Genomic DNA, 60,865 nt, shown 5'->3' with positions numbered 1-60,865 from the left:
GCCCTTTAGGTACACCATCATCACTGCCACCACCACTTTCTAAACCCTGCCCAACTTTTAAATTCCTTAAGAATACAGTGCTTTGTGTAGACCTATAACTATCAAAAATTCTTTCACTCCTCTCTCCCTCCCCATGACCACTGATATTGCATTCAAAGGGGCATAACCATATTAAAAAAAAAAATACACCATGCGTATTTTTTTTTAAATTGTATTTAATTGTATTTATTTTTTGACTGTGCCGAGTCTTTGTTGCTGTGCAGGCTTTTTCTAGTTGCGGCAAGCGGGGGCTACTCTCTAGTTTCGACTCTCGGGCTTTAGAACTTAGGTTCTGTAGTTGTAGCGCACAGATTCCTTACGGCATGTGGAATCTTCTGGGACCAGGGGTCAAACCCATGTCCCCTGCACTGCAAGGCAGATTCTTAATCACTGGACCACCAGGGAAGTCCCTGGGGCATCAACAGTTTTAAGACATTCTGCATGAAACATATGTAGTGCATACACTCTTAAAAATCTTCACAGTAAATGTGTATATATGCAAATGCCTTAAAATGTAATATATAGGTACACCTGTTCACATACATACACAATACATGTATGTATGTGAATATACACGTGTATAATCTCCAAATTTCTAAGAAAACTATTTGTTTCGTTGTGGTTACCTGTTGCTACCTCAGACACTAAAACTTTATTAAATTTCCCCAAAAGCAGAAATAAAAGGGAGGCTACAGCTTTTTTGCCATCATAGAGAAAGCCAGCAGACCCAGCAAATGTTGAATGTGTCTGGCTGAAAAAAGTTATCCCACCTTTTCCTCTGAGAAAGCTTTCTTGTTTGGTAGAGTGTTAATGACATCTTCCCTTCTTCTGGTGTCTAGAATGATGTGTCCCGTGACGCATGCCAAGGTTTGAATGACTAGAAGCTGACAGTAGTTGAATGTTTACTGAAGGGTGGGATCGGAGATGTGGTTTATCTTTATCATATCCTTATCTCTGCCATACTCTCTGTCTATGCTATCTCCCTGTTAACAACTCCTAAATTGTTAGAACTTGGGAATTCTCTGGTAGTCCAGTTGTTGAGGATCTGTGCTTTCACTGCAGGGAGCAGGAGTTTGATCCCTGGTTGGGGAACTAGGATTCCTCATGTTGAGTGGCAGAGCAACACCTCCCCAAAATCGTTAGGATTATTGATGACCATGAGAATGACCCTGAGGACTGAGAGAGAGAGGGTGGAAGCTTTCTTTTAGACTTTATTAATAATAATGGTGAAAAGAGTGGTGATAGCATTTATGAGCAATAATCAACATATATTGTTGTTGTTATTTCCTAAGTCTTGTCTGACTCTTTGCAATCCCATGGACTGCAGCACACCAGACTCCCCTGTCCTATCTCCCAGAGTTTGCTAAACTCATGTCCATTGAGTAGGTGATGCTATCCAACCATCTCATCCTCTTCTGCCTCCTTTTCCTCTTGCCTTCAATCCTTCTCAGCATCAGAGCCTTTTCCAAACAGTTGACTCTTCCAGGCTCCTTTGTCCATGGAATTCTCCAGGCAAGAATACTGGAGTACGTAGCCGTTCCCTTCTCCAAGGAATCTTCCTGACCCAGGGATGGAACCCTAGTCTCCTACATTGCAGGCATACTCTTTACTGTTTGAACCACCAGGGAAGCCCCCATATATTGTGTAATTAACTATTACAATACTAATTTTCAGATGACACCACCCTTATGGCAGAAAGTGAAGTGGAACTAAAGAACCTCTCAATGAAGGTGAAAGAGGAGAGTGAAAAAGTTGGCTTAAAACTCAACACTCAAAAAAATAAAATCTTGGCATCTGGTTCCACCATTTCATGGCAAATAGATAGGGAAACAATGGAAACAGTGACAGACTTTATTTTCTCGGGCTCCAAAATCACTGGAGATGGTGGCTGAAGCCAGAAATTAAGACTCTTGCTCTTTGGAAGAAAAGCTATGACAAACCTGGACGAAATATTACAAAGCAGAGACATTACTTTGCCAACAAAGGTCCATCTAGTGAAAGCTATGGTTTTTCCAGTAGTCATGCATAAATGTGACAGTTGGACCAAAAAGAAGGCTGAGCGCCAAAGAACTGATACTTTTGAACTGTGGTGTTGGAGAAGGGTTTTGAGAGTCCCTTGGACTGCAAGGAGATCAAACCAGTCCATCCTAAAGGAAATCAATCCTGGATATTCATTGGAAGGAGTGATGCTGAAGCTGAAGCTCCAATACTTTGGCCACCTGATGCGAAGTGCGCACTCATTAGAAAAGACACTTAGTGCTGGGAAAGATTGAGGGCAGAAGGAGAAGGGGACGTCAGAGGATGAGATGATTGGATGGCATCACTGACTCATTCAACATGAGTTTGAGAAAGTTCTGGGAGATGGTAAAGGACAAGGAAGCCTGGCATGCTGCAGTCCATGGGGTTGCAAGAGTCAGACAGGACCGAACGACTGAACAACAAAAAACTCATTTACATATTTTACTTCATTTATTATCTCATGTTTAAGATATTACTTCATTTATATCTTGTAACTGCTCTGTGAGGTAAGCTCTAGTATTATCACCCTGATTTTACAGATGAGGAAGGTAAGGCACACAGAGGTTTAATAATCTACCCAAAGTCACACAGCAACAGCAGACCAGGGTTTGAACCTAGACTGTCTAAACTCTAGAATCCACACTCTTTACCACTAAGCCATGTTGCTTTCCATTACTCTCATGCAATTGAATCTCGGTAAAACAAGAAAAAGAGTCATCTATCTGAGGGGATCAGAGGTGCTCCAAGAGCCCCCAGGAGACCTCAGGCTCTGAACTCAAGTTCCAGAGTTCTAGCTTTCCCTTTCCAGCAGGGGGCGCCCATAGTCCACATATTCTGGGTTCCCTCTTAAAGCCTGATGCCTCCCCTATTGAGAACCACAACGCATGACCCTTCAGTAGAAGCCCTGATCTTCAATGTTGTGTATCATTCTTGAAGTGTTCTTAGTGCATTGATCAAGGCAATGACCCAATACGTGGAAGTAATCAAGGGAATGATCCAGTGTATTTCTTGGAGGACCTGCAATGGGCATTACTGTTGTTATTTAGTCCTTGAGTCGAGTCTGACTCTTAGTGACCCCAGGGACTGTGGCCGCCAGGCTCCGCTATCCATGGGGATTTCCCAGGGAAGAATACTGGAGGCTCCTCAGTCTAGGGACAGCGACAGGACTGATGGCCCTGGGGATGCAAGTTTCTCCAACATCCTGCTTATTCTCCAGTGCCCAGAGAAGCCCTTGCAGGTTTCAGGGGGACCCTCCTCAGCTCTGCCAAGTCATCCTTTTTCTGTGTATACTTGGATATTAGAAATCTGATTCCAAATTGAATGAGAGAGAAAACACAGAGAAATCCCCCAGGCCAGCCTCCAGGAAGGTGACTGTCTGACACCACTACCTGAGTGACCCTGGACCTTCCCCACCCAGGGATCAAACCCATGTCTTCTGCATTGGCAGGCAGATTCTTTTTTAAAGTTAATTTAAGTGGAGGGTGATTTCTTTACAATATTGTGTGTGGGTTTTGCCACATATTGACATGAATCACCCATAGTGTACATGTGTCCCCCCATCCCGAACCCCCCTCTCACCTCTCTCCCCACCCCATCCGTGTGGGTTGTCCCAGAGCACTGGCTTTGAGTGCCCCGCTTCATACATCGAATTTGCACTGATCACCTATTTTACATATGGTAATATACATGTTTCAATGCTGTTCTCTCAAATCATCCCACCTTCCCCTTCTCCCACATAGTCCAAAAGTCTGTTCTTTTACATCTGTGTCTCTATTGCTGTCTTGCATATAGGGCTGTCGTTACTAAATCCCATATATATGCTTTAATATACTATATTGGTGTTTCTCTCTCTGACTTACTTCAATCTGCAAAATAGGCTCCAGTTTCATCCACTTCATTAGAACTGACTCGAATGCATTCTTTTCTATAGCTGAGTAATATTCCGTTGTGTATATGTATCACAACTTCCTTATCCTTTCATCTGGGAGGCAGAGTCTTTACCACTGAGCCACCAACAGCCCTGTGTGTGTGTTTAGTCACTCAGTTGTGTCTGACTCTTTGCGACCCTATGGACTGTAGCCCACCAGGCTCCTCTGTCCATGGGACTCTCCAGGTAAGAATACTAGAGTGGGTTGCCATTTTCTCCTCCAGGGGCATGGATAACCACAAACCCAGTAAACCTGCAGAAACCCCAAGCAGATAAGCCACAAAGACACTTGAGGCAGGGTTTTTTCTTACCACACTCAGCCCCAGCTCTCAGGGTGGCCTTGATCACGTGAGTCCTACCCCACTACTTTAGACTGTTAAGGTGAGGGACCATGCTGTGCAGGCTGCCTCGCCCTTGTGAAACTTGTGCCCAGGTGTTTTCTCTCTAGTGACCTTTGTCACATCCTTTGCAAGAAATTAGCTCCAAGGAACAACTACAGAAAACCAAACTTCAACCTGCACCACGAACAGAAATACCAGGAGATCAGATTTGGCAGAAGTTGTATGTTGGGGAAATAACTCTGAGAGGTCTATCCCCAAGCCAGATGACCCCTCCACCCTCAAAATAATCTGCAGCAAAGATCAGATGAGGGGCCTCACCTTAACTGGTGGCTTCTCATCTAGGGACAGCAACAGAGTTGGTGGCCCTGGGATGCATGTTTCTCCAACATCCAACACATTCCCCAGCTGCCCCTGAGGAGCCCTCGCAGGTTTCAGGGGGACCTTCAACAGCCCCTCCAAGTCATCCTTTTCTGTGTATATCTTTGTATTAGAATTCCGATTCAAATTGAATGAGGAGGGGAAACACAGAGAGAAATCCCCGAGGCCAGCCTCCAGGGAGGTGACTGTCTAACCCGGGAGATTGCCTGGGTTCAGATTCTAGCATCTGCCTCATAGAGGCTGAGAAACCCTGGGGCAGTTTATTTACCCTTTATCTGCACCATGGTTTTCTCATTTGTGAAATGAAGATAATAAATCCACCTCCTAGGGTCATTGAGCACCTCCAGTGAGTTAAGGCAGGTAAAGATTAAACACAGTGCTTGGCGCCCAGGAAGCCCTCCATCAATCAGTCTGAGCTGCTGTAATGAAACCTAGTCATGCAGACAGCTCTGGGCAAGAAAGTGTCTTGCACTCTTCCACAACTGCAAATTTCACTGGGACCAGGGCAGTTTTTTCTGCTCTGAGTGACACTGGGAGACTGCTTGCCTTTCCCCCAGAACTTAACGCCCCCTCACCTCCTCCAGGCTGCAAACCCCTTCCTTCAAGGTAGTTAACTAGAGGCCATGCGGAAGTTTTCTCTCCTGAAATCAGTTCCTGAGCATTTGCTCTCATGACTAACTGGCTGGAAGCGGAGGTCAGTTGAAGTTCAAGAGGGCCTCTGTTCTGACTTTTACTGCTTATTGATTTGTGGCATTTATAAGCCTGAGCCCTGGGCCTCCAGGGCCAAGACCGCAGGCACAACAATGCCACCCTTCTCCGGTGGCCCTGTTTACCTTCCGGGAGCAGACAGGGTGTGGCCAGAACTTCTGGGGTGGTGAGAGCACAGCACAGGGTGTGGTGAGGATGCAGGGTGTGGCTGCCCAGGACAGGCCCTGGGGAAGGCAACCGGGCAAACCAGCCAGGGCAGCCCAGGTCTGAGTGTGGAGGCCCTGGGGTTACTGCTCTGCTGTGGAGCAATTGTGGGGACTCGCGTTCTCTGCTCCTCAAACATGACGACTGCAATAATAATACCTGTGCGGGTTGTTCAGTCGTGTCCTACTCTTTGTGACCCCATGGACTGTAGCCTGCCAGGCTCCTCGGTCTGCGGAATTCTCCAGGCAAGAATACTGGAGTGGGTAGCCATTCCCTTCACCAGGGGATCTTCCTGACCTACTGATCGAACCCGGGTCTCCTGCATTAAAGGTAGATTCTTTACCTTGTGAGCCATCGGGAAAGCAATAATAATGGCATCCCTTTTCTGAGTACTTCTAGCCACATGTGGCACCTGTAGCTCCCTTAATTAAGATTATGGGCTGTGTATGCCTCACAGAATCACTACCACTAGCTGAATGACCCTGGAGACTTGACTTACCTTTTTCTTCCACAGCGTCCTCACCTGTATGGTGGGGGGGGGGGGGGGGAGGGGGGTGGTGGGCGTGGTTAAAGGCACTTTCCTTGAGGGTAGAGCAGGAGGTGCCCAGTTGGCATCACAGCCAAGGTGGTGGAGCCTAGTGGTCCCGGGAAGGGGCAGGTGGAATTAGATCACATGATATCGGAGGAAAGGGATTTATCTTGGTGATTTAGGATGCTGGTTCCATGTAGGAATGCAAAGTTTAGAATCCAGGAAAGAACTGACAGAGAAGGATTTAAAATAAGATTTGATATGAAAGTGCTAACCTTGATCTTGAAATAAAGCAACTGGCAATGGCAGACCCTGAGTAGAGTCCTGAGCATAGAAAACCAGTATCTGACTCACGGAGATCAGTGTGAACAAAGTTGAGATCAACTACAGAAAACATTTTATGGACCATAGAAGGCTTTCAACCAAGTAAATAAAGTATGTGGGGGAAAAAAAGGCACCTTCCTTTTCAGATTGTATGAGGATCAAGTGGAAAGCCCTAGAACAGCCTCTGGCCCCAGGTAATGTTGAGCAAGCATCAGTAATCGCTAATGTAGATTTCGCATGTGTGATTTCATGCCATCTCATGGCAATCCTGTGAGGTAGTGCCTTTACTGAGGAGTGGCTCAGGGCATGCAAAAAGAAGCAAGCAAAACTGGGATTTGATTCTGGGATTATCTGACTCTGAATCCCAAACTCTGGGTCCAAATTGTTGTGCCTCAGTGCTTTTCGTTTACCAACTCCACGTGAAGAGATACTGGTTGAATGCCTTACTATGAGCCAAGGTGTTGTGACCTTTTTTAATCCACTGAAAGTTCCAAGAACTCAATTTATAACCACACACAGAGCTCATCCAGCTGGGGACTGCTGGGTCCTGGATCTATCTCTGTGAGCAGAACCTTGGTCTTGCCCACAAAGAGCTCACAGGCCAATCTGCAAACAAAAAGAGCCCCTACGTTGGCACATTTACACGTCTAATGACTCTTTCTGCTTGCAACTCCATCTGGACAATTTCTTTTTTATTTTTAAATCTTGTTTTGACTGTGTTGAGTCTTCCTTTCTCTGCTTGGGCTTTTCTCTAGTTGTGGCTGTTAGGGGCTACTGGACTTCCCTGGTGGCTCAGATGGTAAAGCGTCTGCCTACAATGCAGGAGACCTGGGTTCAATCCCTGGGTTGGGATGAACTCTGGAGAAGGTAATGGCAACCCACGCCAGTTTTCTTGCCTGGAAAATCCCATGGATGGAAGAACCTGGTAGGCTGCAGTCCATGGGGTTGCAAAGAGTTGGACACTGAGCGGCTTCACTTCTCCAGTTGCGGTTCAAGGGCTTCTCATTGTGGTGGCTCCTCTTGTTGTGAAGCATAAGCCCTGCAGCTTGCAGGCTTCAGTAGTTGCAGCACATGGGCTCAGAAGTTGCAGCTCTCAGATTCTAGAGCACAGGCTCGAAAATTGTGGCGCAGGGCCACAGGTGTGGAGGCAGCATGTGGATCTCCACATGTGAGATCTTCCCAGACCAGGGATGGAGCCCGTGTCTCCTGCACTGGCACGCGAATTCTTTACATTGAGCCACCAAGGAAGCCCCGGACAATTTCTTGAGCTCCCTTAATCTCTTTTGAGGGCCTTAACTAAACCATTAACCCGTACTTTGCATTAAATTCCCATTTCTAGGTTGAGGTTTTAAATGGACTGTTAAATAGGAAAAGGAAAGAAATTAGAAGAGATATTGGTCACCTATTCCTCAGTCTTCAGTTTATCCTTGAAAGACTAGGAAGATTTGATAAGGTCTTGAGGAAAGGAAGACCACTGTAGGGTACACATACCTCTGGACATGAGTCTTCTCTAAGTTGTGGGCTTGCTTCCAGATCCTGGAAACGAGGTCAGGAAATGTCACTCACTGAGAAATTAGGTAGAAAGTCATTGATGAGATGGAGTATCAGCAAGTGTTCCCCACTCTACAAGATGTGCTGCAGGGGGAGACTTGAAACACCAAGATCAAACCCTTGCCTTTATGAAACAGATATATACGGAATACTCTACAGGCACTATGTGAAACAGTGGGGATTTAAGGATGAAGCAAACCCCCAACCCTGCACCCTACATGCCTCAGAGTGCTACCTGGAACTGGATGTAAACAAGAAAGGTATAACCTAATCAACTGAATTAATCTGAGTGGTTAAAGCCTTGATGTGACAGTAAAAATACACAGCCAGCATGGCATCCTAGAAAGGAAGCATTCAAGCCCATTCTTAGTCTTTAGCCAGCCCCCAGGAGGGCCCAAGATCCCATCAGGAGAGGTGTGAGCTGTTTGGGTCAGAGAAAGCTTTTTAGGACTCTCCGTACTTGGGTAAATCTGCCACATTAGTACTTACAGAGGCTTTCTCTGTGCCCTGGGCTGTTCTTAGCACTTAACATCTAATGGTCCATTTAATCCTTGCAATAAACCGATGGAATAGGTATACCATCCCTCCAACAATTTCAAAATTTGATGCCATGAGAGGTTTAAGTATCTTATTGAAGGCGACCATACAGCTGATCAGGTAGCAGAGAAGGGCCACGTGGCATCGGGGCCCCTGCTCTTACCCACAGCACTAGTAATCCTTCTGTAGGGATAAAAATAGTCCTTTCATGAGTGGTTTGGATTCCTCGGTCACTGGATCTTGGGTGGGTAGCACACAGTGCCTGCAGGCCTCTCACTGTGATTTAATTATGTGGCATTGGGTTTATAGCCTGCTGCTGCTGCTGCTGCTAAGTCGCGGCAGCCCACCAGGCTCCACCATCCCTGGGAGTCTCCAGGCAAGAACACTGGAGTGGGTTGCCATTGCCTTCTCCAGTGCATGAAGTGAAAAGTGAAAGTGAAGTCGCTCAGTCATGTCCGATTCCTCTCATGTAAATGACGGCCCCATGTTTCCTGGAGTCTGAAAGCCTCAAGGTGCTCCAAGAAAATAAAAGTCTCTCCAAAGGAGCAAACCCCAAAGCGAATGGGTCAGGGTCCCCTCAAAGAACTGATGATACTGAAGCAGATCAGGACCCTGTGGTCCGTCCCCCCATGTCTCTGCCTGCCTTTTGTCTGTGCAAGACTTTAGTCAATGAATAAGTTTAATCAGAGAAACGAGAACACATGGAAGCAAAGGAAAACAGTCAAAGGAGACCAAATAATAATAATGTAGTCATTAAGCTAAGTCAAGGACCTTTGGTTCTTTCTCAAGGGCAATAGATAATATTCTGAGCCATAGCCTGTGAGCTGTCCCATACAGACTAATACCAGGTGGAAGAAGTTAACTACATGATGACCACACTGTACCCACAACATGAACAGCTACAGTTCTGAGAACTGGACTCAGAGAAATGGGAACAAACGGACCCTGGAACTGAAGATTAACTGCACCTAAAACAATTGAGATGATGCTGGTCAGACCACTGATGACCAATCTGAAGATGACTGTCAGAGCTGACTGCTGTTCCTGCATATGGCCCCCTCCTTCTGTCTATAAAACCTTTTGCCCCACTGGTTGCCAGTTGGGGGGAGTTGGGATTTGAAAAGATGTCTGCCCTTCTCCCTGAGTTGTTGGCATCTGAAATAAAGCAAACTTTCCTTTCCACCAACCTGGCTGTTTATTGGCTTTTGAGCAGTGAGCAGCCAGATCCCACACACTCTTTCGATAACAATGCAAGGACACGCAGCAGCAGAACCCGGGGTAGAACTCAGTTGCCTTGGCTTCAGTCACAGTTCTTTATACTTGGAAAGAAAAAAAAAAAAAAAAAAAGGACATAAAATGCATAGGAATCAAGTTCTGAGGAAGTCTAAGCTGACTTAGAATCATACTTTTAAAGTATCCCACAATTGGGGCCTTAAGTATGTGTCACAGAGTGTGTTTCCTATCAGCATCCTTGCTCCCTCAGGGTGGGGACTTTGAGGTCCCTGCAGAGTGAGGGGAAGCCCAGAGCCCAATAAGAATGGAGCCTGGTTTAGAATCTCCAGGTAAGTGCTGAGCCCAGAAGGCGGACTTGAGGAACCTACAACCTTTTGTAGAGATTTGGAATGGGTTGAGTTAAAGAGAAAATGCCTGCTAGGCCACCAGAGAAGTTCTTAGACTTCTCCTGTTGAGAGTCTTAGGACTGTGTGTGGTCAGGGAGAGAAGGCCTGGGGCCCTAGCAGTGTTGTCGTGGACCTGGCCTGGGATTTTACTAATAGAAAGTTGATGGCTAGGCTCCCAACCCCGCCCATTTCCAAGCCCTCGAGATATTACAGCAGGACCCAGAGGATGCAGTTCTAGTCAGAAAGGATTTAGATTTGACCTTATTGATTAAGTCATATAAGAATAGAGCCTCCAGGTTTTGGGAAAAAGTCCCTCTGGAATCAAGAAGATCTGAAAGAGCCAGAAAATATTCACTGTTTTGATTCAACTCAGTTCAACTCAACTGAATTCAACATATTCAACTCAACATTCACTGTGTACCAGGCACTGTGTTGGGGCTTCTCTCATAGCTCAGTTGGTAAAGAATCTGCCTGCAATGCAGGAGACTGGGGTTCGTTTCCTGGTCAGGAAGATCCTCTGGAGAAGGAAATGGCAGTCCACTCCAGGAGTCTCACGTGGAGAATCCCATGGACAGAGGAGCCTGGTGGGCTACAGTCCATGGGGTCACAAGAGTCAGACATGACTTAGCAACTAAACCACCACCAACCAGGCGCTGTGGTGGCAGCTAGGAATACCACAGGGAACAAGATAGGCAAAACTGCCTGCAAGAAATTCATAGTCTAAAGTGGAAAAGAGCTGCTTTTAAGACAGAGTTCTCCTCCTCTGAGGAAGTGACTCTTTCTCTGCAGCTCATGGGATGAGGGGCCCCCAGGGAGAGTGGCTGCCAGTTAGCCTGCAGATCTTCTGTCTTCAGAATCAGCACTGCCCAAGACTTATTACTTCATTCAGCCCTCTGACATTGTCGAATGATTTTTTTTTTTTTAATCATATCTAGATTTTCCAGTTTTTCCTGGCAGAAGCTTTGGTCTTCTGTAGGCTACTCTGTCCTAAATGGAAGTGGAAGTCACATGACTTTAACTTTTCTCAATTGGTTTTTGATGATTTAAATGGAAATCCAAGGTCATAGTTATGAATATCAAGTATCTTATCCTCCAGCAGTGTAGAAATAAAGGCTTTTTTTTTTTTAAAGAAGGAAAACCATCCTTAGGTTTTGAGGAGCTTCCTTCCTATATATTGTAGGTGGCTGGCATTGATGTGCTCTCTCACCTCAACTGTTTGGGAGATGTGTGGAGGTTTTGTAACAGGAAGGAGACCAAAGGTTTCCAATTTCCAAGTGGCCAGTCCAAGATTCCAAGCGATAGCTTCAGTTCCTGATTTAATGTTTGCCTGGATAGTAGGAACTTGGAGGAAAATGCAAAGTGTGTGTGTGTGTGTGTGAGTGTGTGTGTGTGTGTGTGTGTTGTGGCTTATTTAAAAAGGGTCTAAATATGTGGAGAACAGGCTTGTGGTTGCCAGCGTGAGAGAGGGATGGATTGGGAGTTTGGGGTTAGCAGATGCAAGCTGTTACGTATAGGATGGATAAACAGCAAGGTTCTACTATACAGCACAGGGACCTGTATCCAATACCCTGTGAGAAATCATAGTGGAAAAGAATATGAAAAAGCGTATATATGTATAACTCACTTTGCTGTACACAGAAATTAACACATTGTAAATGAACTATACGTCAACAAAATAAGTTTTTGAAAATGAATAAATGAAAAGGGTCAAAAGGAGAGTAAAGGAGAAGTAGGTTTGTGGCAGAAAGTCAGTGATAGCAGTTTGAAGAAGCTGGTCCTGGTCACCATTTCTTGAAAAACCAGGAGACTTTAAAAGATAATAAGTGGCTCATCGGTTGCTGGGACCAGCCCCAGAGTGATTTTTTTTTTTCATTTAAGATGAGATAATGAGGGTTCAGGGGGTGCTTTCTGTCCTCTCCCCATGCCCTTCTCCTCGCTGACTTCACCCCACCCCACTTGGCTTACAAAGACACCACTTCCCTTTCCACTCTTGAGAGGCCTTCGAGTCTGTATTCTCTAACTAGGTCTGCAGCTGAGCAGGACTGTCAGCCAGGTTTGCAGCCCTATAGAGTCCCAGGTGGATTTGCTGAGAAGCCAAGGAAATTTCCAGGGCTTCACTAGGATGGGCTCTTCCGTCCTGAGGTGTTGTGATGGGTGGAAAGTGGGCACCAGTGTCCTGCTCCCTCAGCATTTGCTCTTGGGATATTTGCAGAAGTATAATGCTTCAACTAAGGTTGGTCAAGACAGCTGTCTTCTTCCTTTGTGACTTTGACTTGGGTTATGGGATAAGAGCAGCTTTGGATACATTGGGGATTTGCTGAAAGGACTACTAACTGAAGAATTTCATTTTGGGGGGCTTAGAAGGATGTATTTCTCGTTTCTTTCTCTCTCTCTTTTTTTTGTTACTTCTGTGCTGCGTTGTTATCAATGTGGGAATAACATCCAGGAATATTTTTATCACCCAGAGGGCTGGCTCAACCTGGTGGCTACATGTAGCTGCAGGGCCAGAGGTTGTAGGGTAATAAGAGAAGATCCTGCAGTGTCTGGCCCAGATGTGCCAGTGGAAGAGAAGTGAGGTTTGAAATGCACAGGGTCAGAAGCTAACCCAGGGGAAATGCTCCCAGGCATCAGGCATGCAGAATCCCAGGCACAGGACTCAGTTCTCCTCAATACGTGATCCCAACAAAAGTTCTTTCCTGTCAAGAATCTACTCAATAATGCAACGAGTATCATTCTAAGTGAAGCATCACATGAAATAGATATTTTTCAGAATTTCTGTATTTATAGGGCATAAACCTGTAACATTCTTACAAAAGCGTGTATATTTGTGTGTGAAGTCATACATGCATCCAATAATTAATAATAAACATCTAATTTTAATCAACCATACCAGAGGAAAGACTGACTTGTCTTTCTGTTCTCACTCTATATAAAGTTATGAAATTATTATCATAGAAAAAAGCTATGCAGCCAAAAAATGTGTAGAAAAGCAAGCATTGCTGAAATGGTCAAGATGGTTTTTGAAGAGACAGTATGATATTGTTAGAGATTTTGTAATGTTTAACATATCTATCAGCCTTTGAAGTTTACTGAGATTTCTTTTCTCATTTGAAATAAATGTTCACAATCATAACTGATTTCATATTTTTAAATTTTGTATTTGTGTTCATAGTTTCATGATTTTTTAAGCCTCTCCCCTCTCAGCTATATATATATATCTACAAAACGCTATCTACTCTTGAGTCAATTACACTGCATTTCTGAGACTCATTTTCCATATGGCTGCCAGCCCATCCCTCTCTCCCCACCCCTTCCAATAAGGTTGTCTTTCTCCCTGACTTTTTTGTCATTCTCACTTGCCAAGATAATCTCTTATTTAATCCCAGCCAACGTGTCTTCCCATGTCTTAAATTCTTGTAAAATCAGCAGCAAAGATCTTTGCAATGCCTGGCAGGCAAAATACTTGTAGGCATATTAAATTTGGTCTAATTAAAAGCTCAAATGCAACCAATTGTTTCACTCCCTGTTTTATTAGGGAAGGGAAGCCTTTAAAAGAAATGAGCCAGAGGATTCTTCTCATTTCGAACACTCAGTTCAACTATTTCCTTACTGTTATTTGTAATAAAAAGAAAGTTCTGATTAGGAAGGGTCAATGATTCTGCTGATTGAAAAAAATATGTACAGTAAACTTAGTCTCGGTGGCACAATCTTACGTGAGTCTTTGAGGTGGTGCTGGGGAGGGAGCTAACGACTGGTCCATGAGTTGCTAGACTAAACATCTGACAAACGTTTTTTAGTCTACTTTTTTCTTGCATAGAATTGAGTGCTCATGTTTAGACTAGTGCTCTGAGCTGAAGTGTAAGTTGTCTTTCTTTCTTTTCCCCCTCTTTTCTCCCTTACTTCCTACTGTCATTCTTCTCCATCCAATATACACACTTTAAGTCATGACTTTAACTATGTCTGTATTCTTATAAAACTTGTCATTTTGTTTGCGTGCATACGTGCATTTATTTATATGGATGGCATGCGTGAGGGCTGATTTGCTTCAGTAGTGTCTGACTCTGTGCCACCCTATGGATTGTAGCCTGCCAGGCTCCTCTGTCCATAGGATTCTCCAGACAAGACCACTGGAGTAGGCTGCCATGCGCCCCTCCAGGGGATCTTCCTGACCCAGTGATTGAGCCTGCATCTTTTATGTCTCCTGCATTAGCAGGCAAGTTCTTTACCACTAGTGCCACCTGGGAACCCCCATATGGATGGCATGCAATATTAATATTGCTGCCTACTTGTCTCACTCAACACTGGTTTTGAAGTCTACAATAATGGTTTATATGTTTTTTGTATAGTTTTTATATAGATACTAGACGTATCTGTTTCTGTTTTGTTAATTATTGCTAACTTTGTTGAAAGAAATGAATTTTGGTACAGTGAAATCCACTAAAATTTTGCCATGTGGTTTATACATTTCTAGTCTTGTTCATAAAATCTCTCCCTACCTGGAGCTCACAATGATGGTCTCCTACATTTTCCTGGTAGCTTTTAGCTTTTTTTCTTTTACATCAGACATTTGTTTTTGTATATAAGTAGAAAATCTAGCTTAGTTTTCTCTGCCTAGTGTTCCAGTTTTTTTCTAATCATTTTCTAAATAGCTTTTCACTTCTCAAGAGGTCCAAGGTGGCCTAGTGGTTGGTATTCCAGGTTTTCACAGCTGTGGCCGAAGTACAATCCCTGGTCAGGGAATTGAGATCCCATAAAACATGTGAAATGGCCAAAACAAACAAACAGAAACAAAAAAACCCAAACCTCTTAATGTGTGTTATTATCTTTCTTATGTGTGATATTATCTTTCTTATGTGTGATATTATCTTTCTTATGTATCAGGTGCATGGGTCCAATGGTGAATTCTAATGGGAATCAAAAGCAGCCTTCATATATATATATATATATATATATATATATATATATATATATATATATTCCTAATGTTTATAAGTAAGTCTCCTACATATAAACCTCCAAGTTGCCAACTCTCAAAGATGAGCATGGGTGTTTGCATGTCCAATCATGTAGTCAGTCCCTGTGACTGGCGTACATTGTCACGCGTGTGCACCCTCCACAAGCGGTTGTGCTTTGTGTAGCTTACTAATGAAGACCTTCTGGAACTGGAGGTCCAGAGGAAGGATGAAGAGCAACAAGAGGAAGAAGAGTAACTGGGGAACCAAAGAGATTCATGATGCAGGAAATGGCAAGGGGATTTTCTTGACTTGAGGAGGCATTATTTGTTTTTGTGGAGAAGGAAATGGCAACCCACTCCAGTGTTCTTGCCTGGAAAATCTCATGGACAGAGGAGCCTGGCAGGCTATAGCCCATGGGGTCGCAAAGAGTCGGACACGACCGAGCAACTTCACTTGTACTAGTTTTTGAGGCACAAGACCCAAACCTAGAACTGTACATGAGGGTTGCAGCAGCCAGTTAGAATGCAACCCAGGGCTACTGCGGTATCTATGATGAGAAAGAAAGAGCTACTAGGCAGACATCACTGGATCATTTTTTCAAGAGGGTAGATAGAACTGAATCCAGCAAGGAACCAGGAACCATCAATGTCAGGTGTGAGTGAAATTGCAGTTTGCCCCCTCCATCTCTTATTACTGACGATCCTTCAGCTCCACCATCGGCCACCGGCCCTCTCTCCTCCAGTGAGTAACTCTTCTTGCCTGTTCACTCAATGCAAGCCCCTGTATGCCAGCTGTTGTACTGTACTGTACTTTTCAAGGTACAGTACTGTAAGATTAAGCATGTTTTATTTTTGTATTTGTTTTTAACCTATTATTTGTGTGAAAAGTATTATAAATCAATTACAGTATAAAACTATATGTGTGCTAAGTCACTATACAGTCAGTTGTGTTTGTTGGGTAACTATGCTAACTTTGTTGGATCTATGAACAAATTGGACTTACAAATGTGCTCTTGGAATGGAACTTGTTTGTGTGTAGAAGACTCACACTGTATATTAATAGCACATATAGTCTGTACATATATATATATATATATATATATATAAAATGGCTCCAGGAATCCTTCAGTAACATTAGGCTTGTCTTGCTCTTTAAAGGAGATTTTCCACTATGGAAAATAGAAACCAATATTAAGAATCTTAAACACAAGGACTTCTCTGGTGGTCCAATGGTTAAGACTGCCTTCCAATACAATGCACAGGGTGGGGATTCAGTCCCTGATGGGGGAGCTAAACCCATATACCTTGCCACCAAAAAACCAAAACATAAAATAGAATATTCTGTGTTTTGTAACAAATATTGTAACAAATTCAATAAATTGCCCCTGCCCCCCCCCCCACAAAAGAGTTGTGGGCACAGATCTCTTGACTTTGTATGTGTTTACACCTACTAGTACCCAAGGGCATGTCCATGTCTTCTACATATTTAAAAGGAAGGTAACAATCTTCATCCTGAGAGCTTCCACTTACCCCTAGATGGGCCTGATGGTGCATGCGTTACATTATGTGGCTTACCCTGTCTTTGTGCCAAAGTTTAGGGAACCCATTTAAAGCAAACAGAAAGAAATTCGTAACTTTAACAATACATTGAAAAAAATAAACAAACAAGGGAAGTTGAAAACAAATGTTAGGCAATTTTCTCAAGAAGTTAAAAAATGGCAACAGTGCAAACCCAACAAGAAGGAAGGAAGTAACAAACTAATGGAATCAGGTACTAACCAAATTAACACAAGCGCCCCAGAAGATTAATTAGCTAAACGTATTTGGCTGTTTGAAAAACTGGAATGATAGATTTCTGGCAAGGTTGGTCAAGGAAAGAAAAAAAAAGACAGAAATACATAAAAAGTAGGGTTACGGAGATGAAAATGACTGTGAAATGCTACCATGATGAACTGTTTCAAGTAAATATGATAACTTAGATGAAGCAGATATGTTTTTGGAAAAGTAAGAAAGGCAAAAATTGGTGGAAGAACAGATAATTTAAATAGCGTACTGATTATTTGGTTATTTAATGACTATTGAAAACAAAGACCTCCACTGTCCAGGATTTGGCCTGGGTAGTTTCTCAGAGGAATTTTCCCAAACTTTCAAGAATCTCTATCTTCCAGAAAACTGTAAAAGAGGGAAAGCTGCCAAAGTCAGTGAAGGGTCTAAATATACAAACAGATGATGACTAGATCATATATAAAAATAGAACTCTGACCCCAAATAGGCAATAATTGGCCCAGGAAACTAGTCCATAATCTACGGTAACCAGCCTAGGAAGCTAACTGACTGTCTCCAAGTCAGACTTGTAGAAAGTTAGACCACTGTCTCTAGCCAACAGTCCAGGAAAACAATAACTTTTGCAATCAGCAGCCCTGAATAGCCAGGACTTGATTAATAACTAACAGCTTCTCTAATTTTTGTCCCTATTTCTAATTTAGGACCAACAGGAGAAAGCCAAAGGTGTACCCCTAACCCATCACACAGAAGGGCCACTAGTTAGCCCTCCTACAGCCTCCCCATGTCAATGACCTCCAAGCAGGGCAAACCTTCAGCCTTTCATCTTTTTCACTAAGGCTTTCCCCCTCTTCTGCCTGCCTTTGAGTCTTTTCCCAAATGCAAGTGATGGTGGCTGACTCTCTTGCTTCAGCAAGCTCTGGATAATAACCCTGTCTATCCTCATCTGGTTGGTCTTTGTTTATTTCTACACAGTTTAGGAAGTAAATGAAACCTTAAGCAATTATAGGATCATTTCACTTATTGTCACAGATATAAAATCTTAAACACATTTTACATTTTATTAAAATATGCATACTTGTATATCTTGTACATAAGCAGGCTTTACATGAGAAATGTAAGAATGGTTTCACATCAAAGAAATCTATCACTGTAAATTACCATGTTAATCATCTAAAGGAGAAAATCCATAAGGGTATCTAAGTAGATGAAGGAAGAACATTTGTTGAAGTTTAACACCTATTTACATAAAAAATGCTCAGAAAACCAGAAGAAGAAAGGAGCCTCTGTGCCTAGATAAAGGCAAGTATACTAAAAATCCTACAACAGAAATCATGCTTATTGAATACATTTTGATATATTTCCTTGAAGATAACAATATATAGGATGCCACAGGGTGCCACTATCACCTACCATGATATTGCAAAATTTAGCCAACATTGTAAGAGGAGGAAAGCATATGAGTATGAGGATTGAAGGAGAAAACTAATAGTTATTACTGAAGTTATTATAATTATCTTTACTAAAAAAAATAATTCAGTAGTTTCCTCAGAAAAGGAATAGAACTAATAAGAAAATTCACCTTGTTTTCCAGATACAAGATCATTTTTACAAAACCAATGGTGTTCCTCTAGGATAGACACTAAAAAATATAAGAGAAATAAAAGAGGGATGAGTAGGCCTACTCCAAATATTTGTGGCATCTGGGACAAGAATACAAAATGAAGACACATCAAATATTTAAATATCTAAAATTAAAAATCAAAGCTAGAACATCCCTGGTGGTCCAGTGGTTAAGAATCCTCCCCGCAATTCAGGGGATGCAGATTCAATTCCTGGTGAGGGAGTGAAGATCCCACATGCTGAGGAGCAACTAAGCCTGCACGCCACAAAAACTGAAGCCCACGCACGCCAGAGTGAGTGTGTCTCAACTAGACAGCTTGGGTGCCACAACTATTGAGCCTACGCTCCATAACTAGAGTCTCAGCACCACAACAAAAGACTCCACCTGAAGATCTTCTACGTTGAAGATCTGGTGTGCCAAAACTAAGACCCGATGCAGACAAATGAATAAATACTAAAAAAAACAAAGCTACTTTAATTAAGTTGCATATAAGACAGGAGCACATTTAATGATATCTATCAGCAAGCTCACCATTTGTTTGTCTCACTACATCACTGTCTGAAAGTGGAGGCAGAGGGCCAATGTTTCTTTCTGCCATGAGGCCAATGGCACATAGCTGGGTTAGGCTCCTGGGAAATACACTCCAAAACAGAGATTTGCACGTAGGTGGTTTAATGGGGGAACAGAACCTCTAAGAGAGAATGGGCCCTGCATGAGAGTGTGGGAAACAGGATTGGGCAGATGGGCAGGTGGAGAAGTTTCATTTAATTTTTAGAAATTACACGAACTATTATTAAATGTTTTCATCAGGAAAACCGTTTACAATTCTAGTATTTATTATCTATCTAGTTGCCAATATAAAAATTCTGTATAATGTCTCATCCATGTTATGTCTAACCCTGGGTTTTTTGTTTTGTTGGTTTTTCCCCTTTCATTTCAACAGTTTGATTATGATGTGTCTGGGTGGGGATTTCTTTCGGTCTATTTTTTTTCAGATTTAATCAGCTACTTGAATCTGGAGTTTGCTTTTTTTTTTCCTTTCTGTCTTGCAAAAAATTGGGGGAGCTTTTACACTAAAAAGAAACCTGGGTTTGATCCCTGGGTTGGGAAGATCACTTGAAGAAGGGAATGGCAACCCATTCTGTATTCTTGCCTGGAGAATTCCATGGACAGAGGAACCTGGCGGGCTACAGTCCTTGGGGTTGCAAAGACACGATTGAGTGACTGACATGCACATGTTAAATTTTCTCTATCCTCTGTGATCTCTGTAATTGAGCTTATCCAGTGAATATTTTTACTTTGGATATTGTATTTCTCAGCTCTAAATTTTCATTTGATTTTTTTTTTAATATCTTCTATTTCTTTGCTGAGATTTTCTAGTGCTCTGTTTGTTTTCAGAATGTTCATAATTGCTTTTTTGAGAATTTTGATGAAACTTCCTTAAAAATCTTTATCAGACAATTCCAACACTTTCATCTTTGGGCATTATTATCTGTTGATTTCTTTTCTCACACAAGATGACAGTGTCCTGGCTTTTACGGTACCAAGTAGTTTTGGACTGTATTTTAGAAATTCTGTGTATTATGTTATAAGACTCTTGTTCCTCTTTAAATCTTCTATTTTAGCAAGCAGTCAACCCATTTAGATTTAGAACACACATCCTGGCCCACTTTTGTGGGCTGTGGTTTGAATGTTAATTTAACTTTTAAACTTTTGCAGTACTATTCTGGTCTGCCCCAGTGTGTACTACTGAGAGGCCAGTCTGAAACCTGGGTGGTATTCCACACTGTGGTTCAGTTTGCAAAGCTTTTGATGTGCTGATTCTGGTCAGTTTAATGCTTGAGCCACTCAGAGATGAGCCTGGGACTTAGATTAAAAGGTCTTTCTTTTACTCACTCTTTTCCATAATCCTTTCCTGACTCTCTAGCTGGGAGGGGAAGGGGATGTTGCCTCTTTGCTGCTTAGTGCTGGGTGAATACTGTTAACAGGGCAATACCCCAGAGCCTCAGGTAAGGCTCAGGCAATACCCCAGAGCCTTGGTGGGAGGATAAGTGCTGCTTCTGTGTGTGTTTATTTAGTGCGGAGCAGGGAGCATCGACAGAACTCCTCCCCACTGTCTCTCAGAAAGGGAAGGGGAGCCACTTCTTTGTTTGATCTTCATTTTGTACAGAGTGGGGATGGTGACAGTGGGCAACGGGGTGGTCGGGGGCTGGGGGTGTTGCACCACTTATGGTATTTGCCTGGATTAGGTCTGTTAGAGTAAAAAATGTTCCATCCTGTAGTCATCCTCTTGGCCTTTTGTTAAGAGTTGTTTTCTGTTTTGTTTTGTTTTTTCTTTGGTTTGTACCTGATAGTGGTTCTAGGTCATGGGTTGCTCTAGGTCCCAGGATATATGACAGGATATTAAACAAATAAAAAACTACTCAAGAAACTTACTGCTGGATTGTCCCCTAAGTCCTAAGTTCTCCAGCTGGTTTGCCATCTTCTCATCACCTTTTAGAGTCTTACAGCCGCTTTTATGTTTCACTCTAGAGTTCTTGGTTGGAATTAGCAGGAGGAATAGACTGGAATGCATTTATTCATATCTGACCTGAACCAGAGGCTCCTTCCTCAGGGCTTTGATTAATCCCATTATGTCTGTGAATATACTTATTTTATACTCTTTCTGACAATTCCACCATATGACTTTCTTCTGTTGTATTGTTTGCAGTGACTGCTGACTCTTGCCTGTAGTGTTTGTTATTTTGACTTGTGGACTTAAATAAGTAGGGCTTTCTCTGTGTCATGGGTTAAGGGTATGTTCTTCTAAGTGTTTTGCATTTTTCATTTACTCATGTCCATGGATTTATGTAGAAGATCTTGGTTTCAGCTACTGTAATAAAAATTGTGTGAAATCGGTGAAAGGATGGACACAGAGATTAATGAAATACAAAATCCAGAGATTGACCCATGCATATATATAGTTAATTGATTTTTTGACAAATATGCAAAGGCAATTTAATGAAAAAATGGTCTTTAAAAAAATAATGCTGGAACAATTAGACATGTATATTAAAATTTTGATCTTGACTCATACATTATATACATAAATTAACCCCAGATGGATCATAGACCTAAATGTAAGACCTGAAACTATAAAACCTCTAGAAGAAAAAATTAGAAAAAAGACTTTGTAATCTTGGGTTAGGCAAAGGTTTTTTAGGACATAAAAAATATAATCCATAAAAGAAAAAAATTGATCAACTAAGCTTCATCAGTACTAAACACATCACTATTCAAAAGATACTGTTAAGAGAATGGAAAGACAAGCCACAAGCTGGGAGAAAATATTAGCAAAAGGTCTTCAAAGGTCTTCAACGGCCTCCTCTACCACACAGAGTTCTTTAGAAGCCAAGTCCCTGGGCTGATGAAGTTCCTGAGTGTGACAGTCAATTTTATGTCACCTTGACTGGGCTGTAGTTGTCGTTGTTCAGTTGCTCACTCATGTCTGACTCTTTGCAGCCCCATGGACTGCAGCATGCCAGGCTTCCCTGTCCTTCACTATCTCTCAGAGTTTGCTCAAACTCATGTGCACTGAGTCGATACTATCCAACCATCTCATCCTCTGTTGCCCCCTTTTCCTCCTGCCCTCAATCTTTCCCAGCATCAGGGTCTTTTCCTGACTGGGCTGTAGAGTGCTTGGATTAAACAGTGTTTCTGGGTGTGTCTGTGAGGGTGTCTTTTTAATGAGATTAGCATTTGAATCTGTGCACTCAGTAAAGCAGATTTTCTCCCTAATTCAGGTGGCATCATCCAATTGGGGGCTTGTAGCAAACTAAGAGGTATAAGAAGTTTGCTTCTTTTGCTTCCTGTCTTCATGAGCTGTGACACTGGTCTTCTCCTGCCCCCAGACTAGGATTTACACCTTTGACTACACTGGTTATGAGGCTTGTGGACTAGAATTAATCATTGGTTTCCCTGGGTCTCTAGCTTATAAATAGCAGATCATGGAACTTCTCAGCCTCCAATTCAACACTGACAATCTCTTTATATCTACACTCACATTTCTATATATCCTATTATTTCTGTTTCTCCAGAGAACCATGACTAATACACTGAGTCTTGAGAAGGAAAAGAAACACTGGATATGTTCAGTGTGAAAGAGAGATAGTCTAGGAACCTGCAGATCCAGTTTCTGTCTTCTATCCATAACCCAGATCACTCAGGATACCCACAGGGAATGCAAAACCAGAACAGAACAAACAGAAAGAACTCAAAGCAACAAGCATGTCTAGATTTGGTGAGAACTTATTCCCCACAAGAAAGGAATAAGCTTAAAAAGAGTTCTAATTGCTGCATGTATCATTTTAACTTGGGGATCACACTCTGCACATGCAGTCTCATTCCAGCCACCAGGTCTGTTATTGGCTCAGATAATAGGAAGTGGTAACAGGTTCAGTTTATATATCTTAAAATAAATGTCAAACCTAAAGGAAATCAACCCTAAATATTCATTAGAAGGACTGATGCTGAAATTGAAGCTCAAATACCTTTGGCCACTTGATGCAAAGAGCCAACTCATTGGAAAAGATGCTGATTCTGGGAAAGACTGAGGGCAGAAGAGGGCGACAGAGGATTAGATGGTTGGATGGCATCACTGAGTCAATGGCTTGCGTTTGAGCAAACTCCGGGAGACAGTGAAGGACAGGGAAGCCTCATGTGCAGCAGTTCATGGATCATAAAGAGTCGGACATGACTGAGCCACTGAACAAGAAAATAAATGTACCCTTGAAAAGCAATTTATTGTTTTGTGTGCACACACAGGTCACTCTGGTCTGTTCATTCAACTCAGACACCTATGCACCTGCTCAGCACCTTTAGTCGTGTCAGACTCTTTGAGATCCTTTGACTGTAGTCCGCCAAGCTCCTCTGTGGGAGAATACTGTACAAGGCAAGAATACTGCAATGGGTTGTCATTTATCTGTCCAGGGGATCTTCCCAACCCAGGGATCGAACCCACGTCTCTTGCATCTTTGCAGGCGGATTCTTTACCCACTGAGCCACCTAGTCTGTTTTCACTACCGTCTGAACCCATCCTTCCCTTAACAGAGCCACTTCTTTCCTTGAAGGCAGACTAGACTTGTTAACTTGTCCCCAGCAAGGCTCCTAATCTCTTCCTCAACCTTACAGCATATAAAATATTGGGCAATGGTTGTGTATTTGGTGTGTGTGTGCTGAACATCTTAATTTGTTCAACCATTCCTCAAAGAATTGAGTTTCTCATAAAACCTGTATTTGTCATCATTCTGATCACTCACTCAGGCAGATTTCCTCAGATGACTAGGTCGCATTTTCAACTCAGCAGGTAGTATCATCTCACTCATATGTAGTGGAGGACTGCAACCAATCATTTGGACTAATTCAAGGTGTCATCCCATTAGAATGCAATAGTCACATAAAATACTTTAAGAGCTTGCAGTCAACTATCACAATATAAAAGCAGAGTTCCCTGGAGAACACTGACGGAGAGTACTTGAAGGCTGAATTCAGCCTCTCCCCATCTTCCTTCCCCCCTCCAACCTGTGAAGTTGCGTCTTGTGACCAGCACCAGTCAGACATTATTTTGTGTTATGCTACGATGAAGTCTGCTGAAGGAAGCTGTTGAGAGGGCTAAAAAGCCAGCTTCAATTACACTCAGGGGTTCTGAGAGGGCATTTTGTCTTAGAAACTCTAAATGCCAAGGACACAGTAGTGTCCACAGACATGGCTTATTGAAGGCTTAAAGAAATCACGTTTATCCAGATATAATTCCTGACTCCCCACTGTCCAAGTTATGAATTTTGATCTTTTATTTAAAAATTTAAAGTTATTACACACATGAAACTTAAAATTCTTTTTGCAGGTAGGCAGGGTCATAATAGGGAGAAGGAAATGGCAACCCACTCCAGTATTCTTGGTTGGAGAATCCCTGGGACAGAGGAGCCTGGTGGGCTGCCATCTATGGGGTCTCACACACGACTAAAGTGACTTTGCAGCAGCAGCAGGATCATAATAAAATATTCCAAGAATGCACTAGGTGAGGTTCATACTGGTTTGTCTACAAGTTTATGGTTTGTACTTAGAAAATTTCTTATCAGAAGACCAGGGACACAGCTTTAAGGCTGAATTAACTCATATAGTGTATCCCCCAGTTAGATCTGCTTTTCTTTCTGTCCATTAATGATTGCCTATTAAAAGATGATTTACTTTGAAATTTGTAACTAAGGGTCTCTTTCATGTTACTTTGCTAGGAAGTTTTGTTCCTAGTGATCACTGTATATATAGTAATCACATGATCACATTTAATATTCTGATGGTTTTATTAACAAGTATATAATACATATATTGCATACTGTATATAGTATATGAGGACTGTACAGTACAAATTTATGTTCACAGTTTGACATGACAAAATGTCATTACTGAATTCCCATTGGACTACAGAGTAGAAACAGAGAAGGAACATTAAACATTCACATCTTTAGTAAGAAAGATTACCAAAATGTTTCAGTATTTGCAAGTATACTAATGCATGCTAAAAACCTTTACCCATTCAGTCTTATTAGCTTATAAAATATATTACACTTTATTAAAAATTTCTGCATAGTTTATACAAGTATTAAAGTACTGTAAATGTAATAATCCTGCTATATTTGCAGGTATGGTTTAAGAGATGCTAAGCAGAAAGATTATTTTGACCCTCTAACACTAAGTACATAACAGCAAAAAAAAAGTGCTAGTATTTGTAAAACATAGTATTGTTGTAGCCCTCGTTTAATGCATGTAAAATGGCTTTGTAAATGTATTATTTAAGTGAATTTGCAATCATTTAGAAATTGTTAACCTTGACCAAGAAGAGAATAAAGACCACTCTGAACAACTTCATGCATGACAGTGATTCCTTCAAGATGACTGTGTATTTTCAAACCAACCAAATTATTTTAAAACCTTAGACCTTTGAGATTGTCTTTTAAACAATCTAATCAGGAATGATGTGCAGATATACAGTATCAGCAATATAGTTTTTCAAATTCCACATTAGTGCAACACTGATAGTGCAGATGGGTGTTTCATAAAATATACACATACATATAGAGTTCCCCTGTAAATCTGTTTCAAGCCTCTTGAAACTTCTGGTATTTAGCCATTTCCTTAGTTGAACATAGCTATGCTGCTAACACATTCTCCAAACCAGGTGATTTAGAATGTTAATGCCCATGTATGATGTAGGTTCACATTTTAGAACTCTAAAATTATGATGGTTGCAGATTTAATTTTTCTGACTTCTGCCCCAGGATGACACTTGGATAATCATCAAAGAAATTCTATAACCAACAGAATTCATACAAGACCAACTTCATGTTTACAAATCATTCTCATCAATTTAAAATATTAAAAATTAAAATCACCATTGATAGTAACATGGCATATCATTAAAACCACACGTTCAAGGGTACCTTATCTTGTATTGGAGATCTTCCACAATAACAGCTAAAAATTACTAAGATACTAAATTTCTCAACTATCATATTAAAATACAAATATATATAAAAAAAGGAAAATTTGGTTAACAGCCAATTGGTAACTGAAGTATATAGGCCAGCATGGGAACAGAACAAAGCTTCCTGGGTTGCTTTGTTTTCAGAGTTGAAGTATATCCTTGTTATGAAGTGTATCTTTGTTACCATATCTAAGCGGGTTGAATAAGTCTTTGCAGGGTCCTGCTTGCTTTTTTGAAAAAAAATTTAAATATGCTATAGCAAACACGAATTAAATTTCATGAGAACCCATGAAGCTTTCTATCAGCTGGACTTTGACACAAAGCTAATTATCCAAAGATCAATTTTCTACCCTTTTTTGCCTCTTTTCCCACCTTCAAGATGGGTTAGAACATGCACAAACTGGTTAGCTCATTTAAAAAAAAATGTTCTTTGCACTCCAACTTCATTCTTCGGTGTGTTGTGGAAGAACCATTTCAAGCTATAAACACTTTGGCATGAATGTGACTAAGCATCTACAATATAGACAATACCTACTTTTCCAAGAGCCATTTTTTAAAAAAATCCCTCAATTCATGTCATAGTTGCAAAAAAAAAAAAAAAAAGCCTCATAAGGATGGTTTAATATTCTAAACAAATTTTGCAGTGCTTAAGAAAAATAAAAGTAAAAACCAAGTGCCACATAACAAATTACTCTGCATTTCTCAACTATATCTCCTTTCAGTTGGATCCGAGGGCTGATAAGCGGGATCTCTTAGGTGCGCAGTCCCTACAACTCACTTTTATTAACATGGCGCCATCAAAGTAAGCTCCCCACTCGATCACAGGCCTCCAGAATCACTCATGCACTGATGTTTTAAAAACAACTGAACAGTATATTCCTCCCAGTTACGGTTGTGTTGGATCCTGAGTTGTGGCTGGGATGAATCTTCAGGATTCCGTTCTTCTCTCTGCTCCTCCTTCCTTTATCGAGGGATGAATGCGCATTTACTTACATGCACCCACACTAGACCACCGTCGCCCACTTTCTTCAAATTTAGGACCAATGGCATTTCTATGCGTAGATTATTTTTATCGGCATTTACACTATGGTGCTCAAAAGCCTGCTTTTGAAAAACTTCCCCTAAAATAATGGTGCTATTCATCTTCAACATAAACACGAGTCATTTTCAGTTTGTTCTTTTCTGATAGGATATTTGATAATGACAGGAGATTGCCAGCTCCGACAGTAAACATCTGGGAATTTGAGCTACATTTATGAATCCCTGAACTGTGGTTTTCCAGATTTTTCAGAAATCTGTCCCCCAAAGAAAGGTATGTTGTGCTTCACAACTATTTATATTTACAAATAGTGTCACTCAGGTCTTAGATCAAAGGAATCTATTAAAGCATTAGCAGACGCTTGTTTATGATATGTGTTTTGAACACAGATGACAGCCAATTAGGCACTTTGCAGCTCAAACAGAAGTTTCCATATGAAGGTTCCATGATTAATTGGATAGGGGAATACAATTACCACTCGAAGTTTTCCTGTTTGCAAAAAAGCTAATAGGTGGGGTAAAAGATGGCCATTCATACCCTTACCCAAAAGGTTTGTTTTTTTTTTAACCATTTCTGGGCAGATATTTTTGTGGCATTCCTATGATCAATGCTTGGTAATCCACATTAAGGACATTGTATAACTAGAGACAGGTGCATGGAAAAGTCCACTGTATCTGGCTTTGTAACAGGATTCTGCACAGCTGAACATGCATAGAGACTGAAACTCTGAGAATGCTCTGCACAGCTACAAAATGATGAAATCTCACCAGAAAGCCCTTGCCCAGCAGGAATGGATGGCTTCCTCCTCTGCCCACCCTGCTCTGCTTCTGTTCCATGCCTCTTTGCTCCAATTCCATGCTAGGCAAATAGAGCATCCATCCCCTCAACTGACAGACATCACCCACCTAAATCAGCAGCTCTGGCTCCCTTCCCAGTGGTGGCAAAGACCTCCCAAGTAGCTGCAGGCACAAAGGAGGTTAAAGGATGTACATTTAGATGAGTGACAAATCCAAGTTGACAAGCCAGATATGTGAAGGACAATGGAAGAGCTGACTGTACTAGCCAGACAGCTGGCTGTACGTCTAGCTATCTGTGAAAGCTTATGCCCTTCTTTTTGCTGTGGAGCACCAAACATGATCACAGGGCACATAGGTCTGGATGTCTCTGGCAAGGACTAGCAGGCTGGATACTGTACTTGTAATACATTTACTTTGACGTTCTCTTGAGGAATACATGGAGAAACCGACAATTGGTTATGCTAGTTTACATGTTCCCTTGTTTTCATTACATTAAACGTATCTCTAAGAAGGGTTTGCTTAGCATCCCCGGAAAAAAAAAAAAAAAAGTGTTCACATTCTTTAGGTCTGACCCGTGGTAAGGAGAGGGAGGATTAGAGGATACTTACTACTGACCACATGGAAGTTTGAATGATATAAATTCAGATTCAGACCAGCTGAATCGAAATTAAAATGTACATGTAAAAAATGAGTTAGCTGATGGGAAGGAGGATAGAGAGAGAGCTGGAGGGTGGGGGGCCCCACTGAGGCGGGCGGTGGAGGTGTTCACACGAGCATGTGGCGCTTCCTGTGCAGAGCAAGGTGGTCGGAGCGGGAGAAGCTGCGGTCACAGTCTGGACACTGGAAAGGTTTGATTCCAGTGTGTTTTCGGAAATGTCTTGTGAGTTCATCAGACCGAGCAAATTTCCATGTGCATCCTTCCCACGTACATTTGTAGGGTTTTTCTCCTGCAGAGAGGTGGGGGAAAGGAACTTATTTTTTTTCTAATAGCAAAAGGATATTAACAATTAAAGACAGCAAATATTTTTGCGCTAAAGCTCTTGACAATGGGAAGGGAGTTTGGGGGGAGGATGCATATGTGTATATGTAAGGCTCAGTACCTTTGCTGACCATCTCAAACTATCACAGCACTGTTAATAGGCTATGAGCTTAGTCACTCAGTTGTGTCTGACTCTTTGTGACCCCATGGACCATAGCCCACTAAGCTACTCTGTTCTTGGGATTCTCCAGGTAAGAGTACTGGAGTGGGTAATCATTCCCTTCTCCTGGGGATCTTCTCAACCCAGGGATTGAACTTGGGTCTTCTGCATTGCAGACAGATTCTTCCACCATCTGAGCCACCAGGGAAGCCCATGTTAACAGGCTATACTCCAATATAAAATAAAAAAGAAAAATAGCTTTTGACAAACATTATTTCCAAGATATGATCATACATTTGTTCCTCAATAATAGTGCCGTATCAATCACTAGCAGACAGACAAGAAAAAGAAACTGTCTTAATATATAATTGGCTTTCTGCTCCCCACAAGGCGGGAAGGGTGGATTTGAAGAGTTCTTAAAGCATATTTATGGCACTGAAATCCACTCTACGGGACTACCAAATAATTTTGGGTTTGCCCTTAATATTAGCGATGAACCTGTTCTTAATACACAGTGATCTGTATTTGCTAATCTTCAAGCTGTAAACCTACTTAGGAACTTAGCTACATGAGGCATTATCCATTCAATGAGAAGCCCAAATTGAAAGTCTGTGGGATTTTCTTTTTCAATAGTTTTCTAAAAATGTAAAGTCCCTTAGTCCCTATGAACTGAAATATTTGTCAGGGATTTCAACATTTTGCTTTTTGATCAGACACCACCACCAATGCCTAAGCATAATGCTTTCATGAAAACAGAGTAATCTCTCCCCACCCTGCCAGGGGATGTCAGGTTTCAGCAACTCTCTCCTGGGCGAGGTAATTCACAGGTAAGAAAAAGAAGACCCTTGCTGGGGAGTCACAGGCTCAGCTGGTAAAGAGTCTGCCTGCTGTGTGGGAGACCTGGGTTTGATCCCTGGGTCGAGAAGATCCCCTGGAGACGGGAACGGCTACCCACTCCAGCATTCTGGCCTGGAGAATTCCATGGACTGTATAGTCCATGGGTTGCAAAGAGTTAGACAACTGAGCTCCTTTCAGTTACTTACTTGTGGGGAAGTCACAAGGACAGTCAGTATGAAGGTCTTTACTAATAAAAAGGCAGCTAATGGCAATTTTACCTGTTTAAACTAGTAATAATGGATAATGGGCATCACAGTTTCACTTCCATTTACTATTTCATCAGTTTTCCAGAAACCTTAAAGGACTGCCATTCCTTGGTATTTCAATGACATATTCAGAATTTATACGACCTACTTTATTGCACAGAATATACATGTAAGAGGTAATTTTTCCTACATCTAAATTGTTATCCAAATACCCAATGTCTTTTTAATCTTATGTTGGCATGTGATAACATCTACCTCTCAGGTCCCATTCATGCCCCTGGGGAGGCATTCCCGAATCTGCTTGGCACTGCCCATTGGGTGATCCCCTAACCGCAAGGTTGTTGCCCTCAGCTCTCTCCACAGTAACACTGTGAAGAAACCGAAGGACATTTGTGTGCAGGATGGATTCGTCTGCCTCCTCTGCAGGATGTACTAAAAAACTTCACTTCCACTCTGCCAGACACTTCAGTTCCTTTCCTCTTCCGAATCCCAGGTTGTTCTCTTTGTAAATATTCCTAACAAGAATGACTCAGAAGTCTCCAAAACCCCTACATTCTGTGTTGAGGAAATGTACAGAGATGCAGATGACTTTTATGCTAGAATTTCACATTAAAGACTTTAGGTCATGTCAGATGAGGCCTCCCATAAACATTAATCACCACTACCAACTGCAATTAATCAGGTTTGTTTAAAATAGTTTTGTATGAATTCCTTAAGATGTTTTGTTCATGAGCCCAGGGGACAACTTATGTTTTCTTCACCTATTTAACAATTTTTATAAGATCTGCCTTGCCTGCTCTACATTCAACACCTGGCAAGCTGGAAAATACCCTAGAACAAATATGGAAGGCAATGGCATACAAGCTCCCTCCCTTTTAGAAGATGATAATTTCCAATATTTCTTTACTTTTCCTCCCTTCAATGACTTCCACTTCCATTAATTGCTGCATTTACTTGTTCTGCATGAAGAACTATTCTTTAATGTACAACATTTATTAAATGACAGCCTACACGAAGGCCACATCTTTGGTAACATAGGCCCATGGTTAAGGGCACTTTCCCCTCTGCTCCCAGTGGAGTTGTCATGCCCTTCTCTCCCTCTTACTACAGAGACCACAGAACTGCAAGTGGTTGTGAGACCCTGTTATGCAGATAAACCCTGACTATGTTCTATAATTAAAAACAAATCATCATCAGAAACTTCATTCTTTACAACTGACGAGAGACAGCTGTAGCTGACTATGGTAACTTTCAAGATGCCTGAAAAAATTTCCCTGTAGTTATCTCTCAAAGACAGAACATTTAACACTCCATTCTAGTACTTCTTAAGAAGGTAAATGAAGCGAGTCTCGTAATACCTGTATGTGTTCTTCTGTGTGCTTTCAAGTGAGAGCTTTTAGTGTACACTTTGTTGCATCCGTCATAATCACATCTGTGTATCCTCCGCTTCCTTTGCGTGTCTGGAGATTCCACAGGTAAAGGTCTCTTCCCGGGCTGCACGATGACTGAAGGGTGATTCCTAGGAAAGCCAATGTCAAATGCAAAATGGTGAGGTGCAAGATCCTTGTCTTCAGGCTACCAAAAGCATCAACAACACTGGGCAGAAACAAACAAACAAAAAACCCAACAAAATAAACAGAAAGAAATTAGCTGATCAACCCAAGAAGCACTGCTATATTCATTCAACAAACATGGAGTGAGCACCTACCATGAGCCAGGCACTGTGCTTGGCACCGGGACACAAAGATGAATAAAAACAGGGTTCCTGCCCTGGAGGAGCTCACACTCTAGGGGGAGACAGACATGTAGATAAGTAACGACAGTAAGAAGGGTTAGGTGCTATGCTAGAGGGAGGTGCGAAGTGCTGGCAGAGTCTTTCCCTCAACAGAAATTTGCTTTGCAGAATTTTGTGGTTGGAGGCTAAACACTGTACTGTTTTCTCACATGCCACTCTGGTTTCCATTTACTGTTCTTTCGGGGAAAACCTAAGAGGTCAAACGCCTAAGTCTCAGGCAACCACACTGTAGGATGTATCTATATTTTATCCTCTATGTAACTGGCATTTAGTTTGAGTCTCTTAAAGAGGCTTACATTTGATTTTGATCTTCAAAAAAAAAAAGTTGGCATGCTGTCTTAACAAATTCAGACCTTTACTGTTGCTATTATCCCTCCTTGGGAGAGAACTTGAGGCAGGGCTAGTGGTCAGGCGAGGGAGCACCTCTCCCAGGACCCAGGTGCAGTTCCAGGGCCCTCAGCAGATGCCTGCCATCCTCCGCACCTTCCTGGCTCCTCTCCCACACCCGCCTTTTCCTGTGCCTTCATATCTTTCCGGAATGGGGGAGAAGTTGAAATAAAATCCTGTTAAACATCATTACTATGAACTTCCTCTTTTTCAGAAAGGAAGCTGGTGGAGAGAAATGGCAGATGAGGAAGAGCCAGGAAAAATCTGTAGTTTTCTCAAGCTTCTCCTGCTGATTGATGTAAGTAATTAACAAGTTCTAATCTGTCCATTCGCTTCCCTAATGACTAATTACTTGATACATTACAAGCTTATGTAGTTGATCTCTAACTGGGACAAAAGACTTCTTTTCCTTTTAAATGTGAATCTAAATTTCTTAAAATGTTATACAAGAACACAGGCGGGGGGCTGGGGTATGGAGGAAAGACTGGTGGAAAGGAAAATAAAGACTTAGTTCCTGAAATAAAACTCATTTATCTTGGTAAAAATATGTTAATAAATACATATCTTATCAACAACTTTTTCAGGCACCCAAAGAAGTGACTAGGAAGAGAATAAAAAGGTTCATTTTATCGAGTGACCTTACTTATTTCTCAATTATTAGCAAAGAAAACTGTATTTTCTTCTATTTTTTTTTTAAACTGTCAGTTTTGAGTATCACTTTACATTCCTACCCTGATGCTTAGAGGGACGATACCGAAGAATGAAGTTTAGCCAGTCTAGATACATGGAAAAGAGAGCATGAACTAGTGGAGGGGGGGGGTGGGGCAGGGAACAAGGACTTCAGTTATATAAATGTATAAGTAACGGAGAAAATAGATAAGTGAAGAGATTTATGGACAGTATTTTTTTTTTAAATAAAAGTCCACTTTTAAGATCCTTCAATAAAAAAAGTTTATCAGTTTACTTCAAAATTTCAACTTTAATGTCACTGACTGAAACTTTTCATCTTAAGAGAACTTTCGGAAATAAAGTGCTGAAGGAAAAATATGAACAGTTAAATGTATCTTATGTGCTTCTGGGACACTGGGAGAGAATCCCAGATGAGTTCAGAAGTCTCTCCCAGTTATTAGATTTTAAAGGTTGGGAATCTAATAGTTTCTGGGTAGTAATTATGATCACTGCTTCAGTTACTCACTTTGTGAAAATGACAGCCTCAAAAAAGGTACCCTAAAAGGCTGTGAACTTCAGCTCTAAATCCCAGCTCTACCACTGATGGTAGACCCCTGGCAAGGTAGTTACACTCTGTGCCTCAGTTTCCTCTCTATAAAGTGGGTATATTAATAGGATCTCAGAAGGCTGCTGTGAGTGACACACACAAAGCACTTAACACTTGGTCCAGATGAAAAATCTGCTCAACGGTAGCTGTTGATATTTCAAGGTTCAGAAATCCACTTGTAAACTTCGTTTTTACAGTTGTCTAGTCTTGAGGAATTTTGGGGGGATGTCCTAACACCAGACCGTGAATCTCTACTCCAGGGTCCAGAGATGCTGGCAGCATCGGAGGGCAGTAATACTCTTGAGAGGGGTCAGCAGTCCATCTTGAGAGGGCCAGACATTGGTACAGGTTGAGGCTCAGGATCTTGGGATTTCATTCATCCTTGCTCTCTTCATGGCTTATTTTTAAGGAGGTTGTTTTGATATCTTTATAAGTAAGAAGTTAGAATATCTAGTAAATACCAGAGACCTGGTCATTGTTTTGAATTAAGCTGATCCCTCTGTTTTATTTTTCCACTGTTTATTCATGGCTGCACTGGGTCTTCACAGGCTTTCTCCAGTCACAGAATGAGGGTTGCTCTCTAGGTGTGGTACAAGAGCTTTCTCACTGAAGTGGCTTTTCTTATTGTGGAACCTGGGCTCTAGGGTTTGTGGGCTCAGTAGTTATGGCCCACAGGCTTAGCTGCCATGAAGCATGTGGAATCTTCCTGGACCAGGGATCGAACCTGTGTCCCCTACATTGGCAGGCAGGTTCTTAACCACTGGACCATCGGGGAAGTCCAAGCTCATCCCTGTGAAGTTTGCTACAATTTCATGTACACAACTCAATGGGGAAATCTGATCTTCAAGATTTTGTTCTAAATACACTTTCATACATGTAAATAAATAACAAAAGGAATCTGAGTGACTTTATAAATAATTCTAAAGCTACAACTTTACGATTAAGCAAAATGGATTTCAAAGCTGTAGTCCTCCCCTGAAAAGAAATGGCTTCCTAAGGCAAATATTGGCGCTGCCTCATTGAAATGGTACCAGGCATTTGGTTTCCAGTGATTCTTTCCTGGCTAGCTGGTTTCCTATGTGGGCTGCTACTGGGCATACTCCAAGACATTACTTAATCACATCTGTGAGAGAATTACTTGAAGAGTGCATGTTCCAGTTGTGGCTACTCTGTTCAATTTTCTGAGAGGCAAAATGCATTCTTCGATCAGCATTAGAAGAAGCACATTACCCATTAATCATTAAAAGCCATTTAACTTGAGATCATCAAAAGAACATTACTTTAAAAAAGAGATGCTTTCAGCAGCATTCGGAGCAAGAATATTTGAAGGCGTATTCCAATATTCTTCTGAAATGTGTTACATTGTAAATTCATAATAACCTATACTTTGGAATAACCCCTTATAGTCAATGGACCCCTCCCTTTGTGAGTAGATGGCTTTAGAGCCATCTTTTTTATCATCTGTTCATGAACAATTACAAGTGCTAAGCCATGTTACCCGTTACCTTGCAGAGACATATGTCATTCTAAAAAAGAGGCAATTCAGCTGTGTCCATTTTGGTTTGCTGTTGTTGTTTAGTCACTAAATTGTGTCTGACTCTTTGTGACCCCATAAATTGTAGCCCACCAGGCTCCTCTGTCCATGGGATTTTCAGGCAAGAGGAGTGGGTTGCTATTTCCTCCTCCAGGGGATCTTTCTAACCCAGGGATCCAACCCATGTCTCCTATATTGCAGGTGGATTCTTAACCACTGAGCCACCAGGGAAGCTGCCCATTTTGGTTGGTCTGTTTTTCCTGTCACTCAAGTACAGAAGCAGATGCAACTGGCTAGATATGATCTAAACATGGCACAAAGAGCGCACAGCTGGAAGGAGATCAGCCTAGGTCCCCTCTGCTGCTGTTAATGGTGTGATTACAGGAGACTCACCATGTCTTGGCTCATCAGTTCTCTATTTGCTCTGACTCCCACATGCTTGTTTTGGGAGAATGAAATAACTCCTTTGAAAACACTTGGAAAAGTTCCTTTTTTTCTTTTTCTTTTTTTTAAATTTTGTGGGAAAGGAGTGCTATGCAATTGTGAAGGGTAACAATGAAAAGACCATCAGAGGGTCTCCCTACTGGTGCAGCTGGGGCAGAAGATTCATTTTCTTCTTCTCATGTATCAGGGAGTGGATGAACTCTCCCCCCCTCCAAAAAAAAAAACCAAACTGAGTTGGTTCAAATGATAATTAACCCATGAGCTATTATGAATGCACCTACTTGGACTGAATGTAGATACAACCAGAATTTATTTGAAGTTCCAGAAAATAGCTGTTCTAAAACCAGATAATTCATATTCTGTTACAGAACTTGTCATGAAAGGGAGAGAAGAATGCAAAAGATAAAGTAGAAAGGGGGGCAGAAAAGCTGGAGAAAAAGTGATATGGGAAGGAAGTAATAGAAGGGAGTCTGAGGAGACAATAACTGTTGTACTTCCTCTGTACTAGGCAGCTGGTCCTTAAACTCAATGTTGAAAGGACTATAACATAAGAAAAAATAATTATAACCAATAATGTAAATAAAGAGAGAGCAGGGGCAAAAGACTAAGTGGCTAGGCCAAGGTCACACATATGGTGGAGAGTAGAGCTGGGATCAAAGATGTTGGGCCCAAAGACTATGTCTGTACCTACTGCAAGCTCAGCCCCCAGTGTAAACCTTGGGAGAAGTCAAGGATAGTGCAAACCACAATAATGATGTTATTTAGCCTGTGTGTGACACCCTCACATGACAGCAAGTTAAACCACTGTTCAGGTGCCTGGATACTGATGGATACAGTGTAAACTTTCTACTAGATGGCATTTCTAAAGCAGACCAAACATTCTAGGGCACACATAATGAAAAAGACTGGAGAAGCTTCGCTGAGCAACATCGTCTACTTTCTGTTGCCATCGGACTGGGTTTTGGAGAATCTTTCCTGGGCTTTGTGGTTGGCCTGAAAATTTTGATCAAAGCCATATCCCATCACAGAAACAGTGTGCTTTATGAGAACTGACAACGGGAAGGACCATGAGTGATCCCATAAAGTTTTCAGGATCCAACCTTAAGTGGGGTATCTAGAACACCAAATCCAATCCACATTGGGATAAAGATGATGGGAGAACTATATACACATAGTCTGGAAGGACAGAAAAAAAAACAGGATAAAAATGATTTAAGGGGTAAAGTTGGCAAAATGTAGGGTGACCGATTTACTGAAAAGTGACACAAGGAGTTTAACAGAGCACATTGATTCTGGAGAGATTCCATCTGACCCAGGGGCTGCCCCAAATGACCAGGCGGTCCTAGGAATCCACACCACATCCCTCGCCGGAAGCTCGTGCTTCCATCCAGTTCCGAGATGCACGCTGCTATGCAATTGCCGGGCAGACCTCAGTATACTTACTCTTGCAACAATGCTTGCGGGGGGGACACTGAGTTCATTAAAGGGGGTGACATTTCTTCGGGATAATAATCTGTCCTCTGTGGTTCGATCCCAGGTTCTATTTTAATTTTTTTCTGCAATATAGGCTTCTCATATGATTCAATTACAGGTACTAAAAAATAAAAATAGAGAAGTTACTCTATGTACACTTTACCAATGTCAGCCTTTAAAAGCTTATCCCACAGCTTCTAGCTACCACACTGATGTGTGAGTATCTACCTTTGGCAAAATGATAGCAGAAATGAACCTGGGGATGAAATTCTTACTTTGTTACCAAACACTATGTAGGAAGTTGGACTTTTAAGACATAGCCCCCAGGGGATTTCTTCCTTATGACTTTTGGTTATCTCCTTTTACAACAACCTGCTGCCTCTGACCAATCAGTAAACAAGCTGGTTTTTAATAGCAATTAGCTATCACATGGTCTAAAGCAGCCATCTCCAATCTTTGTGGCACCAGGGACTGGTTTTGTGGAAGACAGTTTTTCCATGGACTGGGGTGGGGGGTGTTGGGTGTGGGTGAATCAAGCCCATTACATTTATCACATACTTTATTTCTATTATTATGTCAGCTCCACCTCAGATCATCAGGCATTAGATCCTGGAGGCTGGGAGCCCTGGACTAAAAATATTTCTTAGGAGCCTTTTGTACCTAGAACCATGCTGGCATTCAATAAAGCAAAATGTAAAGTCAAGATTCTTATTATCCCGAAGTTGACAAGTACATAGTGAAACTAATCGTTTCATGGCATTAAACAGACAGCCTGATTCTTGGGAGCTCTTCCAGGATCAACACTTAGAAAAAGGAAATGCCTTAGGCAGCCTCTCAGTCGAATATTTCCTTTGCAGAGTACAGCAGCTCTTGGCCCCTTGCTTCCTCTGCTCCCTTAATCAGACTCCCTGGTAGTGAAGACCTACAAGTCCGGATTCCTGGCGGGGGCGGTAGCAGTGTGGGTGAGCTGCAGAACAGAAAGGTACCTTGCATGCTACTACTGGAATTTTCCATCTCCTCCGACAAGGAGACCATGAGCGGCTGCTGGAGGTGGCTGGTGTACATGAAGGGGACAGGCTGCACGACGACGGGCTGGATGACGGGCAGAATGCCTGGGCTCCGGATGCCGTGGCGGGACAGGGCTGCGGCCATCACCGGCGGCATGGACAGCGGCACGCTGAAGGGCTGCACACCGGGCGGTGGCGGCGAGTACTTCTTCCCGGGCGGGCTGGAGGAGGACAGGCTCAGCCCAGGCGAGGCTCGCCTATGCGAGGGCTGGAACTTCAGGGCGGACGGAGAGTTCCCGGCGGAGGGCGGCGAGCTCCGCTTGTTGACTGTGAGGTCCACCGGCTCCATCTGCATCCCGTGAGACAGGCCTTCCGGCGTCTGGAAGAACTTATCCGACAATGGCGTGGAGTAGATGACGCCGTACTTGTTGGGCTTCATTGACTCCATGTAATTAGACGGGTATGACTATTAGAAAACACAGACACGTATCAATGGACAGGTGTGTTTGCTTGAAACACGAAATAAGATGAAAATACACAACAAGGCACATTCAGTTACATGGACTTTCATAAATGGTTTGGATTTAGATATATGCTTGACACACACACACACACACACACACACACACACACACAAATACCATGAAAGAGTTGATCTAATAAATGTAGGCACTAAAGTTAACATGGTAACTATGTCACAGACAAAAAAAAATCTCAAGTTTAATTCTACAGTGATAGCCATATCCAATGTTAAGATTGATGATGACGCCTGGAAAAATTCTAAAACAGGTTATAAAAGGCTTATGGGCCTTATCATTGGGAGTTGGGATTCACCAAGAACCAGCCAAGCCAAGGAACCTTATTGCTTTTCTGATGGGGTTTCTTAATTGGTAGGAAATACCCTCCTTGGCTTTAGCGTGCTCCACCTGAGCATAAAGACACAGAACATTTCCCATATGCTTGTGGATAACGTGGACAAACAGAGCCACGTGGTAGTGCCTTGGGATGCTCTCCAGCCACTGACCAATCCATGCCAAGGTGACCACGAATCCTGGCTTTAGTGCTAAATGTCTGACATCTGAGGAAATGCCTCAGTATCATGCAACTCAGGATGGCTAGTCACCGCACACACTTATATACAGAAGGCCACCCACACAAAGGTGATTATGTTCTTGGCCCCGACTTGTTCAACGATTTATTTATAATTTGAGACACTGCAGAAGATGACTTAATCTCCAAATCCGAGGATGACACAGAACTATAAGAGCAAATAAGGACTTAAATAAGGACACGTGATGTTGGAAGGGACTTGCATACAAGCTGAGGCTTTGCCTTCTCACCTTTCCTCCTTGCTACTCCCTCATCAAGAGACTGGGGGATAACCTAAGAAGATACTGGAGGTGAGATAATTAGTCCCCTCCCAAATCTAAGATCTGTTCATAACTGACTTAATTTGTCTTCAAATACATTCCTTTCTTACAATATCAAGATAATGTAACTCTCATTTACCAGGTTGAAATCTAAATCAATTGTAATTGCCCACTATGAGTACTGTCCTTGGCCATGGAATTCATTAAAATTACTTCTATTCCTTAAGAAACATTTAAAGTCTGTTGTAGAATGCCTAAAAAAAAAATTAAACTCAACATAAACCCTTTACTTGCATGCATTTTAGGGGAACATGTTTTCAGTGGTAACATGTCAAGTCTGCCTGCAGAGGATTACTTATATTTGAATGCTTTATAGTAAGGGTGAAAAATAACATACTGTGCCTCTCTCCTGGCTCTAAAATTCAATGCATTTGTGATTCTGAAGCAACACTAGCTCACAATGCAACTGAGAAGACCCACTAATGGGAACTTATAATTAAACCGCTTAAATGCACTATTAATTTCTGAACCTCCCTGGCCCCTTCAGTGGCCAGTAATATGAGTTATTAATAACTGTGAGACAGCAGTGGTTTTGACTGGGATTAGTACTGAGATCACACCCTTTCTTCTCTGGGCCTCATCGGGTGAATCTCCACCTGGCTATGCATCCGACTCATCTGTGCTGCTTTAAAATCCCATTCCTGCACTTTCAAAATAACTTTATTATGTTCAAAAGCAGTTCTATAAAAGAAGGCAAGAAAAATTACTATATAACTATTAGACATGCAAGTGTCATGAGGATATGTCAAAACCTGTCAAGGAGGTACTGGATACTCATCTTCTAGGAGGCTATGACGTTAAGATTAGAATTGGACTCAATGAGATGCCTATGAGATGAACTTAACACACACTGGGGTCCTGGAGTCTTTTCTTCCTGCTGTATACAACAGGTGTTTACTTCAGTGGGCTTTGATTGTACCAGGTATTCTTCAGACTTTACTAAGCACACAGATTCACCTGGGAATCTTGTTAAAACGCAGATTCTGAGTTACTGGGGAATGACTCAAGGTGCCATATGTTGGCCTTAGACTAGCAGGGCTCTATATGATGAGATATAGAATAAAAACACTAATTTTTATTACTAACATTTGGTAAATTATTTAAATGCAATTTAAAGGTGGGGAGGGAGAATTTTCACTAATAATACTGCTTAAAAACAAGGATATGAGGATATAAAATCAGGAAACACAAAACAAATTGTTGTTTTTAAAAACAGTTTTGAATTATGTATCGAACATCAAATGAAGACTATTTCTACCGTTCTTTAGAATAAGACACACATAGGTGCAACACAAGGTGAGAGGCTCAAAATATACAGTAATATTAATATGCAATAGATTTAAATTGAAATATTAAAATAGGCAAAAGCAAGAGGCACAAGGTTTGTGAACAGAAATTACACATTATGTACAATGAGGGCTTCAGGAAGTAATTAACTACAGGAGGAAAAAAGATTTCTCCTAGTTCTAAAGTTTAGCCAGCTTGATATAATTTTCTAAAGGGCAAAAGTTCTGGTACAAGAAACAAAAACTCCAGGAAATGGGAGGCAGTGTTCATTGTTTCTACTCACAGAAATGTAGCTTCTCCCTTATTTTCAGCCCTAGTCTTCAAAGACACCCCTATGACCTAGATTTTAATACCAAGTTATTGGCCACTACATAGGAAGCAAGAGGAGGACAAACTTTTCTTGCTGTCATTGCTGGATTTTTCTATCTGTGGGGTGAGTTTAAGGAAAGCAGGAATTTAGAACCTGGGGGATTTGCAAATTTAATAACCGTCTCAGGTTTCTCAAGCCATAAAGAAACAGCCACACAGAGCTGAATTTTATAAATTATGCACATTTGCACAGTTTTGCTGAGAGTCTTCCGTCCTGTGAATGCCTCCTGTCCCCTGAACATGTGGTCTTTGGAAGGCTCCAGGGCTAAAAGCAGGGGGGCTGTTTTGTGTGCAGGGGTACACAACTGAGTCCAGTGTTAACTATTTCTGGTCTGACTGCTTCGCCTGAGGGTGAAGAAATGTGGTTCTTCAAACTGTCTCACTAGCAAATTTCACAGCAATGTTTACCAGAACCTTCTATGAGGCATGTTCACTTTAATCATTTGGGTGGAGCACATAAGCCATGCAATCAGCTTGCAACAGTCTGGTTCTCCGCAGCATAAGGACTGACACAGGGCTTGCCTGGGGTGTGTGCCTTGGGTGGATACACACTGGTAATAGTTGCTTCCTCTCTGTTCCAGAGCATTCCTGTGTTCTAATGAAGCAATGCAAATAAGTGTGCCTGCACCAGCAAAATCCACATCAGCTACAAATAGTGATGAAGCAGAAAGAGGTCCTCTGGCCCCTGCTGGGCATCCATGGCCCTACCGACTCAAGCAGAGGTTTCCTCCACTCCTCACCCCCAACTAAGGGCAGCAAGGGGGTTACTTTGCCAAAAGGTCTGCTATTAAGAAGGGTTCTTTCCCTCTGTGGTAACATGCATTCAAGTGTTCACACCTCCGTGCCATGGGTTACTTACTTACTTATTTAAGTGTCAGTGGAGTGGGAGATGATGGTCCAGCCCAAGTGCTCAGAGAACACTGGGTGAATGGATGGTGTGAATCAACACGCCCTCTGAGCAAGTTTTTACCACTGACCAGGCTCAGCATAATGATTTTTTGATTCTCAAAAACAAAAAAAAAAAAATTTTTTTAAGTATGATGAGGAAAAAGGCACAGGGTTTAGATAATTTTCCAATGCTATCACTTCCTATGAAAGTGAGAATTAATAGTTTCTCATTTTATTGGAAATAGTTTTGGTGAAGTTTTCCATTACAAGATGGTTTAAGTGGATGGAGTGACTGCATGAAACGTGGGTGAGTCTCTGTTTCACTCTTCATTAATATGAAAAAAAAAAAATGCGACCGTCCGTGACAGGGCGATGGCAAGTCAAAGGAATCTTCATACCAAGGGTGGAGTTCCAAGTGCAGGAAGGCGCGGTGCATTTATAAACAAGCTCTTTGGAAACAGCAAATGTCATGCCCCTCTGTGCAAACAAAAGTAGAAAGCTCTCTTTCTACCAGGCTCAGAAAAGTCATGAAAAGTTTCTGTTAGAACACGGCAGAGGGACTACCGATTTTAAGTACTTCTTAATCTGTAAGGAGTCTGTTAGATGATAATTTTCATTAAAGAAAAAAATACTTTCTTCAGAAGTAATCTTCCTTTAGGAACAGAAGAATATGAAGGGATACTTTAAAAATTTTTATTTTCTCATTTCCTGAATTAAATTCTAGTTTTCAACCTCTTTGGCAGTACTGGTAAAAACAACTCCTTTACATGTTCATTTTAATTACACCTGCCATTTCATGTTTTACATATAAGTATCTCCAATTTTATAAATAAGAAAAAAAATTGGAGACTCAGGGAGCTTCTGATGGCTTTGCCAGCAACACACTGACAGTAAGTAGCAGAGATCTACAGCACAGAATGGGGGGGGGGGGGTGGTACTCTGCTCCCCTTTCTTGCAAATCTTAATAGGATCGACAATCCAAAGTCTAGTCTGCCTCAAGGCACAAGGTTTAGTGAACAGTATGAAGGTTTATACTTCAGTAAGAGAAAAATGACATTTCCTCACTTTCTCTAAATTATAGCAAAATACCAACTAGGCAGATTATTTTTACTCTTCTTATCTTTTAGGGAAAAGGGGTGAGAGAGGGGAGTACATCAGAGTCAAATATTTTTATTCATATGTGGAATTGAAGCAAAAACCAATCTTACATGTTACTGCTTCATGTTTAGAACACTGACCTGAATAAACAAAGACCTCAACCTTTTAGGTCAAAGGCAGAATGAAAAAGAGAAAAGGAATAAAGGAACAATAAATCAGATTTCATATACTTCACCTATGAAGGTAGGAAAGATGAAATGTGAAGATTTAAGAGTGGAAACAAAGAAACTTCATTGTAAGGCCTGGAACTCTATTTTGGTGAAACAATATAATTAAATTCTATAAGCATCAGCAGAACTTGAAAACTAGAGCATGAAGGAGAAAAAGACCATTAATTGCAAAAATACTTCCACATATTTTAACTCCATGCATTAATATGTTACAGCATTACAAGTATAACTATTACAACAAATTCATTTTATTTCCATTTTTTTTCAGCTAAGTGCCTTTCCTTGTATGGTGAAGTTCATTTTAGCTTTAAATTAGGCTCTTGTGACACATTCTCATGCTTGATTAAAAGCTCTGGAAGTATACTGAATAGTAAAATGCATCACTGATGGGCCTCCATCATTTACCAAATTAATCATAGTCTCTGGTACTAAAACCCTATTCATATTTCAAGGATACAATTAATGAGAACATTTTATACCTTAATATTCCTCCAGTATGATCATGCAATAGTTGGGGGAAGGGGTTGATGACAAAATGAGTAACATTAGAAGCCAATTTAGCTTTTTGATTAATAAAATTCTTATTGCTCTCTTATTATCATATGGTTATACAGTTGTTGGGCAAGAATGTAAATGCTATTTCCTTAAAGCCACTCTGATTTAACTTTTCACCATACACACTGGTAAACACTAGCGCAGAAATCTCCATGGCAACTCAGTTCCAAGGGCCTTGGAGTGACCCCCATGTCTCGTATAAACAGTTTTGGCAGGAACCTCCATAGTCAGCGCATAAGGATGATCTAATTTTTGCAAGCGTGTCATTACCAACCTTCAGAGCCACAATTCAGGCCAAGTTTTTCCCCTTGTGAGTATTTTCCAAGCCCGAGGAAGAAAAGCGCAAGACAGAGTTGAGAGCATGGCCGTGTTATTTCACATTCACTAAACCAGATCCCCTCAAGTCTCAACCACTCCCGGCTTTGCAGTCGACACCTTTCTGTTGTCAGCCCTGTCCAACTTCCACAGTGCTGGTGTTGTACCTCTATAAACAACTGGACTCATTACTCCTTCCCTGGTGGTCGACAAGCATGAAGACCAGGGTAGCTTAGCACTAAAGTGTTGCAAGAGACGGTGAATGTAATTGCCTCCCAGCCACCACAGACTCTTTTGAGTGAAACAAAATTCCATTCTCAGGGTCAAGTTCTTTCGCTAGCTTCTCCCAAGTCACAGCTCCACAAGGCTGCCTGCTTGGAGTTTAAGCAAATCATTTTATTCTTAACATATTTTTACATGCAAAATGATCAAGGATTTTTTTCTCCCAATTTTCATCTTTTTAATGAGTTTTGTGAAGGATATCCTAAGTACTATGTGAGGCAAAATGGAGTCTTTTTTTTTGGCTTTCAATCCAAAAAAAAGAAAAAGATTAACATTCACAAACATGTTTAAGAAACTCCTCTGTATAGCCTGGGTGGTCATCTTGAGTGAAAAATACCTCTAAGTAAACTCACTCTTGATGAAGATTTCTTGAAGGTACATTTGGAAACTGCTTCCTAATCATGATAAATATCGTGTACAGGTTTTTTTTTTTTTTAATGTTCCATATGCACATTAATTTCTTTAAACTAGTCCGGTCATTTTTTTTTTCTTTTTGCCAAAACCAATAATCTTGAGAGCTCAGACTAAAAAATCTGCTAACTAAGGGGTTTCTGTAAAACTATTTCTGTTGTGAGCAGATCTACCTGTGGCTCAGGTTCTGTGCTGATGACATCCTGGGGGTGGGTGGGGGACTGGGGCAAAGCATTTAAGAAAACATGGATCCTGTTTAGAAGTTTGCCTATCAAATGCCTGTCAAGTAATGAGTACTTTTAAGGAATAACACAACACACAGTAAAGTTATTACCACTTGGAATAAACAAGAAGTGTTTAGTTTTGGAAAACTTACCACCGAGACAGGGTCCATGGCCTCCTGCTTGACAGGGACTGGGTCAAACATGAGCATTCTTTTAGTTATGCTTTCTAGGGTGCTCTGGTGTTTAGCCTGGAAAACAAAACAAGGTGTCTGTCTAAATCCTGAGGTTACTTTCAACACAAACTATTGAAAAAAGAATTTTCCTCACCCTGCTTCTCTGGTCCTTCCCCTCCCCTGCCCCCAGAATGGCTGGAATTTGTTTTCCTTACCTATGAAAATGCCATTTTATGTAATTAAGACCAGACTCCATGGTCATAACCAGGGGAGAGCCAACTGGCATTTCTAACTCAAATACATAAACCCTGACGTTTCTGGAACAATAGGTACAGCCCTCCTGAGCAGCCAAGCTTGTTTAATAAGATTACTGAGCAGCTCAATAGAAGTTCACATTATATACAAATGTTAAAAAAAACTTTCCTTTCCATCTTATGTCATAAAAGAAAAATCAGGGAAAAATAAGGCAGGCAAAAAGACAACGTAGAAGCAGTTATCACAACTATCTTTGTTTTTATCCCCTCAAACTCTTTTTAAATGGATTGTAATATGCATACTATATAGTATCCATAATTTTACTTAACAATTATTAGGAAAATGTTTCTTTTCTAGTAAGTATGGTTTCACACCATCAAGTTCAGTGTGTCACCATGTGAACCAATCAGATTTTTTTTTGACCATGCTGAGCAGCAGCTGGTGGGATCTCAGTTCCCCGACCGAGGATGGAGCCCGGGCCCCATGCAGTAGAGTGCAGTCCTAACCACTGGAGAACCAGGGAAGTCCCCAGTCAGACTTTTTAAAAATTCCTCTTACTGGGCAGATTGCTTCTAAATTTTCACTATTACAGACAGCAATGAGCATTTTAATATTTACATCTTTGTGCATGTCCTTAATTTTTAAGATAAATTTTATGAAGGGGAGTTCTTGAGTGAGAAGCATGTACATTTTCCAAAGCATCTGCTGTATCATCTAGCAAAGATACTCTGTAATCGCCATCAACAAAACAGAACCTGTTTCCCAACATCTCTACTGGCCAAGTGCATGACCATTTAAGAAAAATTAAAACCCCGCGCCTCTTGTTGTTTTCTACGTACTTTTTCAATATGAAGAATATTAGCTTGTAGTCACCCTCAATTTCTCCTGATCAGGAAATAAGACAATTTTTAGCCTAATGTAAAGACAATGTCCATCCTGACCCTGTTTGATCTTTCTCTTTTTCTTTTCTTATTCAAGCGTTATCCCTTTTCTTCCGTGTTCTGTACTAGTCTGCTATTAGTACTGTATCATTCCAACTGCTTCCTCACAAGACAAAATATTCAGTCTGATGAACATTTATTAATAACTGCATTTCACAGACCTTCAACAACCTTCAGGCCTCTCTTATCAAATTTGGTTTAAGTGTTCAGCACTTTGGTTAAAAGTGAGGTCTTTATATATCACCTTTGTTTGGGTGGGAAGGTGAACAAGTTCTAGATGGAATTCCACCTGAAAAAGGTATAGGAACCCCTGTATTTCAGTATTTAAACTCCCCATCCCCACCTCCCTGATGACAGTCCTGTCGTTAGTGATGTCCATGCTCTATGGGTTAAACTAAGATATCTTCGCACACAATTATAAAAGTAATACTGTGTAGTTCTTGTGCTTCACTGCTTTGCTGAAGAAAGACTGTCCTGGGTCTCATGACAACACGTGAATATCATCATTAACTCAACATAAGGCCCTGACTTCAAAATTATATTTTCCTATATCACAGGACGTATTATAATCTGCGAACACAATCTGAAACCAGGCTGCTCAAATCAATGGTGCTACCACCCTCTTCTGTGTCCCAGTAAGAACAAACCCCATAGCCAGTGAAAAATGGATGATTTCATAATGAAGGATAAAAACCCCTTTTGTGTCTCGGGATCTATTATTAACCAGTTCCCAGCCTAGCAGCTGTACAGATGGATATGGTGCTAAGAATTGCTGTCCAGGGCCCCAGAGCGGACCATACACAAAAGATGTGAGATCGCTTGCTTATATCAATGAGGTCAGATGATTCAGCAGCCTCGACCCATGGCTGGTCATCCTCCCCCAAGCTTTTAAAATTTAATTTACTCTTACAGATTCATCCACTCCACTAGAGAGTATCTTGCTGCAAATCCTTCTAAATAAAAGCACTCATATTCTCAGGAGTGTAGTGGAAGAATTCTGATCCTGAAACTCAAGCAGGAGATCTGTGCTTGACCCTCTCCATGGGGGAGTGGATGCGGGGAGGCCCTTTTTTACATGCAAAATGCAGAGGGCAACTCTTTTGTCTACTTCCTAAAAGATTTATCTTCAAGGTTTTGGGGAAATTAAATGAGATTAAAAATAATAAAAAAAAAAGAGAGAGAAACTTTGTTCATCTGAATATGCACACAATTTTTGAATCTATAAAACTATACACACAGCATTAAATTAGTTGATTCTGATCTCTGGAACAATGTCAAGTACTTGCCTCTTTCCTAGAATATTTAGCCTTAGTGGTCAACACCACCCCCTCCCCAACACACACACCCTTAAAAAACTCAGACTAAATTCAGTTCAAAAAGCAATGGCTGCTTTCATTCTATCTGAGATGTCATACAGGACCCCGTCACTTGATAATCGCACGGTCCCAATAGTTTCCTATCATCTCTACTCTTACCTTACCTGGAATCCTTTACTACCAGCAGGAGCAGCACAGTGGAATTAAAGATGATGGGGTCTGGAGCTCATTTTGGTTTAAATCCTAACCCCATCATTTAGCTCATAAAACCTTTTTCAAATGACTTTTTCAAATGTCTACAGCAGTAAGTACTGAACCCATTTAGAAATGAATGACACGTTAAACTTGCTATAGTTTGTGTCGTTTTAAGACATTAGTGAAATTACTTTCATTTGTTAGTTTTTATGTTTTATCTAAATTTAAGGAAATTAGTGCTTTGAAACACTTGTAATCTTAAGAGAAAAATTCATCTAGCATAAAGCATCCCTCCTAACAAAACTGGATTCATTTTTCTTAAAAAGTAATTGTTTTAAGGGTTGTTTATTCAGAACTTTACCTCGAAGAGTAACTCAATCACTGATGAAAGGATACTTCTCATACACAAGGATTTCAGCTAATAAACAAGTAATGATATTATAGAATTTAGAATACCTCATTTTAAAACTCCTAACTAAATAAAGCATCACTTGACAATAAAAGGTCTGTGCAAAATTCAAATGTCACTGTGAACGGAACCACACTCACTGTCCACTCACACGTGTAACAGCACTTTGCTCTCAATCTCGTAGCTTCTAAAATGACTGATTATACTTTCAGTGATAGTCAAAGGCTATGGAGGACATATTAAAAAAAAGAAATATAAGAAAAAGACACACCCTAACCTTGGACCACTTTTGCCACTAGCGTTGACCTTATCTTTAGGTCTGATCTAGAATAAGAAAAGAGTGACTGCAAAGACACTGAAGGGCCTTCCATATAATTCAGCACTGGAAGAAGTGGGGTCTCTAAATTTAATGGCTTTTGTTATACATGGGCAACTCTGAGCTCTGGGGCTATTGAAAGAAAACTTAAAATGCTATAGAAAATCTATCACTACATAACCCTGACAGCAGTTCCAAGTAAGACCATTAGGTGGCGAGCTAAAACAAGTATTTAAAGACTAGGACACAGGCAGTAAATTGAGTTTGCCAAAGTCAGGGTCTTTAAATCTACTGGGTTTTAACTAGGCTCAGGAATTCTTATCACAGAGATTAGAAGGCCCCCAAAAGTGGTTCTGTTTTTCTTATAACTAGTTCTCAAGCATTAACAGGTTTTCATCTTAGTTGTGTTAAACTAGCTTAGGAGACATACATTCTAAACTAGTAATCCCAAGGATAACAACACTGCATTTACAAGAGGGAAAAAACAGGCAAAACAGGTTTAAAAAAAAAAAGTCTAAGTTATCAAAGTGCCTAAAAGCAAAAATATAGAAAATAATTGCCAAAATAATTTTCCATCACGGAACAAACATCTTCTTCCTCAACTGTTATTTTGCTGGGAAGGGCCAATACAGAATTTTCCTTCAAAAGGAAAAAACATTTTCCTTCACACTCTGCTTATGCTTCTGACTTTTTTCAGCTGTCATAAGAAGGCTCAGATTTTTGTCAAGATGCACAACTGCATGTTTATGTCTTAAGCAGCTTTGGTGAATCACTTACATGAAGTTTCACAAGCAATTATAGTTCCCTCTCACATTGTCCTTTTCAGCCCTCCATGGGGCCTACTTGACAATTGCTTCATGAGGGTACAAATGAGCTGCAGAGCTTAGAAATACACACAGGGCTTAATGTAAGAGGTTATGCTGCCAGCCTCCTTTGAAAATGGCTTGCCTTGAAGCTATGGCACATTTTATTACAGAAACAACCTTATAAATAACTGCCCCTTCCTTAGAAGAATGGGGGAGGGGGTGGGGAAGAAAGGGAAAGAGAGAGGAGGGAGGTGTGTGGCAGGGGATGGAGGCGGGTCTGGAGAGAGAATGTATCGAAATAAATTTCTTGGCGATCTATCAGGATTTGCTCTGACATTCTCCCTTCTCCTCTCCTGTCTAATGCACTCAAAGGGACCCTGGATCCTTCTCCCCAAGCCCAGCCTGACCCTAAGCTTCCAGACTACCTGCCTCCTTCAAAGCTGATCTTTTGTTTCCTAGTCGACCTCAGCCAGGTGTAAGGAGAAAAAAAGGATGGCCAAACCAGCACATCGTCTGTTAAGTGCCCCTTTCAACCCATCCAAGCCTCTGGGCTTTAAAGGAGGAAGCATGCTGCCTCCTTTCACCTCTCACTCCCAAAAGGAACTTCAGGGAAAAAATAAAACAGACAAATTAAAAAAAGTAAAGGTGCATGGCTGAGTGTGCGTGTGTGTGAGAGAGATTCTCGGTCAGGAGGAGGACCAGGGTGGGCAGGTAACATTCCTAAACTTCCTCTCCAAATAAACTTTTCTTTCTTTACTTTTGTACCCTAACTCTTTCAAGAGCTCCAAGGAGTTGCGTATTTAATGGCAGCTGCTCTGGCCAGAAATCCAAGGGGCCGGGCAACAGATGGAAGCGGACATTTCTAAGTCGGAGCCTCCTTTCAGAGCAGCTGAACGCTGGCACCTACCTGGAAAGGCATCTCGTTTTCATGACACTCGCTGATTTTTCTCCTACCTCAGTCTTCTACTGTTGGTGTGAAAGGAAAAAAAATTCCGTGGAACACTTCTAAATCTTTGCCCCTCATAAATTAGTTATTTTGCATCAAAATGTTTTGTAAATGGGAAAGAAGTTAATTATTTAGTTTCAGATTAAATATAATGATCCATGAGCAAACAATCCGCCCTCTCTCCTCTCTGGGCTAACAAGCCACCCAATTTTACTTTCCTGCCTCCACCCATCTGCTCCACCCTATGGAGAGTTGCCAAGGCAGTCCAACTTGTCCAAACAGGACATGGCTTCAGATAAGATTCTGCCCACACCCTGTACTTCGGAAAGACCAAGTGAAGCAATTGATTTTGCATGTAAATAAGGACAGGTGCAAAGGTAACAACCAAGTGAAGTCCCTCCACTTTTCCAGACTAGGGCCCAGCAGAGCAGGGGTGGGGGCGGGGGGAGACACAAACCCATATCCTTTAGGTGAACTCTCAAGTTCAATGCCACTTAGTTAGTGGCCTACCACATCTTTCTTAAAGCAATTTTAGTGAACACTAGTCATTTTCCCTATTAAGGTTATGTACGCAGTTTTCCTCCCCATGCCGACAATTTTTGTTTTTTAGTTTTAAGGGCCAGCGACCCCAACTCGGTTGAAAAGCACCCCTAATGCATAATCCTGCTGTGCACATGGCTTACGCAGCCTGCCTTGGCCCTGAGTTTTCTCCTGTGATGTGTTATATAATCAAATCCAGAAGGGCTGTGTGAGGCCACTGCCTCTCCACCGGGCGCCCTATCGCTGGAGACCCACCCCACTCCACCCTGAGGGGCCTCCACCCATGGGGCCCCACCCTCGGAGTGCGAGGCTGGGAGGGACCAATTGGCTCCAGCCAGCTGCCAGTTCCTGGAAATTCCGGCCTGAGCAGCAATGGCTGGAACCTTGCAAATAACCAGAAAGAAGTGGCATTGCTTCCCCCAGCTCCTGAGGATGCTTCACTAAAAGCTTCACGGAACCTCTGGTTGCGCACACGTGAGCTGTTGCTGACCACTCCCTTCAGAAGCTAACAAACAGAAAGGCACTCTGCGCCACTGCTGTGTGAGAGAATTCAACATGCCCCACCCTAATCCTCCTTGTCCCCAAAAGGCTGCGCCCCACATCTGCCTTATCTCCTGGCCACTCACCTCATCTTTCAAGCTTTCCTCACCAACTTCTCTATTTCTACTACTGCCGTGGCCAGGCTCTCAAACCTCAAGACTGTGTTACAGGGTCTCCCCTCCATGGGACTCCTATGCCTGCCCCTTGGACCCTCCAAGCCATTCTGACCACTCCTCCCCCCCCGACCTGCCACTTGCCACGTATCACAAAGCCCTCTTCTCAGCGAGTCTTTTCCAAACTCCCAAACTTTCCTCCAAGGGACACCCTTAGGGCTTGGAGGGCAGGTTCAAGCACCATGGCTCAGCGCCCCCTTTCCTACCAGCTGCTCCCCTGCTCCACCAAGAGCCCTCCAAGCCGACTGCCCAGTTTCTCCCTCCACCCAGCCCCCTCCCCAAAGCCTTTGTTCATTTTTGGCCCCGATGCTGGGCAACCAGAGTGGAATGCCCATCCCCTTCCGGCTTATCTAAATCCTCCTAATTCTTCAAAGACCAGCTCAAGGCCCTCCCCACTCAGTGCAGCCAGCTGATTGCTCCTGGGCCCATCTGAGGCAGCCTCCTCTTACCTAGATAGGTGGGCCTTTCTACCTTTCAAATAGGCTGTCCAAGACCACCACCAGGATGGGCAGCACCTGAGCATGGGCTTACTTCACAGCTCCTTAGAGGGGTTCCCTTCCTGCTCCCCAACGGAGATCAGGCACACCCACTAAGTCAAGGTTTTGCCAGGCATAAGGAGTGGATATAAAAGCCCTGAGCTATAGGAGTCTCAGTCACTTCCCTTTCTCTTTAAATGCACTTGAAAATCTCCCTTAAAAAAGTAACATGAGTGAGGGGGCGAGGGGGCCTAACTTAAAGGAAATCTATTAAATGAAACTTCCTCAAAAACCTATTGCTCCTAACAATAACCCTTTGCTTTTTATTACTCACCCAGAGAGCTCTTCTAAACAAGTCTAGTGTCAAGGTCTCGATTTTAAAACCTAAATTAAGGGCGGGGGTGGGGTGGGGCGGAGGACAGTGAGAGAGAAAAGAATGTGGTAACTTGAAGTGTGTGTGCGCACGTGTGTGTGCGCACGTATGTGTGCGTATGTGTGTTAACAAACACTAGGTTGTTTTGTTTCAATGCTACTTCTATGGACCAAGGAAATCCAGGAGCTCAGTGATGTCACAGGTTTCCTACTGATTATCACCACCTTCACAACAGCACTCTCCAGGTCCCATTCTTTACAAGGACTGTGTCATTTCATGCCTACGATACGGGGAGGTACTACCTTCTCATTTTACTGCTGAAACAGAGAGGTAAAGTAATCTGCCCAAGATCACACAGCTGTTAGAGGGGTAGAGCTGGGATACAAACCCAAAGCAGTCTGATTTCAGGGCTGGTGGTGACTTGGCTCTCACTTCCACTGCCTCCTGCAACAGGGCACGACCCACAGCTAGAGTGGAATGGAGAGTTCTGCAGGCAGGTCCGGTCCATTGTGGATCCAGAGCCAGGGGCAGTGGATGTATGGCAGTGGCGACCTCAACTCCTGCCCGCTGGCCCCTGCTGCCTCCCCCTCTCTGAGTGGAGGCTTGGATGCAACATCAAAAGACGGTGTGTGAAGGCCCCGATTTAGGCAAACTATTCTTCCTGGCCAATGCACCTGCAATTGGTCCATAAAACTGCTCAGAAAAAATTGGCAGCTTCACCCAAGTAAATACGGAAATCCTCATAATAACTGTACAAAGGTGGAAGGGTCAGGTCCTCATCCCCATTTTAGAAATGAGGAAATGAAGGAACAGAGGTGAAATGACTCGCCCAAATTCGCCGAGCTGGTGGGAGCTGCAGCCAAGAACAGAAGTGTGTCTGCTGCAGACCCAGGCCTCTTTCTGTTCTTCTGCTCCACTCTGTGCTGTGGGACCCACTTTGAAGTCAAATCATCTTATACTTGAGCATTCCCCCAGGGACGGCGGGGTGTGGGATTTGTGTGCTGCCGCACTGGTCCATGGGAGGCAGTGCCATGGGGAGGTTCTGGCTGGCAATTATGATTTCAAAATGACTTTTCAGGTTAGATCACTTGGGACCTACTCCATCCTTGTGGCATAGCTGAGAATAATGACCGCACGCAATCTGAGATTAGCTCTAATGAGTAGGTGCTCAATAAATACTTGTGGGATGAATACATGAATGGATGTCAAACTACCTTTCTCACATGCTAGGATGAAATGAAGGGCAAGGGCCTAAGAGTGACTGTACCTCAGGTGTCACACAAGGAAAATCTGCCCAGGGGCCAGTGGTACTAGTCTAAAAATCATCTTCTGAAACACAAAGTAAATGTGAAAACCGTCGCTTGGGAGACAAAACACCCTTGCTTGAAGAACTGGAATAGGAACTTGAACTTACTAATGAAAGCGGTTCTGGGGCTCAAAGCTTTGTAAGGGACCAGGGCGTATAGTGCAAGAAACAGATAAAGGAGGGGATTTCAGTGATCAGACTTAGAGGACAGTAGTTAAGAGAACTAAGCTAGTTCTAGTTCTCTAGTTCTCTTAACTAGAGCATATGGGCCAAAGGAGAAAAACCCCACACTGGACCACTGGTCGCTCTCCTGGGTAGAAGGCACTGACCTCAGTGTCCGCTGGATCTCTTCTGTCTGGATTTGGCCAAACTCCACTGATCTGGTCTGAGACTAGCTCCAGGCCATCCCTGGAAAGCCCCAGGCCTTCCAGAGATTGGCCACCATCTTGGACATGTCCCAGATTAAGCTGGTCCTCCTGAAAGGGGGCTGCTTCTCAAGGGAGCACCCCTTTCCCAGGAGAGGGTAACAGTGAAACCCAGGGTTACATAGAAGCTGAAGGGCCATGTAAGTGACTACATTTAGTCTCCGGCTCCCCTTAATAATGAGATTGGGGAAATGGTATTCAACCTGCCAACACAATGGAATGAGTTTCCAATCGCTCTAGGAACCTGCTTTGTTAGAGAAAGGACCTTACTATTTATTAAATACTCTGCCCAACAGACACAAAATATACTAATAGTTTTTTCTAATGTGCCATTAAACTATGGTGACAATCCAGAGAAAGCAGAGCCAGTTTTTGCTTTGGGAGAAAACAGTCTTGGTTCTGGTTGAGAAACTGCGTTTGTAGCATTCTATCTCTTTTATTGCTACTCAATTTCAAGGAAGGAGAGTTGAGGGGGAAGCAGGGCTCCCTCCCTTAGACAATGCCCTCCCTTATCAGGGCAGACTGCCGTCTGGTTTCCTGTCTCCAGCGCCGGCATCACTGTTTGAGATGAGAAACCGGGTCTAATAAGGGGACAGATCAAGCTTGAAAATGAGAACGCTAGAAGTCACCACAATCCCTTCTTTCCAACTCACTCTAACATGAATTCTGGCTGGAATACTACCAGATACCAATTGTTTTATGACTCCAGGGATTTTCTTTTTTAAAGTTAGCATCATAGATAACTGAAGCACTTCAGAAAGAAACCCAATTTTCAGAATAATGTAATTTCTGGTATTTAAAGGGCTAGGTTGCTTTTATTTATTTTTCTTAAACACAACCGGGTGTGAAAACAGAGTAAGAAATGCCACTTTAAGATAGCTGTTCATTTTATAGCAAAAATGTTGATTTGCACGCACGAAGAAGGCAAATATCTAAAGAAGGGGATGGAGGTAGATGATTTACATGGCTTAGAGACTACCTTCTCTACGTAGACCTTCCACCCCCGACCCACCACTTTTTCTGATGATTATAACAACTATCAGATTGGTACAATTTTCCCTAATTGTTTAGCTTACATTTAAAAGCTTGCAGAATACTTCCTGATAGAATAATATTAGATTCTAATCATCTTTATTAACCACCTCCCTCTCCCCATAAATAGGGAGGAAAGAATGATTTGAGACTAAGCCAAATAAAGACTCTATCTACCAAATCTAGTTGGATTGTTAACAACTTTGGAGCTAAAATAAAAAAATCTTACTTCAATTTGGGTTACTTATGAATTCAGTTTAAAGATCTGTTGTCCTACAAGCAACTTAATATCACAGTCTGATTCCTCCAAAGAGGAAAGGAAAAATCTTATTGAAATTTTCCAAACTGCCATCTTTTTTTCATGGAAGGTTATCAATATCCTACTATTTGACTCTAGCAGCCTTCTTCATATCATACTGTGTATTTTCCTTTTTATCCATCAAGGAAAAATGTGATAGGTTGAGATGCTAAAACCAAAACATTATGAGGATGATGACGATCACCAATTTGGAGAAAGAATAAGGCCTGATGTGCTGCCTCAGAAACTTTTTCCATTAATTCCATTAGAGAACACTGTAGATAATTCCTCTAGATTTTAGAGAAAATCCCCACATAAGAAGTTAAAGGGAGAAAATTGCCAAAAAACTTTTCTTTTCCAACCATTTTATGCCAACTTTATTTCTGGATAACCAAGAGAAAAATAGTTTGTTAAAGTAGGTTTTACATAGTTAACCCAGAAATCTGCTTACTCACAACTGACAGAATATACCAAAGAAAAAAGGGGGTGGGGTGGGGCAAGAGATTATGAGAAAGTTGCTATTATAAAACAGAAACAAAGAGCATTCTCCTTCTGTTTTCAAAATAGTAGGTTAAACATTTTCAAACTATCATTAAATGAACTTATTCCAGTTCTCCTTTTCTTGGAGCTTTTTATTCTTAAAACAGTTTGGAAATCAGATGTAGGATACAGTAAAATCTTTGTCCTTAAAAAGAAATAATCCTGAAGTGCTCTCAATACATCTTATAATTTGTTTCAATACAGTTTCTCCCTTAAAACATAAGCAAGATCTGTAAAAGCAGTCCAAGACTGCTCGAGTTATCTGTTCAGTGAAGCCTCCTATGCCTAGTGTCCAGTGGTAAATGCAATGAGCCACATCCTTCAGATCCTGCTAGTTCTTCTGAATTGTAAGGTGTAACCTCATCCAAAATTGACAGCTCCAGGGTAGAATGCCTATCACCAAACCAATACTCAAAACAAGAAGGAAAAGCAAACAAAACAGCCTTCTTCAGATTTCCAGCCAATACACACACACAGTTCTTGAAATTGAACTAATAAACTAAAAAAAAAAATGTAAAATTACTTATTCACCCATATAAACACATTGGAGCAAAGGGTGTACGTAAAAAGGTTAACTGACTTTTGTCATTATGACATAACACAGGCATCTTAGGCAATCCTAAGTGTGTGGAGACATGATAACTCCCTGGGTGGGGACAGGGAGTTTGAGGGCAGGGACCATGGCCTGGTCTGGGCTACTGATCTACCAGAAAACAGCCTGAAACAGGAAAGAGCACACATATGCCACTTGGAATGTATGACGCAAACCCCAGCCTTGAAACAAAGAACAGGAAACAGCTCTGCTGGCTGTGCTGGAGAGAAAGCACAGAGAAACATTTAGCCGGCCCTCCCTGACCCTATATTCATGAGCAGCTGGAGTTTTTTAAGACAACAACAGGGGGGTGGAGGTGTTTGTTCTATGGGTGTGAATAATAACACCAGCTTTATACAGGAGACCTGCCCTATTTACAAATAGGAGCTTCCACATACAGTAAACATCATAAGTGAACATGTGATTTTATCATATTCAAGCAGCAGCAACCTTCCTAATTAACACCAGCCTCCCTGCCAATTTCTTTTGTCTCTTTCTCCCCCATCCCAATGGCTGGTCTCTAGCTACAGTCAAATTCTGGGTTGGGGTAATGCATACTGCACAGTCTCAGAGCATCGGGAGGAAACGGAGAGAGCACTGCAGCTGAGGATTCAGATGACACTGGGTCATCCCACATAACTGAATGGGACCAATTTTAAGTGTTCCTGAGCCACAGAACTAAATCCCAAGACAAAGAGCGTGGAGACCTCTAAAGTCATCCCAAATTTTCAGTCTTTTTCAACTGCAGAGTTACAAAGATATTTGCACACCGCTGCACATCTGTTCTACATGTACACACATCTACAGAAATCCACCTTGAGAATGCAATTCTGTTCCTGAAATTTCATTTAATCCAACTGAAAAATTGTTATACAATCTGTAGAATAGAGTATCGATTTTTATAAGATGTTCTAAAATGTCTATTTTCCTTTAGGCATTTGTAAGGTAGCAAAATCCATTCACTAGTCCTTTCCCCATTATGTCTCTTTATTTTGTTAGCCAGTACTGTTTAACTAGGTTCCTATTAGCAGAGATTTAAGAATCTGTGTGTACATATAACTACAGGTAAAAAGAAAAAAAGGAAAAAAAAAAGGCATCACTGTGTCCATAGCAACCAGAAGATTGGGTTTTAATTTAGAAACTTTGCAGTGAAAAAAACAATAGCTTTCTCCAAAGCTATGTTGCCATGTTTTACATCTGACAAGGTTCTGTGGTCTAAGCAGTTAGTTTTGTTCTTCTCACGTTAAGGATTTTCATACTTGCATTTTCCTTCAGGCAGGTAGAATGCTCCTTATAGTCTATTTTCATTGACCTCACCCATGGTACATTAGGCTGCTTTTTTCTAACAGTTCTGCAGCAAACCCCACTGACTGTAGAAATTGAGATATCAGCTTCTTTAGGGAACTGAATGAAATTAAACATCCCATTTAAGGTTTCTGTGAACAGAACAAAGTCAACTTCCATACCTCATGTCTCAAGCCACAGAAGAAACACATCCACTCTTTAAAAAATACTACTAACTCACAAAATTTTCAAGATGTTAGTGTCATAAAATTTTTTTCCCCTAAAAGCAAGTCTTCTCTTGGGTTATGCAGATTATCATCCGGATGAATTTCTCTTTTAAAAATGCTCCTCAAATTCATACATATAAAGCACTCAGAAAAGGACAGCACAAAACCGTTCTGTGAAGTAACCTATAATGAACAACTGCCTTATACCCTACTTGATTTTGTTTAATAATTAGACACCAAATCTAAATGAAGTCAGAATACCACTTCACACTTTTCTCTATACACCAGACTCTTCTGAGAATATAATCAATATGTTTAAAATGTCTTGGATGACCTATCGAAAAATACATTCTGAGTTAGTAAAAAACAAATTCAGTGTACAATGTTTATTTTAGTGAAATACAAGAAGGTGAGCAATTACCAATTTCCCTTTAACCTGGCTTAGGGAAAAAAAGTCCCATTCACACGGTCTTCATCTAGTTTTATATACTGCTGTAAAAGTGGAATACTGTTCTCGCTTTTATCTGCCAGAGAAGTAGCTATGACAATTCCAGGTATTGTCTGCTATCTCCAAAGGTAGGTCCCAAGCGTCCAGGTCCAGAGATCCCTCCCTCGGCCCCCACCCGGCTCGGGGCCCTAACACTGCAGGCAGTCGCCTAAGGCGTTCTTCGCCTCCAGCCACGCTGCAATCCTTCCTCCAGACACTGCGGCAGGTTCTCTCCTTGCACCCGAGGACTACTCTCCAAACCTGGCCAGCTCTTTCCCCTGCCCTCAGGGATCCAGACGCCCTGGCCAGCTCCTGGACTCCAGGACCGAGAATGGGATGCTCCCTCCACTCCCGATCGCCCCAAGTTTCTTCCCAGAGGGCCCGCCAGGCTGCTCCAAGTTTGCTCCGGCGACTGGTGAGCGGCAGCGCGCCCGGTCCGAGAAGGGGGGCGGCAGGGGGCGCAGGCGGGGGGCGGGGAGAGGGAGGGTGCGGGAGGTGGGGGACGAGGAGGGGGAGGAGCAGGAGCGCGCGGCCTCGGCGCTACCTTTCTCCAAACAACGTTGCCACACGCGGAGAACACTAAGATTTCTGGGGCTTTGGAGGGAATCGCGAGCGGGCAGGCGGGAGGCGGTCGGGGGACCACACAGGTGAGCCCCCGCCCGCGCCCTATCCCGGGCCGCGGCGGGCGCCGCTGGCCTTGCTCGTCGCTCCCGCAGATCTGCACGGCGGTTCTCCCCAATCCTACACTTTCCACCGCGGAACCCGGGGGCCCCCTCCCCCTCGCCTCCTCTTCCACCCCCGCCCCCGGCTGCGCGGAGCTGTTGCACTTTCCCAAGCCCGGGGGCGCCCCCACCTCCGCGTTGCACCCCCAGCCCATTCACCGCACGTCGCCCCCCTACCCGGGAAAAAAAAAAAAAGGAAACTGGACTAGCCGAAAAGGGGGGCAGCGGGAGTCGGGGCGAGAAGGAAAGGTGAGCGAGAGGGGACTTACTTTTCGAGGCGCGGTGCTGAGCGCTGCAGGCGAGAAATAAAGGCCCGGATCCGGGCTGCCTGGAACCCCGCGGATGCAGAGGTGTCAGCGCTCCAGTACGGGCGGCGGCCGCAGGGGACAGGGACGGGGACAGGCGCGCGTGCGGCGGGCGCGGCTCGGCTCGGCGGGCGCTCGCGCTGCGCTCCGGCTAGGGCCCGGGCTCCGCGCGGCTCCGCTCCTGGCTCCCCTCTGGCTCCTGGCACCAACTCCGGGCAGTCACATGACGCCGGCGCCGCTCGCTCTGCGAGCCTCCCAGGGCTGGCGGGGTAAGTAGAGGCTGGGACCCGGGGTGGGAGGGTCAGGGAGGGGAGAGGGAGCCGCCGCGGCCGCCCGGGCTGGGCGGGTCCCCACCCACTTGGGTGGAGGCAGCCGCCGGAGGGGTCGGCCGAGTCACTCGCGCAAACACGCACCCCGCCCTGCGCCCTTCCCCCGCCACCCCCGCCTCCCGCGCCGCCTCCGCCCCGCCCCGCCCAGTCACCCGGGGACGGCCTGACAGACACTCATTATTCCCCGGAGCCGGGCGCCGCCCCGCCGGCCCAACCTGTCCCGCGAGGCGCGGCGCGGCCGTGGGGCTGGGCGTGCGCGGCCCCCGCCCTCCGCCTCCCCCTCCCCCCCCCCCCCGGAGTCCCCGCCCGCGCCCCCTCCCGGCGCCCTCCGCCCTCGGCCCTGGAGCCCGCGGCCCCGCCCGGCCCGGCCCCGCCGCCGCGCCGCCGCCCGAGCCCGGGGGGAAGGAAGGGCGGCGCTGGCCGCTCCGGGCGTCACAGGGCAGCAGCCCGCTGCGCCGCTTCCAAGACACACAGCCGGGCTCGCGGGCGAGCCGAGGCGGGGGCCCTGAGGCGGTCGGGGCCATCAATCAGACGGCTCCGGCGGGAAGGGCGGCCCCGGGCGCGGTGGGAAGGGCTGGGCCCAGTGGCCAGAGCGGACAACTCTCTTAAAGAAAAACCAGAAAAAGACACCGCTGGTGTTGCAGCGGGTGGACCCGGGCAGATTCGGGAGAGACAGAGCGGCGAGAAAAGGGAGGGCAGTTGGGGTGACTGCAGCCCTAAA

The 60,865-nt window shown here is 42.7% G+C and overlaps 1 protein-coding gene across 2 annotated transcripts; it reads right to left on the bottom strand.

Moving 5' to 3' along the window:
* Positions 1-24,855: 24,855 nt before the first annotated feature.
* KLF3 (KLF transcription factor 3) lies at positions 24,856-60,238 on the bottom strand. 2 transcript variants are annotated; one of them, XM_069593852.1, is made up of 6 exons: positions 59,780-60,238; positions 45,291-45,386; positions 38,029-38,515; positions 37,013-37,163; positions 31,492-31,652; positions 24,856-28,838 (listed from the first exon to the last, which is right to left on the bottom strand). In XM_069593852.1, the coding sequence occupies exons 2-6, from the start codon at positions 45,345-45,347 to the stop codon at positions 28,657-28,659; spliced, it is 1,038 nt and encodes a 345-aa protein (XP_069449953.1). In that variant the 5' UTR covers positions 45,348-45,386; positions 59,780-60,238; the 3' UTR covers positions 24,856-28,656. The 2 variants fall into 2 exon arrangements, with proteins under 2 accessions (XP_069449953.1, XP_069449954.1); XM_069593853.1 differs by lacking the exons at positions 45,291-45,386; positions 59,780-60,238 and adding an exon at positions 41,999-42,139.
* Between the last annotated feature and the right edge of the window lie 627 nt (positions 60,239-60,865).

The sequence above is a fragment of the Ovis canadensis genome, chromosome 6 (genome assembly GCF_042477335.2).
Source record: "Ovis canadensis isolate MfBH-ARS-UI-01 breed Bighorn chromosome 6, ARS-UI_OviCan_v2, whole genome shotgun sequence".
Lineage (NCBI taxonomy): Eukaryota > Metazoa > Chordata > Mammalia > Artiodactyla > Bovidae > Ovis > Ovis canadensis.
This window is presented reverse-complemented; position numbering and strand designations above follow the sequence as displayed.

Coding starts and splice junctions, on each gene's coding strand:
- KLF3 (XM_069593852.1), bottom strand. CDS start 45,347: ATGCTCATGTTTGACCCAGTCCCTGTCAAGCAGGAGGCCATGGACCCT. Junction 38,516..45,290: donor CCATGGACCCTGTCTCGGTG/GTAAGTTTTCCA, acceptor GTTTTCTAATAG/TCATACCCGTCTAATTACAT. Junction 28,839..31,491: donor ACACAGAAGAACACATACAG/GTATTACGAGAC, acceptor ACCTCTCTGCAG/GAGAAAAACCCTACAAATGT.